At 41.2% G+C, this 72,089-nt stretch overlaps 2 protein-coding genes across 2 annotated transcripts; one reads left to right on the plus strand and one right to left on the minus strand.

Moving 5' to 3' along the window:
* Positions 1 to 8,012: 8,012 nt before the first annotated feature.
* Positions 8,013 to 29,533, minus strand: CTCFL (CCCTC-binding factor like). The gene is given in 10 exon segments (XM_086474959.1): positions 8,013 to 8,131; positions 20,975 to 21,095; positions 21,878 to 22,063; positions 22,700 to 22,854; positions 24,610 to 24,759; positions 26,053 to 26,173; positions 28,061 to 28,148; positions 28,150 to 28,180; positions 28,662 to 28,780; positions 29,529 to 29,533. Coding segments are annotated over 10 exon segments (1,095 nt in total).
* A 16,631-nt stretch (positions 29,534 to 46,164) lies between these two features.
* Positions 46,165 to 52,766, plus strand: PCK1 (phosphoenolpyruvate carboxykinase 1). Its single transcript, XM_009954876.2, has 9 exons — positions 46,165 to 46,388; positions 47,755 to 47,936; positions 48,477 to 48,680; positions 48,993 to 49,180; positions 50,128 to 50,290; positions 50,421 to 50,645; positions 50,738 to 50,869; positions 51,614 to 51,709; positions 52,312 to 52,766. The coding sequence occupies exons 1-9, from the start codon at positions 46,165 to 46,167 to the stop codon at positions 52,764 to 52,766; spliced, it is 1,869 nt and encodes a 622-aa protein (XP_009953178.1).
* Positions 52,767 to 72,089: the final 19,323 nt, after the last annotated feature.

The following is a 72,089-nucleotide window of genomic DNA, read 5'->3' on the forward strand; positions in this document are numbered from 1 at the left end:
CCATACTCAATAGCAACATAAATTTGGTTTGTAAATTGCCATGCAGCACTCCATCGCATTATAAACAACGATGTACATGTACAGCTTCACTGCCTTTGGTGCAAAGCCAGAATCAGACCTTTTCAACGTTTTCTTATTAAGGACAAATTACAAAACAAACCAAGCACGCTAGAGTGAGATGGCCTTGATGGGAACGGTGTCCAGGCGTTAGGGTTTCTTTAACATTGACATAGCCTTTCAAATATTGCAGCCTTTTCTCCAGAGACATACAAAAGGCTCAGAATCAGGGGTTTTTTTAGTAAAAACATAATTCATAGATAATGTCCACCTGAAGAGAGAATTGTGTCTTTTGATTTTGTCTGGGGTCACAAGGAGGGATGCCAGAAGAGATGAATATATGTGTGTATTACATTTTGGGAGCTAGTTTTCCATTTCACTTCACCTGTTCCTGGTTGTACCACCCCTGTAAGAAAGAAGATAACCCCTGGGCACAACCCAGCAGGATCCTGTCAGCCCACAGAGCAGCCTCTGCCTTTTGTGAGCCATTTGCAATGTCCGAGGGAGCAAGGGTGGCCGGGAAAACAGCTGCAGCAAATTGCACTTGAGTGCTGATCCCTCATGGCAGATGCATCCTTGGGACAGCAGCTATCAGGGCAGGCAGAGGGGAGCAGGAGGCTGTTGAGGCTGTGAGTCTACATCCTTATGATAGCTCAACTTCTTTTGAGCACATAGTGAATCTGGCCTCGATCTCCCAGAAGATTTTTTCCCATGTTCTGTGTACGTAGTTACTATTCTAAGCACAATCATGGTGAATGTTTGTGCAAATTATTAGCTCTGAAACTTCTTGGTACTTTATACATCTTTGTTACTATTTTTATTTTACTTGTATTTTTGGAAATGGTGAGCATGGAAACATACCCCACTCTCCTGGAAGCATATGCACAATATGGCTCTAATTCACAAACCCTGAAGTTAGTAAGAACAGCAAACGTTGATGCCTAAAATCATCAGTGAAGAACTGACCTCCACGATCCAATCCCAGGGCTTACAAAGTGCTCATCGCCGCATGTTTGCGCAGTGTATTTTTAAAACATGCACTGCTTAAAATATGCACAATTAATATTAACAAAGACCTGTAGTTCTCAGAGCGAGTGGCTGGAACAAGCACTGCCTTCTGACTGATGTGCAGTGACCTTTTGAAATATTTTTAGGCGCTGTCCTGTAAGCAGTATGTCTTGCACAAATTACTTCTGCCCAGATGTAAAGCAACATTAACCATGAGAAGGAGAGCGTGACATGGGATGAGTTTGTGTTTTCTAAAATTGAGAGAAAAAGAAAATTACCAGGGTTTATAAGAGGATTTATAAACTGCATCATTTTCTCTCTCATTTAATCCTAACATACAGGAGCATGTGCCATGGAAAAGGACACATAACACTTCAGTCCATTGTGAGTGATTCTCCCATTTCTGAGAAAAGGAAGACGACTACAGTAATTAGCTCCTTGTAAGAAACAGAATTAGTAGAATCCATTATGTATTTGATTAGAAGTATTTGTGTCTTCCAGGGAGGAGAAAGATTATTTTAGGTAACTACCAAAAGTTTTCCATCTTCACAGCATTAAGCTAAGTTAGAAGAAACCTGTGTGAAGAAATATCTGCCACTCTGTGTGCTTCAAGTGATTGCCTCTCCTAGCGACGGGAGAAGTCAAACTGCACTGTGTACTGTCGTATACAATTGACTCACGCCGTTACATATCAATATATGTCAATAATGAAAAAGTCTAGGAGATTGCATGAAGGATTAGGAAAAGCTCAATGAAACAAATAAAATAGCAAGTATAAAGTCAGACATTTTCACATCTCAAAGTTTTTGTTAGAATCAGAAAGGGAACCTAGAAACAAAGGAAATGCAGATTCAGATCTAGGAAATTTAGCAACTACTAAACACACGTGAAATGTACATTCAAAACGCTTTCTGTAATCTATTTCTGTGAAAAAGTGCACAGAAAATAACCATTTAACCGCCGACTGCTTCCAGCAGTGGCCAACAGCAAGTCTGTAGAGAGGAGTACTACAAGGAAGGTAAACACAACAGGAGTCTACCTGGAATACCCGTTCCGTGCTACAATCAGCGCTGCCTGCACTTCCCGAGCCAGGGGATGATTTAAATCCACTCTAACTTTAACAACAGGACAGCTGCAGCAATCAATATTATCCTTGAAAATTAAACTTAAGGTAGCAGAAAGATTTGGCACAGGCATTAAATATAAATATATCAACTACCATGTATACAACGGTTATAAGCTGTATTCAAAGATTGTGAATGTACAGTGTTTATTATGCGAAAAACAAAACAAAACAAACAACCCTGCACCTCTCTGCACATACAAGCACAACTGGTATGTTCCAAAATGAGGCTTTTAATCCATAGATCTTTCACACAAGTATAAGCTTGTGAAGAAAACCGAATCAGCTGTATTTATAGCTGCCAACGAAAACAAATGGTTGCGGTTACCCCACAGACAGAAGCTAATGTATTTCTGTTTAGTCATTCTGTAGCAAACGAAGAGCTACCAGGAAGCTTTTTATCAATAAATCATACCACAAACCAAACCCTTGTCAAAATTTAGAGAAGAGATACAAGATTAAGGGCCTTGTTCCTACCCACTTACAATTAGAAAAGCCAAGTGTCAAAGAATAATCATCAGCATCCAAAAGATGAACAAAGTTCCAAATAGTTTTTCTTGTTTATTTAGCCAACATTCCTGAAAGAAAACAAAACAAAACAAAGGAAATCAAACGCAATGTAGAAATACTTCTGGTGCAGGAAAAAAACCAGGGTGTGACTGCATAAAGGATCACCTGCTTCAGGTGACACGGTCAGACAATTTCATAGAATCGTAGAATGGTTTGGGTTGGAAGGGACCTTTAAAATTCATCTAGTTCAACCCCCTCGAATGAGCAGGGACATCTTCAACTAGATCAGGCTGCTCAGAGCCCCGTCCAACCTCACCTTGAACGTGTCCAGGGACGAGGCTTCTACCACCTCTCTGGGCAGCCTGTGCCAATGTTTCACCACCCTCATCGTAAAAAATTCCTTCTTTATATCCAATCTCAATCTACCCTCCTTTAGTTTAAAAGCATTACTCCTTGTCCTATCATAACAGGCCCTGCTAAAAAGATTACCCCCATTTCCTTCCCCGTTACATCGCCATTAGGTTCTTTATTAAGCTCATTTCTTTAAGTCACCCACAAAGACCCCACAGCATCAAAATGCCATATTCACAGGCTTTGCTAGCGAGGACAGGGTCCAGGCTCTGCTGCTGTCTAAAGGGCACGCTGAGCAGCTCAGCACGTCAGGGACGGAAATGAGTGGTGCCTTCAGAGTTAACAGCCCTTTAAGCTTCAAGAGGAGCAATTCTAACCCATAGGTAGAGGTTGTCAAAGCCTTGCCAGCTGCTAGCAGCTGTCTTTGCAGCTGCCTTGGATGTAGACCTGTTTTTGATAGAGTGCTGCAGTTCTTTGTCTGACCCGGTCCACTCCAAAGCTCACTAGTGTAGATTACGGTCAACTCTGAAACTCTGCTGGATCTAAAAGAGTGAGTCCTGTCCTGACAGGAGAGCCGCAATCTCAAGGCATCAGGTCTTACCAGATTTCAGCAACATCACATGCACTTCACGTAAAAATCTCAACATCTATATTCAGCTCCACAGGTGCTTGTTCCTTTCCTTATTGACTGTTTGAGCCATGTTGGCATGCTCACTCCAAAATCTGCTGCAACCACCTGTTTTAACAACAGCTGTTGTTAAGAAGGACAGACAACAAGCTAAATAGTCTAATGGACACGAAACTATGAAGAAATAAAAAACCCCACATTTTTTTCCATTAAATCAGATTGAAAGGCGTAATCTGTGGCATTTTTTCTGACTTGGATATTAAATTCTTCTGGTGTAATGGTGCCACCAGCAGATAATACTTAGAACTGGTTTTAGCTGAAAAACCTAGACAAGAATATGAATTTCTCTACATAGGTTATTTAAGCATCCAAACCCATATCCTTTCATTTTTTAAAACAATATTTTTGTAAGAATATGGAAGCTAAAAATTGGTTCTAAATGTGATCTATCAGTAGATAACATTTTGGATTCATAATTCTCTGGGCAAGTCCCTTAAATGTTCCTCTGTGATTTATAAAGACAGGGAGGCGTTTGGGACAGCATGGGGTTTTTCCATAGAAGCTGGTGAGTTTTCATGCCTGAACAACTGACAAACACTGGAACAGTTACAACAACATTAAACTCTGAGAACTAAATGACTGGAACTCTTCAGTTTATTTGTATGAATACTGACCTGATAAGCACTGAATATCTGAGTGGAGCAACTCCTTTTCTCCAGAGAGACCCAGGACTCTCGTCACTTCTGTTGCAGAGGGAGAACTGAGAGTACGTGTTTCTCCAGCCACTGCAATGTTGACATCCCAATGTCGCTGCCACCTTTCTATCTCTATCTTCTCTATTACATTTAAAATTGGTCACTTCTCATTCATATTTACTTAGTGGTTTTAGGAATTTGGAATATAACCCAACACATCCTCAGACAGGTTTGCAAGCATAAAAGGCTCTCAAGGAAAGGTGGAAAAGAAAAGTGGGTGCTAAGAGCTGTTGCTCCTCAATTTGTTAGAAAGCCAGAACAAAACCTGAATGCAGAACCTTGCCACAGCTCACCAGTGCTTTTCCATTCCCAGATCAAATTTCCATACCTCTTGGAATCTACCAGCTCAGGCACTGCCTGGTCCATCCTGGGTGAAGCCAGCTAAACTGCTGTCTGATCTGCTTCTGGCAACCAGGACAGTCAGAGATGGTGCAGTCTGCTTCTTCACTGTTAGAATATTGGTCTTAAAAAGTCACCTCCTTCACCTCCAACCTTCCAGTCTGGCCCAGCAAGACCTCTGAATGGGGAAATAAGGCAAAGCAAGATGTCTGAAGAAAGCTCCCCAAATACATTTGCAGGAAGCAGCTGCTTGCAAGGCTTCCCATATGTAATTTGTAGAGCTCTGTCAGGAACAGTTACATTAAAAGCTGTCATGAATCTAAAACTATGAACAATTAAAAATAACGTACTGTGGCATACAAAATTAAAAGGTATGCTAATAAAGCATGCTCACCATTAGAATTTGTCTATTCTCCTATAGATAGAAACTACCTCAACTGCTTTTGTTTTTGGTTTTGTTTTTTTTTTTTTTCTTGTTTTTTTTTTCCCCCAGGACTGAAGCTTGAATTTCTAAAAGGGTGAGAAAAAAAAAGACACAGAACATGAAAACACCTTTGGTCTTCTTTTACTGTTAAGGAGTAAAAATAGGTCACAAATAACACTTTCAAAAATGCTTCTCAAGTCACCTTTACAACAAGGATGCATTAAAAATCCATTCTTTATGCTCATTCTGCTGAAGTGCTGGAAAGGCTTATGATATTAATTTTAACAATGTAAAAGATAGTTATTTGCCCTTTCTTTTAAAGGACCGGGCTTAAATTCTACTTTACTGATATGTTTAAGCAAAGAATTTTAGAACCCATAACCAATTAATGATATATTCTTATCTGTTACATAAATTATGAAATTGTTACTTCACTTAACTAGCACATGGCCCTAAAATGCTTATGTCTATAACATCAACTTATCTGATTTTTCCCTCTTAGATATAAATCATTTAGAATCAAGTAACTAATGTTTCTTTAAGGTGCAAAATGTAACAAATTTGTTTAATTTGGCATAGTTTAATCTTTAAGACTTGTCTTGAAAAAAACCCCACATAATATCTTTCACATAATAAAGAGGCAGCTGACAATTTAGGATGGGCCAAACAACACCAACAATACAAAGCAAAAATGACACAAAACTTATCCTCCATGCAGAAAGAATCTCATGTGAAACTTTAAGGAGAACAAGGGAACATCGGAGTAACAGCTAACTCTTTTTTTCCCCTCAAAAATATCCCTATATTTTGCTTGCCATGACAAAGATTACATGAGAAAAAAATGCTGCTGCATCAGCCTACAGTTGGCATGGCTTTTTTCTCCCGTAAACTTCTCTAGATAGCAAGTCAGTCTTCCACCACATCAGCTCCAAAACCACACAAAAAAGGCAATATTGCTTCCCCAATTTCACAGGGTTTGTTTTGGGTTTGGTTTTGTTTTTTTTTTTTTATGATGAAAAGCACATTAAAGATTATGAGCTGCTCAGATACTGCAGTAAAAGGAGCTTTATAACGTCTTGGTATAAATTTGCTCTGTTTTTCTTCAATTGCAATTACACTGAGAGGTCCATACTATGCAGGTATGGATTTTCTTTCATGCAAGGAACTGGGAGTTAGGTCACGGTTGCAGCAATGTAACTGAGCTAAACCCAACTGCTCTGAGAAGAGTTACTCCCGACTGAAATATGAATAGGGCAATATGAGAATCAGATCAGTTATCAGCAAGATAATTTAAAACAAGCCTTCCATTGGCTGATTTACATTGTTTGAATACAAGAATCTATGTAGGAAACGCACATATTCTGCAATCCTTTACAGCCACAGCCTCTCACTGTGTTTATCTCCGTTTTAACGGGGCTAACCCGGAGCACCCCTGGCAGCCCTGCGGGACCCTCAGTGCACAACCCCGCAGCTGAAAGTCACTGTCACCCCTTGTGTATTCACACTATCGCACCTGCATATTTTATTTCGCACACAAAAGGTCAAAAGCCTGCCAGCAGGCTGCCTGCCTTCTCAGACAGACAATGCACAGAGAAAAATAACTGCAAGGAGCTGCTTGCTGTAATTTCCTGCAATTTAGGACTATTTATTTTTAAAACTTTTGCTGCCAACCTCCCCATCTGACTGTCACACTCTTGCTGAATTTTATCATCAGAACATAGTAATTTATTAGAGATCAAATCCAACCAGTTATTTGACTGTCTTGGTTTTAAATACTACTCAGCCTTTTTAGCGGCTCTGAATCCTTAGGGCTCTCTATAATTAATGTTTCTTTAGCAGAGGCAGTAAGGGGACTGGCTGCTCACAGCCCGTGTTAACCCTTTGCTGAGATCAATGTAAAAACACAGTGAGGGGCTGTGTTTGCGAAGGGGTCGTGACAAATGATCCACAGAATTGTTTCTACTTTTGGCATTTGAAAATTACTCTTTTATACAAGTGGGCTGAGTACAGCCAGTATCTACCCACATGATTAGAAACTGATCTGTGCCTGCAAATGTTAATTAACAGATGGGGGGGGTCGCATCCACACATATGGCATTTTGGGAGAGGCTGGAACTTCTGTAAAGATTTTGTGGCAGCTGAAGGACTTTGAGATGAGCGAACAGGAATGATCAAGTGAAAGACTGAGTATTCGCAGTGTCAGGTAGGTATATGTTGGCTGTAATAGTGGCACCGCAGGAAACGTGTCAGAACCAGGGGGAAGCTGGCATGGAATATTTGAGTCAGAAGATGGGGTGGTAGTGGAACATTTCACCTGAAAGAGCACCAGAAGAGAAGAATAAGGACGCCCAGCATCAGGCACGCTAATTTTCGCCTCCAAATTTGACCCAAAATAGCTGAAGCCTAATGACAGCCAGCAGGCCAAAATGAAGTGTCACATCTGAGGGGTGAAAGAGAGAGGTCAGCCCTTTGCAGCCTGCCAGCAGGTGCATGTCTCAAGCCCAGCCTACCTGAGTTCCCTGGGAACAGAAGGGTTTGCCCAGCCTCACACACATTCACCACCTCCAACCAGCTGCCAGAAGCTTCTAAAATTGAACTCTGATAAGCTTTCACTTGTAAAACCAAACAGCACATCAGAAAGCACTAGACTGCCCTTGAAGAGCAAAAATGAACCATAGAATCACAGAGCATCCCGGGTTGGAAGGGACCTCAACCCATCATCTGGCCCAGCCTTTCTTGGGAAGGGAAGCCTGGATAAGAATATCTAGCACACCCTGTCCGATCGCATCTTGATAACTTCCAGGCTGCTGCCATCCTCTAAAAATGCTCCTTTGGCCCCAGCACAGGTAAACGAGGGCCTACATCTACAGCAGCTTCAACGCTTTCTTGTTCTGCAACTTGCACTGCAACCTCACTCCTCCCCGTTTTCCTCATAACTGAACAAGAACAAATACAAAAGTATTTATGAGTAAATATTGAATTTTATTCCTACATTGGAAGATAATCTCCTTTAGGTCAATATTATCATAACCCAGAGAACGTCAAACAGCAGGTAAACGGCAAGAAGTAAAAAACTCACCACACAGTAAAAAAGCCCAATAATGAACACATTTTCCTTTAAATTTTAGCATCTTGTTATCATCCTCTTTTTCCAACTATGTGACCTATTACCATGAATAGAAAAAAATATAACCTAGCATAGGAAAACAACGATATTAATCAAGGTCTACTCTCAGCTATATATTTTTGCATTAGTATGTTTTTCGTAGTTAGGAGGGCTGAATTTGACCTCAGAACATTCCAGTAATCTGTTGTAAAACAAAACCACAGAAAAATTACTATATTTGATATTTTCTTATTAAAAATTGTTACTGCAATTGGAATTCTGAAGGGGCTGCCCTAAGAAAGCTTTGTCCTTTTCTGGGTGAACTATTTAAGGCAGTATCCTTGACTGAACTTCCAGCATTCTAGCTAATTTGACCATGTTTGTCTTCTACTCAAAGCACTCCCAGCAAAAATAGCTGCCACAGCTCCTGTGTAGTGACTGTCTCAGGAAGAGAGTCTCCAATTTTTGCAGTTCTCTTATACTGTATTTTAAGAAGATTTTTTTTTTTTTCCCAAATCTCTCATCAAATAGCTTTTAGTAGTGGCAGATATGTTTGCTCTAAGTCTGTTAGTTTCCCACAAGCAAGAGCTTTCAACAGTATATTTGAATTATAGACACTGAAAGAATTATAATTAAATATCAAGATCTATGGTGGGCACGAAGTACTGTTATACATTTTGCTGAACAAGTGGCAAAAGGCATAAACTAAACGACCATAATATCAGATTACTGTTCCGTTACTGAACTAATATAAAAAAATGTAAAATTCTATTCTGAACGATACAGTTGTTATTTCAAAGGAATTTCTACCAAAGCAAGCAGAGAATCATTGAATTTTATGGTTTGCATGCATATTCTACTGTACTGAACGGAGTCTGAAACCTATAAACAATTTGTACCAATCTAATTCTAAATGTGTTAATCTATGTTGGCACAATTTTTCTTATGTTATACTTACTTATTTCATAATAGTAAAGACAGGTTTAAATGGATACTTGCATAAGAGTTATATGATGTAAACCACTATGTCTCTGACACTGCAGCCTTTATCAGTGTGAAAAGTCTTGCAGCAATTTAACAGAACAAAAAGGAAACCAGATCGAATAAATTACAATATGAGAGCAAAGCATTATTGTTATTGAACTTGCACTGGCACATACTTAGAGACAGGTACTTGCCTTTCCTATCACACTTTCTTGGAGTTTGAGCAAAAACATCTATGAAGGGGGAAATAACAGCAGATTAAATAAAACCCTAAAGCGGTTTCCAGAAAATGGTATTCTCCCCCTGCCTTTGTGTAAGTGTCGACAGGAAAGGAACATGCCTCGACAGGCAAACCAGCCCCAGAGTGCATCAGAGAGGAACAAGCCTTTGTTTAAAGCAGCACAAGGTTACCCTGCACTTCTTTATTTGTCAGCTTCTGGTAACCATAGAAAACTGATACACGGAACACACAGCCTGAGCAGCGAATGTCAGGATGATATGCAATGTTGGGTGCTTGCTTACCTTCCTCACTAATGGTTGGCTAATCAGGATTCTTTATGTAGTTTTGTCAGAAAACAAACACTGTGACTTCTTTCAAAACCAAACATTTTGCTTCCAATCCCCTGGACCTCTGGTAAAAGAACAAAACAAACAAAAAAAAAGACAAGAAAAATTCCCCTATGGGCAAAGAAATAGTCTCTTAAAATAGGAAGCATTCTGTGCTATACACAACCTTCAAACATAAACTGTTGTCTAAGGTAAAACACACAACCTAATTTTTGTATTTCAGTTAGTTCCTGCCATTTTAACTCCTTAGTGAGCACAACCTCTGCTTAAGGGTTCTTACCCTTCATATAATTAAACCCTAAGTGCCAAAGGCTGGACTGAGGGATAATGGTGGTACTTATTTCCTTAGTTTCACTCAGCAATGCAACCACAAAGCTTTTGGAGTTTAGTCCTACCCAGTGAGAAGCATGAGACTGGCTTTGTTTAGTAACACTACAGAGAAGCACAAAATGATGTCATTATTTTTGTATCTTTTGTAAGGCATGAATATAAGCTTGGAACAGACAGTGAATCTAAAAAGTCTACGCTGCAAGGAACAGACCACAGTCAGTGATCAATAGTATGTACAATTTTTTTCTAAGCACATAGTCATAAAAAATTGAGTCATATTCAAAAGGAAAAGACATTCCTAACAGCTAAGCATTATGGTGAATGTAAATAAATATACTTATGTGCCCAGTTTGTGCTGATTCCCAGGCTAATGTGTGTCCCAGAGAGCGTGGGCTAGAATAGAACAAAATTCGTCACTTCCTCACTTCCTTGCTCTGTATCACGCAGCACAAGGACTTACGTAAGTTACTTCTTTATTAAGCAAGAGTATGCATGTATTCAGGCAAGATATAGTTTATCAAGTCAGAGCACTTAAAACCCCCAAAATTTTCAGTTTCTAAAAATAAGGTTTGATCATGAATCTCATTCTTTCAAAGTCTTAGAGGGACTTTACGAAACCAGAAATGGTTTCATAAACAACCACAGAACAACCTGAATTCTGAAAAATAAAAATCTCTGATCAATGATTTCAGTGGACGTTACATGAAGCAGATTTGTCTATATACGTTGAGCAGTGGCTGTTCTCAGATTCAGGCTTGCTTACACCCCAAGTGCACTCACAAAGAGGCTGGAGCACAGAAGAGTTTGTTCACCTGGAAACACTCTCACCCGGGTACCAGAGCACCATCCAGCTCTGCCACAGACTGAGTCACTGATGCTTCTGAAAGTCACATTTATATTTTAATGCATTTTGAGACACATAAATACCTTTAAAATGACTTGCGTGTTTTCTAGGAAATCCAAACAGTTTCACCTTCCTCTCATTTACAAGTTTCAGAAGCCAGGGCCACAATACCTAAATTGCTACCTAGCTGTTATGAGACTCATTTTTGAGTTTTAGCTGATAATAATTCAGCATTTACTTAACAGCAGCTACTGATAATGCTGAGAAATTTGATGTGCTTTCATTGCCTCTCATTCCACAATATGAATTCTCATCCTAATGCTTTAGCATTGCTGATTTCTTTGCCTTGTGAGGGAGTGGAATAAAGAGCTAATTTTGTGGCAGGGATGCTGCTTGTATCCTGTCTATTCAGTCTCCAACAGAAAAGCTTTTTGTATTAAATTGTAAAGATGTCACCGGACAAACTCAAGAAAAATGAACCAATCATTGTAAGAAAAAGTTGCACTTTCAAATTGAGTATTATGAATTATGTATATTCATTCATTCATGCTACTTACAGGTGTTTGTTGTGAAATTACAATAGATAGTGTATTCATCAAAGGATTTAACATTAAATGGTATTTTTATGTTTAAATCACAACTACTTCTCTGTTTCAGAATGGGACTATCTCCTATTCACTTACCAACAGAAGAAAACATGGTTGGATTAAGAAAAAGTCAAGAGAACTTTCTCCATTTATGTATCTCATGAAGGAACTTTCCTGATTTAAGACATAGGAAGAAGTTCAGTGCCAAGTATCTATTTACAAACAGAATCACTGCCTAATGCTTTGTGGTACGAGCTGCATCCTCAGGGTGCAATTACAGCAATTATCTGGATGGATCTTCTCATCAGTAACCTTTGACTCATCTCATACAAACTGTCAGTCTTCATCATCAAACGGGGAAAGCAACGTATTGTTTCTATTCAATCATCTGCCTCTGAAAAGAGAAAACTCCACTATCAGGACAGCCTGCCTGCCCATACGTCTGACCTCCTGTAGCTAGCCTGCATCTGCCAGGCGGAGTGGCAGGCCCCAGAATGAACAGCAGTTCACTGCTGTACTGTTCTTCTGTCCAGACGAAGCCAGCAGGCACCCTTGCACACTTCTGCATTTCTCTCAGGAATTTCAAGAGAATCAGAAAAAACTCTTTTGTATGCAAAGTATAGATGCATTGCCTAATCTTAAAAGGTGCTGAGTGACTTGGTCTTCAATGGGATTTGTTGGTAATGCATCAATTTTTGGAAGTTAGCCCCAAAAGGAAGAGACCACTGTCTCAGCTCCCATCTAAGTGGAATGAATTCACCGAACTAAACGGTTTTACTATAAACTTACGCCTATGCAAAGGTGGAGCATAGTCTTACATTAACACTATTATGGCATTTATTATCACACAACTGTCATTAAAGTAAAACTCCTACAAAAGTTTTGTTGAAGGGCATGGTCTGGAGGATACAGCCCGATTGAATTTAAGCTATTTCAATTCACAGTCAGTGACGCCAAGTGATGAAGGGATAAATAACTCAGTTCAAAAAGCAGAACATTTAAAATAGGAAGGGAAAATAACTACTATAAACAGTTTTGCACCTTTCACTTCACAGTGCTGGGTTACTAGAACTATAACTTAAAGTTAGGAAAGCTTAGTTCTCTCAGCATATAGTTCTTCCAGAAAAAAAGATGGCAGTTCCAAGGCTTAATTATAATCACCATTAGCTGCTATCTACGATTTCAGTAATTGGTAATAAACCCAAGGCTCGCTCTAATCAAAGCAAACTGCAATGTCACTCCTTTGCATTCCTCCCATTAGCTGCAAATGTTATGTGGACAGGGCAGGGATAAAACCAATAACAGACAGAATGTGGAAAAAAAACCCCAAAGCTAAAAATAAACAAAATCATTTACAGAGGTAACTCAAACAGTCAACTACCAAAGAATAAAGAAACAAAATTCTTCATTGTCAAGTGCCAATTCAAAGTGAAAACAGATTGAACCAAAACTGTCAGAAAATTCTTTACCATTTTGTAACGATCACACACCCATAACGCCAGACAGAGTCCAACTGTTTCAGTGACTAACTTCGAACAATAGCTGGGCTGTTTAAAAGCACAACGACAGGGAATGATGTTTGCCTGAAGACATACTGTATTAATGTAAATTGCTTTCAAATGCACGTTCAGTTTCTTAACCAAAACAAAAAATAGATATTAAATTGTGCGAGTGGAAGTTACTGTCAAAGCCATATATAACATTCTCAGCCATAATTCAGTCATCCATTAGTGACCTCATGGAGTGAGCTTACATTCAGTGGGAAAGACAGCAGAAGAGGCCTCTGTTTGTGTCAAAGGAAAACATTATTCATTTTACTCTTCCTACTTTAGAAATGTCTTAAGACTATGGAGTCTGTATCTCCTTTATGAACCTTCCAATTACCACCAGATGAAACCCTCTCTCTGTCTCCTCCTTAGGAGATGCTATACCACCACTCATGCCCATGGCTGTTAGTCATGCTGCCATAATGCCTTCATATCATCTTAAGCACTGACCTTTAAGAAGTTGTAAATGTTATTTCAGTTTTAATATTCTGAATCTAATGTCTCTGGAAGTGATTAACAGCACCGGCTTAATGTCATTCAGTTCCTGCCCGTTTGCTCACCACCTTCTGCTAATATATCTTTAACATTAACATGCTGCAACACCCCAGATCGCTATTTCTAGTTCAGTGAGATTAAACTAGTAATAAGCTGCAGCATACTGTATCATCAGTGGGCTTCATTCCTCCTGAAAGTAAAATGATTATGCCAGAGATTAATTTTGTTCTCTCTACCATCTTTCTCACCTGTACAACGGAGACACCATAGCTATGGTTGAGAGAGACACCTAGGCTTCCTCACAGCAACAAAAGCTAAATTCCTGTCTGTTAACTTTTTCCCAGTTATCTTTGCAGTATAGCTGCGAGATTGTTAAATAGCCAAATTCATTGTAACTAACAAAAAAGTAATCATGGCAAAGATCTTCAGCAGAAGATCTGTACTGACAGACAGCAGGCATATTTCCCTAATCCAGACTCAGTAATCAGCTAAAAGACTTGAGAGACAGGAGAAAGGTTAGTTTGGATATGAAGTAGAAGATGGCAAGAACTTAAAGATGACAGTTCAAGAAAATTTCTTGGAACATTCACAAAAATGGAAATCAGCTGCAAATCCACTATTTTATCTACTCTACTAGAATAATGCTTAGATGATGAGCAAAGATCACCTCATGGTAAAAATCTTACACCACGCAGAGGAAAGACCTAGTCTTTCTGGTGACACTGACTGTGCACCATTTCCATGCTGTTGTGTCTATGTTTTGGAGAAAACATAAAAGAAATCTACAGGAGCTGACAAGCTCACTCTCTTAGGAAGGGCCAGATCACTTCTCAAGGCCTGTGTGCACACTTCACCCCACCTTAAAGGACTTTTAAAGTTTGCCTCACAAACCTGCTGCTTGCCAAAAGCCCTAAAAATCTCTTTAGGCAAAGATTTCTTAGATAAACAGCTTAAATTATCATTAAACAATAATTTTACATGCTATGTTGAAATGATTTATCAGCAACAGAAAACACGCTCACACGCCCCCAGCGCACACTGCCTACACCTCCCCCGCGCTGCTGGCGCCCACCGGACCCTGCACGGCGCCGGCTCAAAGCCGGCGCGGAAGATGCGCCCAGCGCCGGCAGGAGCCGCGGTGCGGGGTCGCAGGGGCGCGGGGGACCGGCCGCGCAGCTGGGGCTCTGCTCGTTCGTACAGCGCTGGCAGGCACGGAATCGCCAACAGGACACCTCACCAAGTCAAAACTTAGACAAAAACCTTCCAAGCACCTTTGATACGCGTCACCTGCTCCTCTGCCCGTTAAGGAGACGTGAGCGCACACCGCCATCTACGGGAAGCCTCTCTAATTACCGCCGTCGCTCATCAACTCGCAGCACAACGCTTAATTACACGCTACGGGGCAAGCACACGCTCCAGCTTCCAGCCCCGCTCCCGCTGACGGTAGCTGCGCTTCTTCATTTCCCTGGCAGGTTCTAGGATTTGGGGGGAACTGCTCTGCAGATCTCAGAGGACGATTCGTTCGAGTCGATGCGTCAAAACCTACTTGTTAGGGCAGCATCGTCCGCCACACGTCAGCGTCGCTGGCCTTGCTGTGCTTCAAGGTCTCAGTCATATTATGGACCTAATTAGTAAAAATGTATCCAAAGTCCTGGTTTTGCTCTTTCTCTGCTTTTATCTATTGGGTATGATGTGTCGCATGTGCCTGTGCAGAAACTGTACTTTTCCTCACACTATTTAAAGCAGAGCCAATTTCTGCTCACAGAGGAAATTCAGAATGCTTCCTCCTACATTGAAATCTTCTTTTCCAAACAACTGAATTATCCAAGAACCCTGTTAAAGACTATTACAGAACACTTCAGTGTTATCTGTTTCCTGACAAGAATCATTCCTGTATATTTAACAACTCCTCCATAATTAGTAAATTAAAATATTTTAAAATTGGCATCTGTTCAGAACATGTACTGTTTTAAAAGATATTAATACATGCGTACTCATCTAAAACATATGAAAAATATCATTAAATGATCTTTGTAAAATAAACATCTGAATGTCACAGTGATGTAAATTCTTACTGATGAAGAACAATCACTATTTGTGGTTAAAAAACACAAGACCACTAGGAATGGCTCCTGAGGAGGTCAAAACATTCCTTCTTGTTTTTCAAAAGGACACATTTCTAGCTTCTAACTACTTAAATAGTCATTTTGCAAGTTCAGAGATAACAAGATATTTATTGTTACATTCATATTCCACTTTATGTGCTCTGATCTCGTTTTCTGTCAGCACAAAATGAGTCAGCTTTGTTATTAAAAATTTAAATGAATATATATTCAGAAAATTCATCAAGTAGTTTAAACAACTTTGAAAATTAATTTTAACAAAGAGATCTATTGCTTAGAATTTATGACACAAATGGAAACAGCACAAGAACAAAGTCAACAACATTATTCAAGCAATTATCATGGACACAAGTATCCTTAAGTCCTGTTGTTGACAAGGTAGCCAGAACAAATCATTAACTTACTAAAGCTGGATAAATATTACCATTATGAAAATGGACACAAAACAATAATTATGAATCTTAATTAAACAGTCAAATAACACCATTATAATGGAAGAAGGACAAAGCGAATGAGTAATTCTGATAAATTCAAACACACTGACTTCTCAGTGATTGCAAAAACATATGCTGCAAAACTGACTGAGGTTCTGTTACCAAAGTGATAATTCCTGTTCATATATTTGGCTGAGTTGATTGATTAACATATTGATGAGGCCCTTTAGCGTAATGTGGCCTATATCTTCTACAATTGGCTAATTCACTCCTGTAAGACAGCAAGTATCTCTTGCTAGTACTGACATCCTTATCTCCTAGTCACCTACATGGGGTACTTAAGACACTGCATGGCAGTGAAAGCTCCTAAACACACCACTGGTTTGGTCTTATTAACAGAACAGTTGCCAAATTAAAAAAAGTCATCCTAGTAGAACAGGCATGTGGACATCTTATCAAGTATAGGATAGAGCTGTTCATTTAATATGCTAACTGGAAAAAACCTAAGCTTTCATTTTTAACAGACCTTTCCAAGTAGCAAAAGTTAAAATTTCCAGTATTTAGGTCTCAAACTGCAGTTAACCTGTAAAGCCCACAGCAGAATTTATTACCCCTGACCACATCAGCATAACTAGCAAACACAGCTTTCTTAACATGCAAACCCAAACAATTTTATACGGGCCGGGTTCTGTATTATATTTGTAATGATCTTAAACACAAATGTTAATCTTGAAATTAGCGTACGGGTTTGGCATTCTAATTAAAATTATTTACTCGTTACATGACCTTACTATTTAAACTGGTTAGTAATGCTAGTGCTTATTTATAATGAAACATAACATGAGAATAGCAGCATTAAAGATGAATATTTTAAACGTACTGAAGATTTTATGAACAGGCTTCCAAGTATTAATTATAAATGACAAAAAAATGAGTGAACAGTGCCTAAATGGGAATTGTGATCACTGTAACTAATCATAAAAATCAATAGTACTTACTGTAATTACTCTAACTATATTAATTATTAATTAAGCAGTACAACCAGTAGTTCTTATAACCTAAAAAGTTGGAGAATTGTATTTGACAGTTAAAATTTCTTTGATTCTTAAATGTACTATAAACATGAACTTTCCTAAATAATACCAGTGTGCTTTACTGAAGGCCTAATTAAAATCAATGTCATGGGTGTGTTTTGGCTGTAGTACTAACTGTAGGATCACAATCTTACAAACGCAAGCAAGGAGGCTATTTAAAGGAGAAGGAGGGGGGACGGAAACAGCTACCACCTGCACTTGAAAAACAGTCAGCTTATGGTGACAGAAAGTTACACATTTGCAGAAAGGGGTGGTCCTGCACACCAGCACACACTGCTGCTGCTTCATTTCTGTCAGCTCTAACAATCATGCAGCTCTATGTCTGTCCAGCTAATTGGCCTTACCAAAACTAAGACAAGAGAGAAAGGTTAGTTTTTATTTAGATCTGGATGCTGATCAACTCACCCTACAGCCATATGGTTGCCAGAGCTGAAACAAGAGGGAAGAAAGAAAATTATGCTTGGGACATGGGGAAAACCACAGGACAGGCAGCATGATGCAGCTGTGAAGCCACACCCCAAAGCTTGCAGGAAACAAGCCAAAAAGTAAGGGATCTGCTTCTGCCACTATTTTCCATGCTACTGTAAAACTAAAGGAACACTTCTGAAGATAATGACATTACACCTACTGAAAAACACTGGGAAAAGAGAATGGAGATAATAACATTAAATAAGTACTGGAAGGGTGGGACATAAACCCATGCGTTTTTCTAGCACCAAATTGTATTTTAGCATCATGAATTCTATTAGAAACAGAGGTGTTTGCAGATAAGATATTTAGTAAATGTTCCTTGCATTAAAAAGTCATTGCCTTTCATGTACTCACCTCAGGAAAGTACAAATAGACTGAAGTTCATGCAGCTCAATTCTATAGAGCTACTGAGGAATAAACTCGCTTCAGATCGGTATGCAATTCTGTGAGTAAATCTGGAAGAAAAATTAAATGCAAGATGAAACAAACCTTTCTACTTTTTCATAAATTACTCTGAAATTAACTATTTTTTTCTTTATTCTGTTGTTACACGTATATAATAAAACAGGTTAAGGTTCCTTACAACTTTCACACTTAGCAATGCTATTTAGGTTACACAGTAGAAATTGTAACAAGAAGAAAAACGAGCACCGAAGGGCTTCCGACACCTTTCAAACAGTGTCTTTTCTAGCTTTCTAACTGAATGTAGTTACGCACTTGCAGCCAGTCAGTTACAACCAGTGACAACAAGGAAGATCAGAGTCTAGTTGTACATTATTTGTCCATCATGTTGAGAAGGATTTCACAAGTCCTTTCCGTTTTCTGTTCTCTTGGAGCTGCTGTTTCTATTCCTTCTAAAAGGGGAACAATCTCACTGGCAAAATGTTCATTTTTCACAGTGCAGACATATTGGAATGATTCCAGGTCAACTTTGCAAAAAAAATTAAATATTGTGGTGATTAACCAGAAAGACAAGTGAATATTTCAATGAATTTAACAAATAGGCAATTTTATTTAGTGGAGAAAATACTGCCAAAATGTAACAACCACCTTATATTTTACCTTACAGTTTATTTGGAGAATAGATATATTTTATGTAGAATATTATATTACAAGTCATGTTAGTGGGTAGTACCCATGGTATTCTTATCAGAGGAAAACTAAGCATTATTTAACTGGAAATTTAATTCTCATATACATGTGTTTTCTTTTTTAATTGCTAGTAACAGCAGCCACGCAAATAATCTTTTGGAAAGCCACAGGCCCCTGCAAGCTGTGCAAGAAGTGGAGAGTGATATATACTCACAAGTGACAACTTTGGGAAAAAAATACCTTCTGGAACTAGCACAGAAATTTCTATTATTTGTGCGAGTCATTTAGCGGATCGAGTATCTGCATGAACAAATCTAAAGACACACTATCTTAGCTCTAGAAAATCAAGCTTCCAGATGAAGGTATCTCCAAGATACCAAAAAGAAATTGTTTGCATGTAGCAAACCACTAATAAACAGCAAAATCTAATTATTGCAAAAACATAAAACAGTGCAGCTGTACCATTTCTCCCTAACCATACCGTTGCAGCCATACCAGTGAAAACAGAAGTGTTAATGCTAATGTAAACTCAGCTGCTGATATATATTCATTAGATTCAGAACAGTTCCAACATTTCTTCTTCTCACTAAGTCAAATTTTATCTCAGTGTCATTGGCCACAGATCAATGTAGATACAATATGATATACCAAAATGTAAGGTTTTAGGACACCTGGGCCTAGGATGTATCTGCACTCTTGTCTCTTACTCCATAAAAATCACCTGAAGAGTCCTATGGCTTTCAAATAACAACTGGGAAGCAGAGAGGCAAAAAATGGCAGGATATTCTCGTCAGGCAAAGCTATTTTTTTGGCCCTGCAAGCGACCACAGAAACATAGAACCAGCTCTCACCCTGCAACAGTGCAGAGATTCAGCATCAGATCAAACAAAGGGAAGGCAGGATGCATAAGGATACAGGGTTCCTGCCCATGGCCTGACCTAACTGGATTTGTACTGAATCCGAACACAATTTGTACATTGTGCTTTGTCTAACTCAACAGAAATGCATATAAATGAAATTATGAGCAGACACCTCTTCTGGGTCAAATTTAGACTGCAAGGAGAAGCTGCTAGAATATTACTACCGACATGGTGACAGGCTAAGATTTGACATGATAAAAAAATACTTTGTATTTTTTTAGAGTTGCATATAAGATAAAACATAAATAATTGCACCAGGAATGTACTAGTGTAACACAGATAGAAAAGGCACTTGACTTATTGCTGTGGAGTTCTCTCTGACAAGACATCAACTGACCAATTAGTCTGCCATTTTGGTCTGCCAAAACCTGAACTTTTTCACTTTCTGGGAGTCCTAACCTAATGAGAAAAGATGAAGAAGCAGGAGAAAGAGAAGGAAAGAGATAAACCGTGAACTATCTTTTGGTTTATATTGAAGTTTACAGCATAAATGCTCAGAGCTCAAGAGCTGTCCACAACGAGTAACACTAAGTAATTACGAGTGAGTTTCTGATTGCACAGACATGCTGAACCAAGAGCTCTATAAACCAGCCGGATCGCCTCTGCAGTATGACAGAAGAATGACTCTAGCTATTTGAATCAGCAGCATTTTTATTATTATTTGATCACTATCTGGTCTAAATACGAGAGAAAGAAGCTGAACAATTTCTTTATTAAGATGCACTAGATCTTTTGTGATTAACATGCAATTTGAGTTCTGAAATTGAAAAATTTTCAATCTGGTCTTTATTAAAGCAGTATATTATAAATCATGAGCTCTTAGGAAAACTCACTATGGCTGAACTCAGTAACGATGTGTTTCGTCCTCCTTTATAAAGGCAAAGGGAATTTGTAAAAGGGAAAAGAGAAATGCATTTGTAAGCATTGCTAAGCAGGGAGTTTAGGAAGACATTTGCAAGAGCAGGGAAGCAGAAGTCCCAGAATGGGTACCTGAGCAATGACCCAACTCAGATGACAGAATTTCTGACACACAATAAAAACTATTCTGAAGTATTCTTCCATTATTAGCACTTAAATTAGCTTCATTGTGAAACAGTAATTAAACAGCAGGGGAGGTTCAATGCCTTAGCCTTTTATTCTTGATTCTAATTTACATGATTAAATTCTAACTTATTCACTGATTACCTTCTTGCTGAACACGCTTTGGGTTCTCATGGGTTTTATTTTTGTCCTTGCTTCTTTTTCTGGGTGTAGCAGTTTTTGCACTCACCAATCTACAATTTTCAGCATGTTTATGCATATTATTCTGTTAGCATAATGAAGCATAAATATATGAATCAAATATTAATGTATGTAAGCAATTTAACACACACACAAAAAACAAATATGGTTCTGACAGACAAATTTTAGAACACTAAGTGAAAGGTTGGCTTAGTTAACAACCTCCATAAAACTCCTGAAGATTTTCCAGAATACATATTAAAATTCTGCTTTAAAGGGACACTGCCCTTTGGTGGGTATAAAATCAAATTTACCATTTTCAGGTTCCTCGATAAGCAATAAAGTTTTACATGTAAAATCTGTACGTGGAAAAGAGGTTACATTTACTTCAGAAGTACACAGAGTTAACCCAAAACCAGAGATACGTTCTCGTTGCATATGGTTTTGAAGAAGTGAGTAATAATTTCTCACTGTCCTTGCTGAACTGGCCCTAGCAGTCTTTCACTTCAATTACCTTTACAAGTTCTTTAATTTGTCTTAAAATTCATACCTCCAGACTGCCTTTTTATTGAAGATGACTACCGCATTAAACATTAGTAACTTCCATACTGGATTGTGCAAACCAGTAACAACCCTGAAAATACAATGTGGCAGATATTTTCTACCTATAGGGGAACACTATAAAGTTCTTTATTAATCCCCTAATGTAAGGTTTGGGAAAGAAAACAAACAAGTTGTGCTGGGTTAGCATTAAGGAGTTAACAAGCCAGTACACTGCTTTTTACTCTCAGTCCTTTGTGACAATATGATCCGCCATACTTAGCCAAGGACAACTCCACTGAGATTCCTTAAAAGGAAGTATCTTACCCAGAGCAAATAGTCCTTACCACATTTAGGGCATTCATAAACTGTAGGCTTAATATTAGAATCATGATGCCTCCTAAAGTGATGAGTGAGAAGCTGCTTCTGTCAAAAGCTTTTGCTGCAGCACAAGCAAGCGGAGGGTTTCTCACTAGTATGGGTTCGTTTATGTACAATTAAACGTTGTTCCTGAAACTAAGAAAATACCTGTAACGTAACTATCCAGCTCTGTGACACACGTTTAAAAACCACGCAGGCACACAAAAAAGTGCAAGATGTTGCACAGGCTCCTTAATTATCCTCCCCCGTAAGCAGATGCTGAAGAACACATTGGGATACTGCCCACGGACTTGCAGAAGGTCAGAGGTTTTCCTCCTAACCTCATTAAGGTGAGCAGAGAAAATAATCAGAATGGAGCAATGGCACATTCCAACACATCAAGGCCAAAGCAATGCTATCCTAAATGTACTTTTTAAAATAAAATTTTCAGTTCCAACTGAATTTGTGCTGCTGAATATCACATTTAAGGCGCAAAAATTATATTTTGTTCTCATTACAGTGTCACTGAAAGTGACTGCTCTTACTTTATACCACTGAGCAGTTCATATACTTGAAGACTTATCAAGAAGATAGCCTCAAACTTTGCAGCATTTCAATTTTACTGTCTATTTGTGAACCATTTCTCTTGTAAATAAACTGCACTATTTTAGTTAGATTGCAGTCACAAAAGTTTTTCCTTTCTTAAGATAAATATAACCCCAAAGCCAACCCTACCTTGACAATCCATGAACTGAATAATAATAATTTTTCAGTGAATTTAAACATCTGCTTACATGCATAGCTGCACTGATCACATTTGAATCTTTTTTCATTTCTATGACTCTTGTGCTGAATAAAAGCATAGCGCTCATGAAAAACACCTTCACAGTAGCTGCATTTGACTGCCACTGCCATATAGGAATGCAGATTTCGCAACTGGACACCTGAACAGTTATTAAAAGCAACCCATTTTAACAGTCGATTTTTGATTTCCACAATTTTGAACAAGAGTTAGACTGAGTAGCCCTGAGTAATGCACACATTGTAGAGGAGAACACAAAAAAGAACCTTCTGTCTCCTCTGCAGTAGGGGTAAAATTGCCAAATAGGCCATTTTTCAAATTAGCTTAAGACAACTGAAGTTTCAGCAAGATGTTGTAACCTTCCAGAGAAATTAAGCAGTTATAACCCTAAATCTTACTGATTTCAATGGAAAAAATTAACAAATCAAATCCTTTTAAAAATTCTGGTAACTGCCTGCTTTTGTCTATACACAAGAATTCATTTGAAAATGCTACTGAAAGTAGTATTGACTATATTAAAATGGTAAGTGCAAAAAGGCATGAACAAAGAAATGGTATATATGTAAATAACAATTCCACTTCTACCTTCAAATACTTAATAGACTTCATGGGGTCTGTATTCTTTGTATGTCTAAATAATTTTTTAATATATCTTTTTCATATATTTCTGGGAACATAATATTTTATATAGGTTTTTTGGTATTGGTCAGTTATATTGCCTCACATACAGTAAACATGCTATATTTCTAATACACTGACTTATTAACAAAACTCTCATCTGTACAAAAATATTTTCTTCTTAGAAAAGAAGATGAATTTATGTATGAAATGTATGGATACAGACAACTTTACTGGTACTTGAAGCAAGTAGCATTCCAAGCAAGAGTAGTTAAAAAATTTAGGATACCAAATTCCCAGAAAATCATGATGGCTTGTGTTTCAAGAACTGGTTTGTACAAGGAATTATTTAAATATATGTTTTCAGTTACAATTATAATTTTAATACATATTTTCAATATCAACCTGTATATCAGTACTATTTGACACTGATGGCAAAGTAAAAAATTCCATTATCTGGATAAAGGACGGAGATGAACTTACGGAATGCTTTATTCTTTGCATTATGGGAAAAGACCCCAACTAGCTAAGAGACATTTGAGTTTATTGTGTCACCTTCAATGTTTCGTGAGTGTTATGCAGCTCCAAAATAATCTTTTATATAGAATTTAGAATTCTAAGAGTTTCGTATGCTTTAAGCATAGTGACACCATTGTCCGCTGGACCAAAGAAGTCAAAATTAAAATTTAACTTGCCCTTTACTAACTAATGCAATTACCTGTATTTCATTAAATTACAAGGAAAATGTGCTCAGCAACTAAACGTGCAGTACAATTTTAGATTAAGAGGTAAAAGGTGATTTGGTATATGCAAAACCCCACATATACAAAAACATTCAAACTATTCTCATTTCTTATACAGCTAGGCACATATATACATTTTAACTAGAGCTAAGAAAGAAACAGAATGCGAGAACTGAAATGGCTTCTGTGGCTTTGAGAAAACACTTTTCAATACAACCCAGACATGTATTTTTGTGAGGTAGCTTCTTATTGAAAAACAGAAGGTCACAATGCCACAGGTAACGAGCAAAAAAAAAAGCTGAAGGTTTGCTACTTTGCATTTTAAACAAATTAAACCATCAACCACTAGATGTCACCACATCTCCTTGCAGGAGGAACTTGCCTGTAAAACAGCGAATACATTTCCCATAGAAATATTCTGGAACGATACAAACTCATAGATAACATATTTGTAGCACTGTAAGCAGTGAAAATTAAAGAGATTTCACCTCTAATTATTTCTACATTTCATCTTCGTTTTTTTTCTTAAAACTCACCCAAGTCACTTTTCCATGCAATAAAGGTACTACAATGTGGACACTGGTGTTTGGGCACATTTTCTCCATGCTTCTGTAACGTACGGATGTTCATGGTACCACTTGGAGTAAATTCGGCCTGGCAAACATAACGTTCATAGGGGTTTTCACCTATTAAAAATATTAAAATGACATATGCTTAGGAACTCTACTTACTTGATACAAATGCAAAATTCCCACAGATCCAAACACCCACTTTCTAACAGCAACAGTCTCCAGACCAGCCAAAATGTTACTATTGATTGCCAATGTGCAAAAGGCTAAACAAGTTTACATAAGTTTACATAGCTGATCACAATGCAAAACTTGGCTTCCAGAATCTGCAATTCAAACTGATCAAGCATAAAGTCATTAACACAATTCTAAACTATTAATCATGAATTATTTTAATTATCTTCCATTCTGTCTTGAATATTTAATGCCTAAAAATGCAAAATTATCCTCAAATGTGCAAGGAGAGAAAGTAAACAGCTGTAACAACATCATGACAAAACCAATCCAACACCAGCTATTGATAATGGTGAAAGAGAAAGCGGCAACTATTTTCTTGCTTTCTTCCCCAAAAAGTCACATCAGGTGTGAATATCATCAAAAATTACATCAACACTAGCAACGGACACAGTCTAATAAGAGAGAAACAGCTAGTGTGCAGGACCCAACACGCACACAGATTTTGAATCAACTCCAGACTGGTTCTGTGGACTCTACCAGTACTGGGTAGCGTTCTTGAACTCTTCTGGTTGGACTCTCTTTAAAAAAGAATTCAGCTTAATTGCACCAAATTGCCTCAAGATATGAACCAAAGCATGGTAAGCGGGGATATTTGGAAGATTTGATTCAAATCACACTCTCACACTCTGATTCAAACTAAAACACTAATCATAACATACATTACATATCTTAATTGAGCTAAGCTAGACCCTGAAGGTACTAACTGCCTTCTCAGAAGGCACACGTGTTACAGAGCCTTGACTGCAATGCATTGCTTTCAATGTTAAAGCAATTTAATTCTTTGCTGATCAAATTAGTTACTAGCAATTTGGGGCCACAACAATGTCCATGTTTTGAAGACATTTTAAACTCTCCCATCAGATACATCTCCATATAAAAATCAACTAATTGAGAAATAAAAGTGACAACTTGATCCACAGTAAAGACCACCACATGAATTAAATATTTTTCTAATATAAAAATGCTGAGGGAGAACAGCAAGACTGTAACTACTAGCACTGCACAGCTAGACTCCCAATAGCCAAATCCAGAAAATTTAAAGAGATGTTTTTCAGGCACGTTTTGACTCAAAAATCACAAAAAGTGCCAATTTAGAGTCTGAAATTAGTCGACTAACCCTATGAATGTTAAGAGCCTAAGGCCATAGACTTGATCATTACATCAGAGTCCTACCCAAATGAGTTCTCATGTGCCTTTTCAGTCTATAGGCACCTTTGCTAGCATAACTGCAAAGGTCACAGGCATAAGGACGCTCTCCTGTATGTGAGAGAATATGCCATTTAATTTTGTTCACCTAGTATAAAAATAAATTTTCTGCAGTAACATACACAATAGAAACATAATCAATTAAAATATAAGCAATTTTACAAAATACATCTACTGCAATTTTAAATATTGCATCAATCCCAGAATCAGCACTCCCCTGGCCCTCCATTTTTGCTGTACAATCAGCCTATTGTGGTTTTAGGTAGCATTCCTCTACCCTTTCTCCTGATGATCTTGCTTCCATCGTCAGTGTCAACAAACAAAAAGAGAAATTTTATAAGAAGAACATAAAAACTAGAATTTATAAATCAGCTGAAGGGGTTACCTACTACCTTCAGGCTACTTGGATATGTCAAACGTAAAATTCTTTGAAAATACTCAGGAAAATAAATGAAATACCAAACTCATTAACCAAAATCTTTATTCACCCTCAAGTCCCAATGAAGCACTTTCATTGCAAAAGTTTAATTCATTTTACTTTTTTATACTGTTCTTGCGACATGTTCTACATAAATGTTGTAGGTATGCAAGCTAAAATTAGGAGTTACCTAAAGTTCAATTCCTCCGTTTATAAACATACTTAATGAACTCTCTGCTAGATCCCTTCAAATCTACTCCACTCTTCACTTAAATTGAACGTGACTGCCAACCTTTGCTATACATATACGTGGTATTACTAGGGGGCTCCTTCAACTCTCCTCATTCAGGTAAAGCTTACAGCAGTATTAGTGAGAGTTCTGCAACAGCAATGAGTACTGAGTACTTCCTTATCAAAACAAGGGAAAGAATAGGATACTCTAATCTAAACTGGCAGGTGTTTTAAAGATGCAAGGTCTCTAAAATCAAATTAATAAGATAAAGTGCATGGAATAAAGTTCAGGCTTGCTTACAACTTTAGATCTGGACACAGCACATAAAAAATTTAGATGCTGAATGTCCACTAAACTGTGCATGACCGAAAGCCTACTTTTTCCAAGTGAACCCTTAGGCAGTCTCTAAATTTTTTGTTTCTAGATTAAGAATATTTTGGTCCTGTAAAAACCCTAAACATCATCAAGCATACAAACACAACACATGAGCTTCATTTTAGACATTAGCCAGTTTTGTCCTACAGTATATGGAATGATGTATAAAGGAGGACCAAGTATGCTTTTGCAGGATCACATCCACACAAACACATTGTCTAGCAGCAATTTTAGTATAATAAAAAAGAAAACACCCTTAAAATGTAACTAGTTTGTAAAAGCTAAATAATTGTACAAATATTAATTTGAAGCAACTCATAAATATTACTGCATGGACAAAGTAAGGATTCAAGGAACACAGATTACTTGTTCCCTTTTGAGGGGCGATGGGGATGAAGAGAGGTGCATACAAACGAAACGCTTGTCACCACGAAGTTTTGGTAACCAGCTATCTTGCAGTAAAACTGCAGTAACGCAGCAGACAAATTCAACCCACCCGTGTGGTCCAAGGGCATTAGCAGAGCCTGGTGGTCTTTGCTTCGATGCTATTATGCAAGGGCCACTGATTCCTGGGATCCAGCAGATCTCCCTACCTTTACGGTCTCTGCAGTGCTCTTTCACTGTATTGAAGTATTACAGCAACCACAGGTTTTGCCATTCCTCCCAGTTCAGAAAGCATATATACATCTGCATCACAAGCCAAGTATTAATACTGTAGCTTGACATCCACAACCAGCTCTGCAATGCACTGAGCTGATCTCATCTAGGACCCTGGCAGTAGCCAAGGATGATACAGACAGCACGATACACGCACAGGTAGGTCCCACTTTAGCAAAAACTTCTCAAGGTTAAAAATCTGTGCAAAAACGTTGTAACTTGACAGTACATTAAAATCTTAGTATGTGAAAGCCTACAAACCCTACCAAAAGATTCAGTAAGGCTGTACTTACCTCCACTCTAGAATATTTACACATTGAACACTGGAAAGATTTTTCTAATGTATGCTTGTAATGTCTGTGTCGTGAAAGCTCATCGCTGGTCACAGCCACTGCATTTATACAGTCTGGTCCCTGTAAGAATATACCGTTTCTTAGAATTTTATTTAACAACACAACAGTATGATTTGTCTGCCTTAAATCAACATGCACAATTTTTAATAGAACCTTTTCTGAGATTCTGAATTTGTATATACAATAAATGTGCACCGTAAGTTTATTATAAATACTATTTATCAATTTCCTTCATATGGTTACCTAGCAAAATGAAAACACAAAAAATTCTACTATGCACATAGGAATCAGACATAACTGAAGTCAATATTCAGTTTTGACAAAAATTATTAGAATGGTATTTAACAAAATAAATGAATACATACACAGAGAGTTACTAACCACAGACCATGTCTTTTTCAGTGTGGAACTCCAAATGAAATCAGAGAAACTTCTGAGCACAAAATTATCACAGAATGCAGCTCTAAGACAAAAGTCGTTTGCCTGTTTATTAGATTTTGCAGACAACATGTAAAATAAAGTATTTTTACACGTTAGATACCTGCATGTACATTCACATGGTTACGCAGCAGAGATGTACGAAAAGCCTTAAGGCAGAGGTGACACACATGACATTTCTCAACAGAATGGGTTTTCACATGATGATTAAGACTTGATGCTCTGAGTGAGATGGATGTGCACAAACCACAGCTGAAAAATGCTTTTTCTCTTGTGGGAACAAAGACACATTTAGATTGTATGAGCCACAAAATAATGACCCTACTTTTTCAAAAAACAGTACCAATTTCAACATAGTTCCTCCTCTTTGGGTAAAACTACTTCATACTTCTACATAAAAGGATTTCAAAGTACATGATAAAAAAATCAAGCTGTCAGACAGAAATTATTGTACCTATTTAAGACTTAAGTGATTTGCCCAAAATATAGTTCTATGTGTTTGTGACACAGTTTAGAACCTAATCTGAGGAAACCCAACTCCTAGCCTAGCTCTCACTTCCAAGACAGGGTGAAACTGCCCCTCTTGACAGCATCGTTAAGACATGCTTCATCAAGGCACTTAGAGCCTGCACAACACACTTCTTGACCACAACTGTGTAACTAGTACTAAATAAGCTTGTTCAAAACTGTGGAAATGGCAGGTTAAGCTGTTCTCAGCTTTCTGGTAGTCTTGAATCTGTAAAGTGTATGCAGAAAACATCAGGATCTAAAAGCCTCTTTACAATTGTTAGTTGAATTTGAGGAAAAAAGATCAATTCCTTGAAGAAGTCATAGAATAAAGTTATGCTTTGTGGATTATGTAACATTTCCAAGTTCATGGCACAGCAGTACTGAATTTCTTTTGAGCTTAACAAGTTAAATGTGCAACACTTTCAGTTTTGAAGATTTGAAACTGCAAAATGGCAAATACGTCATATTCGAAGAGCCTTTCCAGAACAGTTGTCTCAGCTCCCAAGTGCACTCTCTGTAATGATTTTCATGCTGAGATCAAAATGTATTTTATACAACGCTTTACACCACACAGAGATGTGCAGCTAACACTTCGCTTCAGTAACAGCAAACAAAACCACTTTATTGTTATTTATTCATTGTGGATTCATGCCCACACAAAAGAACATTGTTAGCTTTGCTAAAGCTGCTCAAATGTGCTTCCTATAAACACAGTAGCTAAAACAAGGGACATTAACAATTTGTACAATAGCCATACTTTAAATAACCTCAGCCAAGACACCTTAATATTCAGATACTGACACACACACGTTTACAGACCCTTCGACATTACTGATGTCATCCAACTTTTACAGTCCACACATACAGTTTCTAGGGAAACAGTTGCTTATCCATTCCCTTCTAAGTCAGTCCTTAACTTCTGTGACATACTTTTACATTCCTAAAATCTTAAATCAGCCACTTTGTTTTACTTTTACTTTACTTTTTACATTTACTTACGTTCTGGGAGATACCTTGCTGACAGGCACTGATATTTGCCCACCACCCTCAGCCAGCAACTTGGAACCACTCTAAACTCATCCATAAACCCCCAAACAGCACATTTTGAAGCTGAATGAGGGAACTAAGAAAAACTATGTAAATTACTAAGTTTATTCAAAGGCATTTATACAATATTAACTTTGAAATCTCCCTGGAGGTTTCAAATACCACATAGTATTCAAAAGACCATTAATTTCTAAATGCCATCCAAGATGTATCTCCTGAACACAGATGCAGATGGCATCAGTCTGAACAAGCATCCTTTATCACTTAAGGCTGAAGGGTGTTTTTCCTTCTTCCAAATTTCCACAGAACGTTAGATATAACCCAATCTACACTTAACAAGTAACACTCTGAATATTTAACACAAAATTTCAACCTCACTTCAAAATATAATTTAACATACATTATCTAAAAATGAACTACAAAGATTATGAACTTTTTACCTTCTGTCCCATGCAGAGCACAAATCTGATATTTTAGATTCTTGGGATTTCTTACAACTGTTTGTTCTGATGGAGTTGCGTATTCCTGCTCTTTACCCTCATTGCATGAGTCTGACAAATCATCACTGACTTTGCAGCTCTCGATCTTTGTTTCCCCCCAAAGTGAAAAAAAGTTCCTTTCCTCCCACCTCTTCAGAAGGGGCAAGTTGCTGGACCTTATTTTCAAATGCAATGACATCATTATCTCTGTCAATCTATTTAAAAAAGAAAACGTTTTACAACTTCCCTAATCAAAGGTAGTCGCTAGTGGCAAAACAACCAAGCTATCAACAAACTGCAAACTACTAATTAATTTTGATTTTCAGCCTCAAATGTGATGGACAAAACTGCAACAAAAAAAATTGCATTTAACGTACAGCAGCCCTTTATGTCCCTGGGAAGGGAACAATTACTAAAACTAAGCCCTAGCTTTTCAAAACTATATATAAAATTTCCGAGAATCACTTTAAGATTACAGCACTGAAAACATAGAAACTTGTATCCGAATTTTTAAAAAAGATTTAAAATTTGAGTACATTTACCTTCTAAAAGAAAACAACAAGAAAGTACATTCTCAATTTTTTACCAATCTAATACAGGGCTTTTGAAGCCGAATTGTAATGCTTTCTTTGTCATATGGCAATTAACAAGGTTGTGATACTTTTTGCATTAGATAAACTTAATTATGACCATCCCTCACAAATAATCTAGGGTGGCCCATGAGTTTTAAAAGAAAAAAAAATTGTTATAAAACTAATACCTAGCACAAGATAAATGCCATTGTTTGCATTCCCTTTTAATAAAAGGCATTTCAAATAAGACCATATTACACATCCAGCTTTAACAACCACTGCAGTATTGTGCTAATGCAGGAAAAGAAGAGAAATTGTCTAACATCACATAAGAGATCTAGGCTGTCAAACAAAATAGCACTGAATTGAATTAAAAACTTGTCTGAATTTCAACAGGTTAATCATCTCTAAATACTAAATTTTTAGTTTGAATTTTTAAACATGGGATGAGATTATAAAAAGCTGTACAAAGGATTCGATTCTTAAGTCCAACAAATGTGAATGCCTACAAAAATAATCATAGAATCATTGAAGTCGGAACCAAATCAGTGTGATAGTACAAGTGGACCGCTAACCTATTGCCATCTTCAACACATCCAGAACTTGTACCTCAGTCAGTAGCATGTCTGGTGGTTTCTCTGTTGGCTTGTTTTCTGAACTCTTTGCTTGCCCTTTTTCTTGCAAAACGTTAATCTGCGTCAGGCCTAAGTCATAAAAAACACAGACACCTTCCCGCACACTTACAGCCATGCCTGCCGGCACGTTGTGCTGCACACCCTGCCCCTGCTGCACCACCAGCTGCAACACAACTGCCACTGCCACCCCCTTCTGCAGGTAGGCAGTCATCTGTGAGACCTCCTCCAAGTCATCTTCCTCTGCCTTCGGACACGCTGTCTGTAGTGTCAGCAAGTGATTTTCACCCTCTTCATGAGACAGGGACCATTCTGGGGGGACACTTGCCACCCTCCGTATGTCAAGCCTCACGCTGTGGTCACTGGCACCGCTCCTCTCCTTTACTTGGGTTACCCTGTCTCTGTCCCACTCTTCTCTTCTGTCCCTGGTTTCTTCCACACCCCGATTCTGGCGACAGGTTCCAGCAGCCCTAAGGCCATGTACGCTGCTAACTGAACCTGCTCAAAAGGCAAGGTTAAAAAGGAGGGCAAAATCACAGACTTTCGGGACAACCCCCTGGCCCTGCCTCGCACTCCAGCGAGGCATTTGTTGGACTTAAGAATCAAACCCACCTCGCTGGCCTGTTCGCCCACAGACCTCCCGCACACTGGCTGCCACAGCACGCCTGCCACCCGCTGCGCCCCTGCTGCCTCACAGACCACCCCTGCCCACGGCCCCATTCCCAAAGCCTCCCAGCCGGCCCTCACCCCACCAAAACCCCAGCCCTCCTCCCTCACCCCTTCAAACCCTCCCTCCTCCTTGGTCAGGGGCTCCCCGCACCCCAATCCACCTCCCGACCGCCCCCCTCCTCCCGCAGCAGGGGCGGCAGTGGGCCCAGGCCCGGGGTGCAGGGGGTGAGCGTGGCCTGTACCCCGCGGCTTCCCCTCAGGGAAGGGCGGGCAGAGAAGGGGCTCTACGCCAAGGGGCCTTTTGCCTGTCGTGCACCTCGGCGGCAGCCAGAGCGGGAGGAGCCCGTTTGTGGGCAGCGTCTCCGGTGGGGGAGCGCTGGTTCCTCACCTGTTAGTTCCAAGAGGTGCAAGGGTCTGACGTGGGTGAACCTCCAAAGGCCTCCCCGTGCAAGGCCCGTGCCCGACGCTCAGCAAAGAGCCCTTCTCCTCACGGTGAAAGCAAATCCGCACTGCTAAGCAGCGAGGCCTCCTGTAAAAGCAGCCTGCCATTTTGTCACGCTTGAGTCGTAGGTGAAGATCTCTCGGTCTTAATTGTAGGCCCTTAACCTTCTGCTCCCACTTGGCTGGAGACCGCGGGGCTGAGCTCAATTCGTTTCCCTACTTGCAAAATATTTGAAGTACTTCCCATGTTTCTCGCTCGGAAACACTTCAGCCTGGGTGCCACGTCGCTGGAGTGCTGCTGAAGAGCTGGCTGACTGCTAGTGCTGCAGCATCTCTTACCCTAGGAGCTGAAGTATTTCACAAAATTGGCTGGAGTGCATTTGCAGAGGCAGTAGAGCGATATATGAGCATCATTACACCACTTTAGGCCACAATTGGTTATTCAATGAGAACAAGAACTTTTAGACTTAAGAGTTCTCCAAATGCATTGTAAAAATGTCTTTAAGGTAAACTTGTACGATTTGAGAGACTTAACATTTAATCTTGTGTACTCTTCTAGACTAGCAATTTCCAACCTTCAAACATTTTATAAGGCCCATTTACTATTAATACTCTATTGTATACTAGTGCAAAGGATAGATTTGGACATTTATCTCTACATATTAATTCAATGCTTTGCAAAGTACAGTACATTGCACAGTGACTATAGCCCAGCGGGGTCCAGATCCTGGTAAACCACATACTGAACTCTAAACAAAAACCCTAATCGACTCGTGGCTTTCCTTGCCTGTGCAACCCACCCATTAAAACCAGTGTTTGTGAAATAGCCTTAGTCCAAAATAGCAGCAAATGCCACTGGCCTATTTAGCTGTACTATTCCATCAGACGAGGTGGTGCTCTGCACAAAGCCAATATTATACGGTGTGTTTCTGAGTACCCAGGAACCATGCGTCCCCTTTTCCACTGAGTTTGGCAGGGACTTTATTACTATTTCTGTGTTTTGGGTCCCTGAGATAGCAGGTACTATACAGCACCATTGGAAAAGCCAGTGATTCTGATTACTGCAAAGAATGCAAAATACACAAAAAGTATATCAACGGGGCCACTGTAACAAGTTGTGAGTGAAAAATTAAAACCTTTACATCTTGAAAAATGAATCTCATAGTCATTGACCTTACTGGGCCTATCTTTAGAGATAGCAACTTCCTGTAACTCCCATAAGTACCCTTGACAACAACTACTCCTATCCACAAATCTGCAGAATCCTAAATCCAAGAGTAACAGGCTTTTTTTTTTTTTTTTTTTTTTTTTACACTTAATAACCTCTAGTTAGTCATAATTATTATGTTACTTGGAATCAACACAAATCCAAAGCAACTATTTAAGGCTGAATATGTATTCCAGCAATTTAGGGCTGGTATTTTAGTTAGATACCACATTAATCATCATCTACAGAGTCTGTGGGCTCTCAAAACCAAAGAACAGGATGCAGAATACACAATATATTCGTATAATTATGCTGCTGGTGACTGTAGCCAGAGATTATACTTCTTACCCATTTCTGAATCTTTTCAAGTTGCTAGTATACTGTGCAATTATGATAGTTGAAGGGCACTGAGGAAAAAAAGTTGTTATAATAATATATCCTCCTTTAGGTCATTTTAATGAGTTTTTCTGCACTTGAACAGTCGTCAGAATCCAAGAGCTGTTCTGCCTTGTACTTCTGCATTATTAATACTAGCACCATCCATGCAGCTGTAGTTAAAGGTCTGTCATTATTTCCATTATAAACTGATATTTTTGAGGATTTATAACTCAAATGCAGAATAGCCCTTCAGTTCATTTTCGTTGAATTTAAAGAAGCCACTTGGATCAGCAATCTACAAACTCAACCACTTTCTAATTACGTTTTGACACAATAGAGGTTAACGGCTCCCTAATGGCCATTATGGTCTATTGTATATACAGTTGCCAGTTACCAATACTGCCTACTACACCATCCATCTCTTACTGCAGTCAAGCTTCTACCCACTCCTCTAAAGTGTCTATTTCTTTCTAGTAGATCAACAGTCTGCATGAAAATTCTGTCATGAACAGAATAGAGGACTTTTTTATTTTTTAAGTCATAATTATATTTTGGGGGGTAAACATGAATTATTGTTTGTTAGGAATATTTTATAAGGAATATAAGGAATTTAATGTAGGCACATTCTCTTGTGCTAAGGTAATGTTACGTAAAGAAACAAAATTCAGCCACAAAATTTCAGCTGAATTGCTGGTACAAATCCACTGGTGCATGAAAGTGAATACACGGACAACTAAAATCCTAAATCAGCAGAGTAAATTCTGCCCTTGTCTGCACTAAGGAAACTCAGCAAACTGTGTTCTGGTCTGTGTTTTCCTCAGAGTATAAACAGCTCAGCTGACTTTTTTTGACGAGTAAAATATTGGATTACCTGTTCAGATTGTTAGTCTTAAGTCTGAATAATTTCTTTTATAATATTTAGGATGCTTAATGCTTGTTAGATGGAGCTGACCTTTTGTAAAGCTCCATTACCACGTAATATAAAGCATATTTGACCTTGAAGGTAGTTCAAAGTTTTCAGTTTCATTCCCTACCTGCGTTCGGATGACTGCAGAGGCTGTATAATCAGTCTTCACTGCGCATGCTTTGTACCTCCATCTTCCTGTCATTGGTCCTATACTACAATCCTCTGATGCCAACAGAAGGATTACCATCAATTTAAATGGGTTTGGAGTTAGGCCCAAATAGGTAACTACGTGAAGCAATAACAGTGTGATTTGTTTACATATTTTTGACCTGTCCACAAAACACAGAGTAAATCAGGACTGTTGCAGTACATTTGAAAGTGGGGTGGGGGAGAAGAAAAAAAGAGAGAGACCAAAGCAAAAAAGCTAAGCCCCAATTTAACCTCCAATGCTCATAGTTGTTTCATTTACGATACTCCGTCTTGTAGTTGAAAACTCCATTCTTCTCCAGAACATGACTCCTGTTAGTCTATGAGAAAACTCAGTCTTTGTTGTGACTTATTTTGACAGCTTTAATATAATTTTCCACCTGGCATCTGGAAAGTTTTCCATTTTCACTTTCCTCCGATGTCTCACTTTTGTTTCCAAGTATATGTCGTATTCACACTGCACCTGTCATAGTGGCATCTATGTGCCTTAACACTGGTCTGAAAACATATACGCCTTTACTTTTGCTCTTATGCCAGGGACAATTGCTACCTTCATCACCTGTTTTGCAGTGAGATATTGCCCCTCTTAATAATGACAGCAGTAGATAACCTGCTTCACACCATCACCTGTTTCAGAGAAAGCAAGTATACTTTTGTAATCTTCTAATTCATATGGCTCTTAAATATTGTTCTGGTTACGAACTGAATGATTGAAATCTTTTCACTTTACTTTCTGGTGCAGTCGTCAACTTGTTCTTTTAGCGTCCCACTTTCACACAGATGAAGCACTTCGTCAGAGACCATCAAAAACCTTAATTAAAAAATATGGAAGCATGTTAGCTAATGAGCAAGATTGAAAAAAAAAAAAAAATTATAATCTTTTGAATGCTGTTCTAAGCAACCAAAAGTTACAGATTCGGAATTAACTTAGTGCTTCAGTGCTGGCCTGGAAGATTCTCAGGAGAAACTATTCAGTCTGAATTTCAGAAAAGATACTGATCCCTTGGAAAGAAGAGTATTATTAAAATATTTTAGCTTTTTTTTTTTTTTTTTTTTTTTAATTTTTTGTTTGTTTATTTTTCCCTGAGACATCTGGTTCTGAGAAGGGAGCTGCAGTTTATTCTAGCAGACATGATTTAGTATTCAGATCTTACTTGGATTTCTTGTCTACCCAAAGAACATAATTCTCTGGTCCCTGTCTCTACAACCATATAAAAGCTAGTCAGACCTCAGATCCAGAATATAGTCCTGCTTGTTTCCTTACCTGTTCCCAAAGCAAAGGGAAGATGGGAGCATAGCAAAGCAAAGACAGACGGAAGTCATCCTGGAGGATATTGACTGACTAGTGTCTAGCCTGGCTCTAAGTTACCACTCCTCTTTCTCAGTGCAAAGAGGAGGGTGAGGAGAGCTGCAGAGCTCTCTCAGAGGCGCAGTGCTTGCTTGGATGGGGCTGTTCATGGACAATCAGCTAGATGTGGGCTGTGCCTAAGGCACAGGGAAAGCCTTGCTTTGCTCTTGACAGTGCTAATCGACTTCGAGAAGACAAATCGTCTCTTTAAATATGAGTAGTTCTTGTAGAAGAACCAAAACAACTTCTATGAAGTTAAAGGACTTAATGCTTTTAAGTATTGCCTATGCTTTTAAAATCCTGCTCCATACTGTTAATGAGTATTATTACATAACGTGACAAAAGAACAGGGCATAATGGTGTACCAATGTGGAATATATAAAAGGGAAAGTATTTAGCTTAAGCTTATTGGAGCTGAAATTACCAGGGATGACTGATTGCTCAGACACAAGTCAGGGAAGTGGTCTAAAAAATATTAACCATAATTGCAATTTATTAACCATTTCATCTAACATCATGATATATTTAGAAACAATTCTATCATCCCGTAATGCACGGTTTGCTGCGTGTGGCAGACAGGACATCTGTGTGGTGGGTCTGTTTGGAGGAAGGATGTTTACTTGAGAAGCATATTACCTCTTCCATTTCAAAAGACATTAGCATGGTTACACAGTTAACTACACTTCAGTGACTTCCACTGTTTTTACAGAATACTCTTTAATCCAAGAGATAACAAAGAAAGTTTTAAAGACAACTCCCCTTAGTTAGTCAGTAAAGGGTTTTGCTGCTGTTTGGGCAAGGGTCAAAGAGTTAAAAGTTTAAAAGGCAGAAAGTTTTCCTCTTGTTTTGACTAAACTGGAGGAAACGTGCTAGAGCTGTGCAGAATTTGATTGCCAAACACTAAGTGAAGATACACAGTGAGAAAAGGTAGTAAAGGTTTAACCCAGCTGATGTAAGAAACAAACTCCAAGGATGCCCATGTTTCCTTGCTTTTATCGCATTGTTAATCTTTAATCAGGAAAACATTTCTGAGAACAGCTTTTTTGTGCACAGCTAAACAGGCACTATTGCTTGGAAGTTAATAGGATCACCAGAGAATGAGACTATTAAATCTTTGTCCTAATAAATCAATGAATGAGGTGTACGACCCAACGGAGTTCAAATTCTGCTTCCACGTAGATACACAGCAGGAGCACATTAAACCTTGCAAAATCAGCAGTAGGGAGTTGGTTGGTGGGTTCAGAAGAGCAGAGGCTTCCTGTGCAATTTTTTTCCAGCTCAGATCACAAATCATCATGGGCACTAAAGTTTCTGAGGAGCCTGAATCAATTCAAGAGTCCAAAGAGATCAAGAAGGAGCCTCAAAATTTAAGGACGTATTTAAAGACAAGTATATTAGTGTGACTTCACTGACAGCAGATGATTTAGTCCTTGATATTTGTCAGTAGATACACCTTAAATCTTAGTCTTGCTCCCTGCTACAGTGACAGACCATCACTTGAAGACCAAAACCAGATAGCCTCATGCCTTTCCATCAGGAACAAGTAACAGAGATACTGTATAGCAGGCATAGTTGTACATCTCCTGTGCTCCTGTAAGGATAAACAAAGTCAGCCTTAAAGTCATCATAATCTTTTTAAACAGCAAGATGAGGAAGTGCCTAGAAAGCAAACGAGAATAGCTTAGTAACTTCTTTTTGTGAATAATGGTTATTACTCTGTTCAGAGCTGCCTCTACAAACTTACAGTCTTTTGATCTGTCATTCATACCATTCTTTTGTTCTGTCTTAAACAGTAAGATCTCCTGGGCAGAGTGTATTTATGCTTCACCTAAAATAACGAGGTGCTGCCTTAGTGCTATTGCAATGCAAATGCCTGAACTATACAAGGTTAACAAGTGAGTTACTTGTTTTATTTTACCTGCAGAATGCAAGCTGGTTGCTATTCATTTGTACGTATTAATTTAAGCTCATGTATAAGAGGTTCCTGTTTAAGTAAACAGTATTCATATACATATGAATCATCCTGCATCAGTAAATCTGGGGACAGGTATGGATAGTCAGTCAACAGAAGCATGTACAGCAGAGTCAGAACTCCATCTTCCTAAAAGCATAACAAAGAAGTATGATCTTGGGGGCCAGTCGAAACCTTGACCTCTTTACTGGGTGTTGTTTGCAGCAATAATCATACTTGTGGCACTTGTCTGGTAGGAACCGTTTACACTGGCAAAACAAAAATGCTTTTACATTGAATAATCCCATTGTGGTCCACCTATGTTGCCTTCTTCCTGTAAGAAATGTGCGAAGCAGAAGTGTACGGTATGTAGGATTTCACCTGACTTGTTAACGCTTACATAAGGGTTTTCAAGTAAACACAGGATCTATTAAGGAGGTAACTGTTTTTTCTGTAACATTGATTTTCCTACAGCTGTCAGGTTCAAGAGCCAAATGGTATGTAGTGCTTGACATAGGCACACTTGCCTTCTGACCTTTAGATGTAGCCTGGCTTTTATTTCTGCACAATCAGCTTCTCTATCCTGTTGTTGTCACTTCCAGAGCTACAAAATGCTTGAAATATTTATCAAAGCTATTTTCCTGGGAAAAAAATATAGAACAAATCTCACTTGAAACAGAAAACACTGTTCAGCACAAGTTGGTGCTTTTGTGTGGCTATCAAAGGATAAAACAGGTTACAGTAAGTGTTTTTCATTTCAAGTAAGAACATACTATTTGCATAAACTAGAGAGAAGACCCAGAAGGAACTATCTGTGGCACAGATATAAAGATAAGAAGAGATAATGATCTTGTCTAATTAGGTTTTAAAGTCCTCTGGCCAAAACCTACCAACCAAACTAGGAAGAATGCACAAGAACAGAGAGAAATTTGCTTTATCACCTCCCAACCCCCTTCCCACGCAGGGGATAAAGGCTTGGGTATGTGAAGTTACATATCCAAAATCAAATGGGAAATCCATAGTAGAGGAAGAAACAGCATGTAAACCTTCTGAATCTGCACCCATGCCGACTGGTTAAAGCTGTCCTGCTTTAAAGAAGTCAGCTCATGAAGGATGTATAGTACTGTGACCAGTGGGTCAGACTGCATCTAATGAGGGATAAAAACGACAAGAGAGACAAAAGGTAAATGGAAGCATCTAAATAGATTAGAAAAAACACATTGCCAGTCAGGTGGACAGAGCTGTATAACCCTGAAATGACAACTGACAAGAGAGTGCTGCTACCAAGCAAAGGATTGCAGAGAAATAATGACTAGCACGCAAAAGGAAGGAGCAGGAGGAGGCAGGGTTATCTCATCCTAGAAAAAAATAAACAGGTTTAAATTTTAAAAGGTGCTGTCACGTCATTTCTTAAGGCCTGAGGTGAAGTCTCTGTAAAAGGGCACAGTTAACAGGACCCTAATTATCAGCAGGAAGCCAGAAGACTGCTCTTGAACAAGAGATTGAAACATCTGCTGCTTGAACACGTGTGCAAGGATTTGTCATTTACCCCCTCCACAGGTAGGAAGCAGAGAACCCTTGACAGCTGCAAACACGCACCTCCGTGGTAAACAGCTTTCGCTCCAGCAAGGGTTACGATTTTTATTTGCAAAGCTGAATCTCGGTGCCATCTGGGCTTTGTATGACTGAGCAGAGCAGATGCTACATAGGTGAAGGGAAACACACAACCTTATGCTGACTGTTTTGTACTCTGTTTAGTACAGTTTGTCCCCTTCTCTCCTGGCTGTGGTTCTGCTGTTCATCCAGTCAAAAAAATGCAGTAACCGTGAAAAAATCACAGTCATGTTCTTACCAGCCTTGTGCTGGCTGAGGTAGTCAGTTCAAGTCTTGGTAGGCCCAAACTCTCCGTGTGCCTATTAGGCCTTCTAGAGTAGAAGAGAAGAGCTCCCAAGCTCATGCTTGACAGGGTTACATGTACCCAGCCAACTGGTCAGATACCAGTGGCTACAGAGGCCATTACTGATGTGTTCACACTGATCCCTGAATGGGTTTTACAAAGGAGAGGACAGTGTTTGTATGGGGAAGAGTCTCCAGATTACAGGCGCAGCTCAAGAAATAGCTCCAAAAGAGGAACTACTTATCAGGGTTAAGATTACATGAATCAATCCCATCTTCAGAGCTAACAGGCTGGTGAGAGAGAATGGTGAACAGTGAATAACATGCTGCTCAGAGCTACTAATTGAGCAAACACCATTAACGGGGAGCTGCTTGCTGCTCTGCATGTGGGGTGCTGTCTCCTAGCTGAGATTCGGGTGCAAAATCAGAGTCCAAACTAAGTGCCATGGTGCTGAGAAGGGTTGCCAGTGTGATAGGAGGGAATTAAACATCCAGTATCCTTCACAGGCAATCTGTTCCCAGTACCACCCTAGCAAAGACTCCAGTTTTTATTCCTTACAAGATAAAATGTCAAAGAGAACAAAGAAGAGTAAATAGTTTCACTGCCAGAGCAGAATAATAACAAGCAAAAAACCAGTCTGTTGTGGTATAATGTCAGCCTTGGCACAGACTGTGGCACAGCCAGGACTTTCCCTAAAATACAGCCTAGGATTGATCACTCAAGCTGGTACTAAACTAAGCACCAAATGTCGGTGACCTCCATCAGAGATCATAAGCATGTACTAACGCATGTTCCCCTCTGCTAAGATTTACTCCCATTTGTTTAGAGAAGTTTTAGCATGTCTGTTGTCAAGATGAAAATGCTGGACAGGCTAATGAAAATGCAGCCTAACCACAATAAATCTGTTTTTTTTTTTTTTCCAATTTCTCATTCCTCTGCCATCAGAACAAGCCACTTGAATATAGGCAAAAATGTTACACCACCTTGGTGATCCACAAATATTCTATCTTACAGCTGCCCAAGACAAATACTGTATCGTTTAGGGTTGGAGAGAGGAAGGTAAGAAGGGAAGCACTGTGCTCCCAGTTTGCTGCTACCTGTTTGCCTGGTCCTTAAGGCTCAGTCTCATGGTTCATGCGGCACACGAGGCGAGGAGCGTGCAGCACGTGTGGCCAGAGCCCCCAGACCTCCCGCAGCTGGGTCAGTGCCGAAGGACTGCCTGTAAGAAAAGGGGCTGTGAGGCGGAAATATCACATAGGGCTGTGCAAGGTCTGGAATAAACACTTGGCTCAGTCACAGACTCTTTTGCAACTGCACAATTTGCACGGTTCACGTTTTCTTCTGGAAATTGAGGGAGCAGTCTCTGCCCTGATCTTTGTGAGCTGTACGCTTGCAAGGGCTGCCCTTGGATCTGGGCTCGTGCAGCATCCAGTCCAGCGGCAGTTGCAATACGCTCAGTATCAGCTGAGCACAACTTCAAAAACAACAATCAAGAAGCAGTGGTCTGCTCAGAGAATCTTTTAAAAAAGCTAAAGTTCTATAACAAAAAAAAAAACAAACAAGTGACAAACACTTTGGAGGTGAGAATATGTAGGATAATTAGCAATGGGAGGGGAGTAGAATTTCTGAATGTTATTATATGCCATTAACAACTTTCAGATCTCATTGAGAGTGTTTTGTTGCACCTTTGTTTGTAGTGACAAGCTTAGCTTTCTTATGACACTTCTTCCTAGCATCTAAGAACCTTTACAGTTATTTCATTGAGTTCCAGTAAGTCAGTAAAAGTCATAATGCTCAAAACCTCTATTTTGAACAGCCTGCAGAGTGTCCATCAAAGCAAACATTCTGAAAACACTCCTTTCAAGGCACTTGTTGAACACTATCACCTCAAAACGTCAGATTCACGCTCATTTAAATAATTTGACAGCTTCCAAGGAGACACCTGATGAGCATCACATTCAAGTGTCAAGAAGCACAGAGAAAAAGTGCCAAAAAAAAAGTTCAATCCGAAAAAATTGTATCAGCTATTAGATGAGTATTATAATACAGTTACTACTAAAAAAGATCTCATTTACATGGAAAATAAACTTTATATTTAAGACAATTTTTTTTTTTTTTTTTAAAGACATTACATTGCCCCCTTACCACCTCTATGTTTCTTACAGGTGAGATCTTCCAGCAAACTGAATCCAGAAGGCAGTCACATACATAGCAAACAGCAGTGCACACTGGCATGGGGTGAACCCCTCAAGACCACTGTAAATGAGCCACTGGAGATGCCGCTTCTGAGGGGTTTTTTTGTGGGAGGCACTGGGAGTTGAGAATTCAGTATCTTCAGATCAAACCTTTAATGCCTTCTGTTGGGTATCTAAAAGCTGAGTCTCTAAATGAGAAGATGCTTGAAGAAAATCTAGGCCCTGATTTGCATATGCTCCAGTTATTTCATTGCACCAAATACTATGCATGTTTTATATAGGGACTTGAGGCTGTGTGTTTGTGATATGCTTTGAGATCCTCTGATGGGAGGTGTTACCTAAATACAAGTAATTTGATGCTTAAGTGTCTAGAATTCCCAGTGGACATCTGCACTCAAGCCCTGCTGCCATCACAAATGAAAAACATTTGGAATCCTTAATGTGATTTTTAATGGACATATGTTCATAACACAGTGCCACCAATTTGGCATATTTAGTATCTTCTCAAGAGAAGCCCACAGTTTGTATAGCAAGATTGTGGGAGGTTAGGATTGCAGTGTGAGAAAATTTGCACAACACCTGCCTGACTATAATTTAATTGGCAGAAACTAATGCTCCGGGTTTGGGGATTTTTTCCTCCACTCAAAACTGAAGAGACACTAGGACTAATCCTGCTGTCTTACACTGTCAATTTTAAGATTTTATTCTGACTTTACTTGTGCTGCAATATGATTGTTTTCTGGTCCACTCCTTTTTCTGACAACTGCAGCATCGCTGTTTTACTCTCAGTTGTTATTTCTATGTATAATGGCTCATCTGGCCAGCAGGAAAGACTTGGTATTTTTGTACTTCACTGAAAAAGGGTTCTGCTTACTATTAATGAAGATTATGCCCTATTTTATTTTTAATGAAGTACTTAATGTATGTTTTAAAAGGAAAACAGTTGGCCAAAGTATTTCTGATCAGCTTCACTGGCAACAGAGTATGTGGACTCCAAAGACAAACACCACCACTGTCATTATTAAATTGTCTTTGATTTTACATTTACTTACAGCAGAGCCCCATCTGGAGCAGTTTTTAACACCTCTTATCCTACCGTATTTTTGTTTTCCTTTTCAGGAATGTTTGGCCTTACAGGGCGTCAAGGACAGCCCCTCTTACTTCACTATTTTCTTCCCTTCACATTTACAAAACCTAATAAAAAGCTTTGCAGGAGAAAAACAGTCCTAGGGGAAGCGTTCCTGCAGTGAGAGATTCAGCTCCACATTATTTTAGACTTGCAGGGCAGGAAGGCAAGCTGCATTCTGCAGAGACCTAGCTGCTCTGCCAGACCTAGCTTTTCAGGGCTTGCAAACCACTGCTGGGTGTCTCGGCAAAAGCCTTGCTGGAAACATCTCATTGCCTGCACGAACCTGAATGGGTGGCAGATTATGAACATGCGCTGTATAGGATACTCACATTGATTTTATTGCTTTAAAGAACTCCCTGAAACTTAGCTGGGATTCCCAGATTTCCAATTCTGCAAACTACCCTTGGCAATATGGTGAATTGTGGAAGCCCCACCAATATAAAAAATGACAGGTTGGCGTGAAAGCATTGCCTCATCTAGGCCCCCGATGCTTTTCTGGGACTGGATGTAAGCAGAGTGAGATGAAATGGCAGCAGGGTTATTTCTACAGTTTTATTTGTCCGAAACACTTCAGTCATCACACATCCAGACTGCATGGACAAATGGACATGAAGATCAGCCTTTCTTTACGGGCATGATGGTCTAAAATGGAGTAGAAGAAGGTAAAGAGTTGAAAGACAGACAGGCAGGCAGGAACAGTTAGAGGGAAGACCTCAAAATGTCTGAGGTCACACTCTCACCCTCAGTATTATAAGAGTAGTAGTGGCTGTTGGTGTCCTGTGCTGCCACAACAGATACAGATATGTACATACGCATACAGTGCACTTCACGCATATAACAAAGCGTGCAGCCACATTCCTGAGCAGTTTTGTGCCTTTTCTTTGAGTACTAATTTAAAGATGGGTTAATATTTTATGACCCACATAGGACTCCCAGTAAAATAAAACATAACATTTGAAGGAGGGGGTTAATTACCGAGGCAGTTGCTGATCTGCGTCTTCTGAGCTTGTAGCAATAGAAAATAATTGTTCAGTTTGCAAAAGCCTAAAGCAAGCCATAAGCAAAAACCCCCTCCTGCACTGGAGAAAACCCATTTAGATTTACATGGCTTGTTTTTTTCAGAATTGCATGGACAAAAATAAGGCCTCCAGGCAGGCGTGTATGGCGGTTATTCAGGTGTGTTCTCACTGTTGAACTTTATCCCCGGATCAGGCAGTGTTCCCAAGGTGAGTAAACACACCTTGGACGAGCCTCCACTTCACAGCCAACTAGCGAGCATCTGCCTACCAAATGTGCCAACTGTGCTTTGCCTGGATGACCCGTGTTCCCGATTCCAGATACTCTTTGTACTCAAAAGCACAAAGATATTCTTTCCTACACACCAAGAAGTTACAACGCTTTTGGTTTCAAAGCCAAATTGGATCAAAGTTTGGTTCAACTGCTAAATTTTGTAACTGCTTCAAAACAGCAAACCCAGCGGCTAAGAATCACCACTTTCAGCATTCATTAATCAAACCTGTTAAATGATTACCTCGTCAGGGCTGCTTTGTTGACAACTCTGCATGATGACAATGTCAGTGGCACTGTCCCAAGACACTGCTGGTTGTGACGTAAAGGACAAGCCTCCCTCACCTCACCTGGTGGGATGGACACTACCACAAAGAGTATTTAAGGAAGAAGGATGCTTCCTTGGAAAACAGTGATCTCAAGAATACTCCAAAGCAAGTGAAACAGGACCAACTGAAAGGGACGGCAGAATTCTCTGACATCCAACTCAATCTTATAAAGACAGTAAGTAGAATGGCCTCTATTTTTTTCCAGCTTAAAATTACCAGTGATCCAAGTTCTCCATATTGATCTTAAAGCAGAATTACATGATCAAGTCTATTACAAAATCTGCTTGTGTGTTATATGTTGTTAGAAAAGCTTATTGATATTGGTTAGAATGTCATAGTATGATAACATACCCAATATATTTGATTTTAGATTGTGGTCAGTATTTCAAAGCCATCAACAAGATCCACTACAGGTTCAATAATGCCCCCACAGTTGAAAGCAGAGGTAAACGTCATGCCCAAGGTTGTCCAGGGGGATTTGCAGAGCCTGCCTCCAGAAGCAAGGGATTTCATTGAAAGTAATGCCAAGCTGTGCCAGCCTGAGAGCATTCATATCTGCGATGGCTCAGAAGAAGAAAACAAAAAAATTCTGGACATCATGGTAGAACAAGGCATGATCAAGAAGCTGAGCAAGTATGAGAACTGGTGAGTAGCCTGAAGGAAGTCAAATATCATCTCAGAATTGCAATACGCACATTCTGTCCTGTTTACTTTTAAAACTGCTTATAGCCCTTCAATATTTGCTTTCCATGAACATTTTGGCACTGTAGCTTACACAGGTGAAAGACTCAGGAAAAGCAAACTTTTTCCTCTAAAACTTGAAGTAAAGCATATTATTCAATGGGACTATCAACTGTATATTGTCTCTATTGATTAGTTACATCAGGGAACTGAAATAATGTCATGACACTTATGTAACTAATCATTAGTAATGGCTAAATATTATTTAGAAAATACAGCTTTTGAAGAATTCTACTATTTTAGTCAATTAGTTTATTCATCAAATACTTTTTTGTGGCATTCAAATAGCTCTGTGGGTGTTCAAATATTATTCAGTACAGGCATTATTCATACTGTGCTGATGAGCTTTGACTGTAATGTATTCAGCAAATACTTTTTTCAAATATTTCATCATCTCTCCCAACTAACCCAACATGAAGGAAGAATATTAACAACAAGTACATACTCAGGAATTGCGTGCCGACCAAGTGATCTTCATGGGAGAAATCTGCAAAGACTTTTGAGTAACTAAGTGCAGGAATTTGGCAATCTGTTTGTAGACTATTTGGGAGAGAAAAGGGCAAGATTCACCAGATAAATTATTCATTGTTAATTATATGCTTAGCTGTAGTGATGATGGTTATGACAGCCCAACTAGAACATTTTTATACTCATGGAAAATTTCTATGCACAGAGGTGAAAATGTAAAACAATCCTCTCTATTGTAAATAGATGGCAAAAATTCTTTAGAGAGGAAAAAGTATCTCTTTTAATAAACTCCTTCACTTTTTGTGATCATGCTAATACTCGGTGTTTCTTTTGTGATGCCTCTAACTTAAAGGCCTATGCCAATCTGCTAAGCTGGATTCTGATCCCACAGGCACTTATACCAACACTTAAAGTACTTGCTTAGCACCCACTTTGCTTGAGGCATCATTTTGTGGTCCCCATGCAAAACGGCTTCACACTGATGAGAATTAAATGAGATTAACTCTTCCCTGGAAGTTAGCAACACAGAATAAGACTAAGATAAGAGGTAAAGGAGTCTTAATATGTAACCACAATTTCCTAGGCCACGTAATTGGTTACTTTTACTGGAAAGTCTTGAATCAATTTGTATGAAAGCTTATATCTGACTGATTTTTGAGATTGTCTGTTATATCAGCTCTGTCACTGTAGTTTTGGCCTTACAAAACATTGTACCGTTTTGTTCTAAATCAGTCACAGAGAAGGGTAAAAGGTGCTATATTGATAATTAAAGTCTAATTTCCTGATTTTTTGTGAAATGCAGCTGGTTGGCTCTCACTGATCCAAGAGATGTGGCAAGAATTGAGAGCAGAACAGTCATCATCACTCAAGAACAGAGAGATACCACCCCGACCCCTAAAACTGGAACTAGCCAGCTGGGTCGCTGGATGTCTGAAGAAGATTTTGAGAAAGCCTTCAATACCAGGTTCCCAGGCTGTATGCAAGGTAGGCCAGAAAGGGACGGTTGACACTGAAGTTCTAGGATTACAAGGACACTACTACTACTAGTTACTGTAATCTTAAAACAAATATTCTGGATGGAGGTTTAGGTTTATAGCCCTGATATTAGTCACTTTGTTGGTTTCATCTGGATCTTTACCATGGAGCCAAATGCCTGTGCAAGGATAGTCCTCAGACTCTTTCCAGCATTATTCTCTTCATAAAGAGGGGCAAAGCGAAATAGGAAAATTTGTGTGATTTTTTTTCAGGAAGTCACACAGAAACTAAGCAGCAGATAGGAAGTGAGGTGAGAATTGAAGACCCCATCCCCAGCAGTAATTTTAAGTTCAACGATTAACACCAACAAAGAACTCTGCCTCCACCCACCTTTACTACTGGTGGTTCTTGCTACAGCTCTTTAAACATCATCAGAAACACCCACAAGACAAACAGCTTTTAAAGGAAACAACCTCCATGTTAATAAAGACTATTTCAAAAGCTCCTTGTTTTGCTCTTTGCCATATCTTGCTACTCCCTGTTTTTCAGGACGCACAATGTATGTCATCCCCTTCAGCATGGGGCCTATTGGGTCTCCTTTGTCCAAGATTGGGATTGAGCTGACAGATTCACCATATGTAGTGGCCAGCATGAGGATCATGACACGGATGGGAACAGCTGCTTTGAAAGCCCTGAGCAATGGGGAGTTCGTAAAATGCCTTCACTCGGTTGGATGTCCTCTACCGCTAAAAGGTAAAAGCCATTAAAACTTCTCACCCCTGGAAATTCCCAGGAGCATGTTTTAGAGCTGACTGTGTGTTCTCAGCACATGGGAGACACTCACCATAGAAGACCAGAGTGGTTTGTGCAACAGCACTAGGTCCAGAACTCAATTAAAACTAAATGAGAGTTTCATGGAAAGGAGGTTATTATCCCTAGTACTTAGCAGGGGGTTTCCTTTAATGCATCTGGTACGGGTTCCTGTCAGAGGCTCAGTGCTGGTGAAACAACCATGATCCAGCATGGAAATTGCTGCATTCATGAGTACAACATTCTGTTCTGCAGAACCGTTAATCAACAACTGGCCGTGCAACCCAGAGCTAACGCTGATTGCCCATCTCCCGGATCGCAGAGAGATCATTTCATTTGGCAGTGGTTACGGAGGAAACTCCTTACTGGGGAAAAAATGCTTTGCTCTCAGAATTGCCAGCAGAATCGCCAAAGAGGAGGGCTGGCTAGCTGAGCACATGCTGGTAAGAGCTATTAAATCATGTGTGTTTGAACAGCCATTAAACCCTAAATTAGTTCAACATAAATACATCACATCTTGCTATCAATGAAATTGGTCTCATATGTATAGTACTCTAACATTAGGTATGAATTTATCACATGGCAGGCTTATGAGAAATAGGAAACTGCTTGCAGGGTTAAGTACCAAACATTTTAAAATAGTACCTGTAAAATCAGAAACCAAGAAAGATTTGGAACGTCTGACAGTGGCTGTTTGTAGGTAGACCCATTTACTTCAGCAGAGCCTGAACATCATCACTGAGCATCCACATTGCCCCTACAAGTCTAATAGCAAGTTTTGAAAATTGTCTTTCATATTATAAAAAAAGTCTATGCACTCAAAAATCTGCAATTGCATTTTCTAAACAAGTTCCACTTTGTACCCTTGCTGCCTTTACTTTCTGCTGTCATTTAAACATTCTACTACCATAAAATACCGCTGAAAAAAAGAATTCCAAAGTGCATAAGAGAAGATTCTCAGAAAAAATACCTATGGACTCTGAGCAGTGCAGAAGTATGCATACACAGAGTGCTTTCACTTCACGCAAGTCGTGCAGTCAAAAGAATATTTCTTGGTTTTCTTCTGCCTCAGTTGAGAAACACATGTTTATACAGTCTGTGTAGCTTTAATCAGCAAAACAGAAATAAATGTTTGAATTATATACATACCTGACATTTTTTAAAAATATAAGAACTCCTTACAGATATTCTAAGGGCAAGAAAAGCAGATTTTTTGATTAATAAGTAGAGTTTGAGTTATTTGTCAACTGTATTATGTGGTGCTGCTTCTGTAGGAACAAATTTGCATAATTAAATATTTTATCATTACCACTTGCTGGGAGACAATCTTCAAAGTGAAAAGTGCAAGAAAAAAAGACTGTGTTTAACAGTTGCATTAATTTTTCAATAGATCCTGGGCATTACCAATCCAGAAGGTAAAAAGAAGTATTTTGCTGCAGCATTCCCTAGTGCATGTGGAAAAACTAACTTGGCCATGATGAACCCAAGCCTGCCAGGATGGAAAATCGAGTGTGTGGGTGATGATATTGCCTGGATGAAATTTGATGAACAAGGTATGGAACTGAAATTGGATTGTTTTACAGTCTGGTGTGGGTTGCTTTTAGGCGCAGCAAGACGTGCTACAAAATTCTGGATAGAATTACAACAGTTTGATTGACTTGCACTTTGTCATTTAACTTCCAGGCAACTTAAGGGCAATCAATCCAGAAAATGGATTTTTTGGTGTCGCCCCTGGAACCTCAGTCAAAACAAACCCAAATGCTATTAAAACCATATTCAAGAACACCATCTTCACCAATGTAGCAGAAACCAGTGATGGGGGTGTCTATTGGGAAGGCATTGACGAGCCATTACCACCAGGAGTAACACTGACTTCATGGAAGAACAAGGACTGGACCCCAGATAATGGTAACCTGGCCCATTCCACAGTCTCTCTCGACTTTCTCTGCTGAATTCAAGTTAATTCTGCCATTCTGACTTTTTCATTGTATTCCGTCCAGGGGAACCCTGTGCTCATCCCAACTCACGATTCTGTACTCCAGCAAGCCAGTGCCCCATCATAGACCCTGCATGGGAATCACCCGAAGGCGTGCCCGTTGAAGGGATAATATTTGGAGGCCGCAGACCTGCTGGTAAGAAATGCAGCAGCCACATATCAAGGCTGAAGTGCTGACCACAGAAGGCTTGAAACACAACTGGGCATAGACACAGGTTTTGCTTTCACAGCTGCAAAAGTAAGGAAGTAACCATGTTAGTCTAACTTCTTCATGTTAGCCTTTGACACACACGCTTACAGCCACTGATATTTCAGTGTCTGAATTGTTAGATGTTAACACAAAACAGGTAGTAATAATAAAGGGCTGGAGAGAGATCAGGACCCACTAACCTGGGTAATATATAGACACACAGCAAATTGCTATACTTGTCTCAATTTGCTTGCAGTTTAGCCAGTTCAGATAGGAAATGGTTAGAGAAATGAACCAGTTGTAGACAGTTTACAGAAAAGGAAGTAAAATAAATTGATTGAAGGTCACCCAAAGTTGGAAAAGAAATGGAAGTAACTCTAGATCTGAGTCCAATATCATGACCACAGGACCAGGCTTTATTTCCAGTAAAATCTGCTGGGGATTCTGAGGTCCCAGATATCTCCCACTGAGCAACTAAACATCGGTGTGTTCAGTAATCAGCAGCCAGTTTTGAAAACATTCATATAAACTTCTTTGCTATAAGAGAGCACGAAATGAACGGATTAAAAAAATGGGAAAAATTAGAATATATTATACAGTAACATGCATTCGGCAGTACCTCAGGTAGCAAAACCTGCTATAAAAATGTTTCTGGACCTCTAATTACTGAAGTGATTTTGCTCTTTACAGGTGTGCCTCTTGTATACGAGGCCTTTAACTGGCAGCATGGAGTATTTATAGGAGCAGCTATGAGATCTGAAGCAACAGCAGCTGCTGAGCACAAAGGTAAATCAAAATTTAATCTGCCTACCTGTATTAAAAGCAATCCTCTCTGGACTGCCTGCTCTGTCCTCCTCCCCTGCTCTTTTGCGTTTCAGTCTTGGCAGCTAATTTTGCAGCCTCTGCATTTTCACAATAGAAAATATTTGTACTGGAATTAAAAACCAAATTCTCTGTAAAAGTCAAATTAAGCAAAATAATCCCCTAGGTGGCAAGCATACAGAACATGGTGCAGGCATGGGGTTGACAAAAGCCTTGATATGGAGTTCTTGTTACAGTCTGGGATAAATAAACTTAAATTTTCTCTTCTGCTAGAGTTCAACATAAATACATGAATGATGAAAGCCAGCTCTTGAGGATCTGCGTTTAAGCTGCTTGACCTGAGATTTAAGAGATTTTATTTACATTGATTACAAAAATTAATTTAATGTGTGCTTTTTTGGTACATCAAGGATAATGCTTGTATTGTTTCTTAAAGCTCTTTGGTTCAGATACAGAAGGGTGGTTAAGGAACTATAGGTACTAAATCCTGGGAGGATCTGAATCTTTGTGCTTTAGAATAAATGTGCTATTTATTACCTTACATTCTCCATTTGTGTTTTGAACAGGCAAAATCATTATGCACGATCCATTTGCCATGAGACCTTTCTTTGGCTACAACTTTGGCAAATACTTGGCCCACTGGCTCAGCATGGCACACCGTCCTGCTGCAAAACTACCAAGGATCTTTCATGTTAACTGGTTCCGGAAAGACAGCCAAGGGAAATTCCTGTGGCCTGGCTACGGAGAGAACTCCCGCGTGCTAGAGTGGATGTTCAACAGAATTGAAGGGAAAGCCTCTGCCAAGCCAACTGCCATAGGTTACATCCCTGCTGATGCTGCTTTGAACTTGAAGGGTTTAGAAGATGTCAACTTGACTGAACTGTTTGATATCTCCAAAGAGTTCTGGGAAAAGGAGGTAGAAGAAATCAAACAATACTTTGAAGTGCAAGTTAATGCTGACCTTCCCTATGAAATAGAAAGGGAAACACTTGCCTTAGAGATGAGGATAAAACAGTTGTAACTGATCAAAACTACAATTATTTATCAATCTACACATACCGAGACAGGGCAAACACATCTTACAAATCATCACTGGAAGCATAACAGCACACTGATGGGTAGAGGGTTACAATGGAGGTAGGGCTTAGTTTTGTTAGAATATAGATAGTGGCATTCTAGAAGTAAGTCCAGACCTAATGATTTATAACTACATCAGTCGTTGTGACTAGGTGAGCAGCTGTGGGAATATATGTGTATATGGTCTTAAAAACCCTGATCTGTCACTTACATGCACATATAGCCATGATGCATGAAAATAATTTGCCTAGTTCTGCATATACAATCCAAACCAATCCAGCCTTCAAGGTGTAACCCATTGTTTCTGTCACACAAACCTCTAGAGTCTCAGACTCTGCAGGAAAGAAGAAAGAAAATTAGATGCTGTATATATGTATTACCTAAATATATTTCATGGCTTAAATATTTTTTAGCAAAATGAAGTTGTAACTTTTATCAGAGTGAAAGATGACTTTGTATTACTAATGCATATTTAAGATATTGTTATTATATATGACTCATGTTCCTGTGATTTCCAGATGTTTTGAATGGCTTGTTCTTTAAACTATTGAAATAAATGTTTATATAAAATATGACCTCATTTCCAGTATTCTCACTGTTTATAAACTACATGCATATAAATTGGGCCTCCTGTCAGTACCACAACACAGGGAGAAATTAACCTGTGCAAGTTAGATGTTGACTGCGTTGATCTGCTACTCCTAAGCCAACTAGTTTAAGCTGCATACTGTCTTTGCAACTTTCATTCAAGACAAAAGAAATGATCCAGAAATTACAATACCAGCTGCGAGCAGTCATCCAGCTAGTGATGTGTTCTCTGTAACTGGGCATTGTTAGTTACTTCAGGCATTTGTAAAATAAATTACCCTCTAGGAAAGCTCCATATTAGGACCTTGCTCGTTTGCTTAAATCATAGGTTTTGTCTCTGTTGCACAGTACCTTGGCTTTTGCAAGAATAACTACTGGAGCTGTTGAAGTAAAGATAGTTTGGGAAGATTTGGTGAGATGTCTAAAGCCTTAGAGCTCAATGTAAATAGGGGTAAGAGCTTGTGTTGTCTTCCTTGTAGATCTGAGATGCTAAAACCACCCAAAGTTGTCCCAATTAAAGGTGTCCTCTACATGCTTCCCACGTCCCTGGTAGGGATGCTTTTCCACTTTGAATGCTTGATCTCCCAAAATATATTGCAAATATTTGCTTAGCAAAAAGAAAATCACTTACATTGTGTAATAAGCCTTTTTATAGACACCGCTTCCTCGCAAAACAAACAGTACCAGGGCTGGTCAACAGATGCCCTTCGAAGTTTGCTAGGAGAGGTCACATAGCCTGAAAAGCCTCTAACCACCTCTTGGCTCCATGTTTAGGACTTAACACAAACATTATCAATTCTGAAGTGAATAATACAGCATAAGTCAATATACAGATCACAGAAAAAACAGACAATAGAAAGCTGTGATGAAAGCAGAGGAGAGCAGTGCAGCCTCTGTAGAGATGGTCATAAATTGATCTACTTGCTGGTCAAAAAACACATCTGCAAGGGTGCAGGTCTCCTATAGGGTCATCTTTATCCTGCATACTCTTGAAGGGGCTCTAAATTAAAAGAAAAATCAAGATGAAAGACAGTAAACAAGTCAGAGGAAGTGAGCCAAGAGAGACTACCATATGCACTCCTCAGAACAAGGGACTACTATCATGCATATAAAATAAAGTTGTTTAAAAAGTAATTCTATAAACAGTTGATGAAAGGCTTGGGCCATTTCCAAACTGGTAGGATAGTATTGGACCTGGTAGTTGAATAAATCTAAGGAAGAACAAGAAGATCTAAGAAAGTCTGTTATGCCAATATCAGAGAGTTACGGCCAGCTACAATCTCAGCCTTTCCTATGGGCCTCATGAGAGGATCCCAGTCCCGAGCAGTGCAAACATGTTCCAAGCACATTTTGAAATGCTGCCCAGAAGATGTACAGAAGCTCAGGGGTTTCCAGAGCTCTCTGAGCAACTCCACTGTGCTGTTCTGCCTTCTCAAACACAACCACGCTTGTTATTCTGAATATTATAAAAGAAACAACATGCCAGAGGAATCTGTGCCAAAGGCCCAAGTCCAGCAATACGGACACAGGAGAACTGAGTGGCACTTGTTCCATAAAATGCTGCTCCATGAGGAGATAGGTGCCATCACTGGGGGCCAACATAATGTGATCTTACAGCACACACCCTGCTAGCAAGATTGGTGTTATTGCTAACTGCCTTGAGAACATCGTACCCCAGCCCAAAACACAGGACTTCATGTTCTGACTAAACCCTTGCTTTCTCCTCCTCGCCCCAACAGGTTGGCAGATTCTACTTCCCTTGACCACCGCTGCCCTTGGGGTTCTCCTCTGGGTGTTCTTTCCATGTAACGTAACCACTTTCCATGAGCTGCGTTATCATGAACTTCTGGCAAACATATTTAAATCATTTGCATTTCTCCCACTCCACTCATTTTAGCCACATGCACCTTTTCAAACACTGCTCAGAGACTGATGGACGCACAAATCATTCCAGAAGCTACAGAAAATGGGGAGGGGGGGAAATGCTGTACTGTTAAGGCTGAGAACAAGAAAATAACTTTTTGTGTGAGTCATTCACCAGCTCCTTTGTATGTAAATATATCTGCAACCGATCAGCATCTATGGGGAGTACAATTTACATTTTGAATGATCAAAATGTTTAGTATTGGCAGAGAAAATATTTAAAAAGAGAGAAGGCGGTGGTTTAAAATTTAGAAACTTAGTCAACCGTGCCAGATTATGATCTCAACTTCTTTCCCTCCAACAAATACTATGCTCCATAAAAACAAAATGAATTAGAACAAAATGCTTTTAAATTGAAATTTGGAACTTCCCCTGATTTTCAAAAGAAAGAGGGGAAGGCAACAAATGCAATAAATTTCAACAAATTAGTAGAGAAACATAAAACTTGGCCTATTAAATGTGATTCAGAGAAGGGAAGCACAGGAAAGACTAACACATGAAGTGTACAGAGCCATAACATTTGCAACAGCTGTGTTATGAAATGCACTTGGTGTTCTGGGAAGTGAGAAACAAAATACTTTGTTAAAACACTTGTGGATGTACTGGTGGCTGAAAAGAAGAGAGACAAAATCAAAATAACAGTTCAACCACTAATGCTATTGACAAAACGATCTTTGGTACCTTGTTTATGCCATAATTCACTGAAGAAGACAGCACAGCGATGGACGCACCGCATCCAGGGGAGGCTGTGCTCAACTCCCTTAAAGTTAGAGCAGTCCCTATAAACGACCTTTATCTACTCAGCCAAAAAGTCTGGCTTCAGTTCCAAGTGCTCCTATTAGCACAGCTACATCCATAATACTCAGACCCAGACCTTGGCCCAACCTTTGCACGGGTTGAGAAGACTCCAAGCCTGATGCCATCCTCTGGACTAATTCCTAATGTTTCCAGGTCAAGTTTTGACTGTGTTTTGTCTTGTTCCCTCAAATCCCTTTCTCAGGTGTCAGTCTCAGTAGTAATTAGCTTGAGTATATAAGATAGCCACACACCTGTATTCTGTCGACATAATGAAGGTTAAACCAAATAAATAAATGCAACTGAAAAGCAACATCCAGCTTGCTGCAGAACTCTTATTGGAGGGAAGTGAAATCCAGCTTCAAATCTCTCAAATTCTGTGACGATAGGGCTATTTTCAGGGAAAGAAGTAAAATTCAGAGAAATGGCATTTGTGCTCTGGGAAATACTGTTTTCTAAAAACCTTGGCTACCATAGTAACATGATTTATTCCATACTTGCTGCAGTATAGTCAATTAGCTCCATAACTGAAAGACAATTATTGTAACTAGAGATGTACCTGGCTGGAAGACTACTGAAATGCTGCTTGTGAATGGCAAAGCAGAGTGCTCTAAATTCCAAATTAGTGATCATTATTGTTGATCATGGAAGACATTTCTGGCAGTGGTTTAACCTCAGCAAGACAAAAGGGCACATTTGTCAAATGAATGCTGGCAAACCCCAGTTACCCGGATTCCAAAACGCATCCTGCCACATCTGTGAATCTGTATGCAAAACAGCTAGGTGGAAAAGAAGAGAAGAAAGAAAAAACTAATTGCTATTGTATGCCTTCACTGCATTCTGCAGCCATCATGGATGTAACGTTTGGCTGCAAAATTTTAAGAGAAGGATGTGATCAAACTGTGGAAAACCACATATATTAATATGCAAAGTTCAGACTGTATGTGATCCTTGCAAACACGTTACGGTATCTTTGTTGTAAGAGGCCATGCAGAAGACCTCTGAGCTGTCTCTACCCAGCATGAAGGGCTCTGTGCTGCCTTCATTACCATCAGGGATGGTAATCACCTTAGCATTCATTTTGCTCCTCCTTACACTGGCTCCATCGGACTTGCCGTGGCTTTTCTCCAGCATAAGTGTGACCAGATGTAGGTTCTGAGATTATTTGATTCCACCTTTTGTTCAAGCCGATAAGCTACTAGCAGAACTTTTTCTAACACACATCCCAGAAATGTTATTTGTGTATTCTTTGAGAATGTCAGATACTGGCCATTGGAAAACAGAAAACATCTGTTTTAATTCTCCCAAAGGAACATATCAGATTTTTTGTACAGTTTTTATGCAGCCTCGGGTTTTTTATTCAGCTAAAAAAAACCCTTTGTAAAACTGCTGGGTTGTGGTTTTTTTGTTGTCATCCTTTTTTTCATTTTTAAACCAAGTTACTAGTTTTTGTTCTTTTTCTTGTGAAGCATCACAACGCCATTTCCCAGGTTGGGTTGGCCAAGGAACAGTGCTTCCCAGAAGATTGCTCCTGATAAACAGCTGTTCTTCAGAAGAAACTAAGCTCATCCTCTATGGAGAATAGCTTCTCAGCTCACGGTTAATAGATCTTACCCCTGCTTTGTATAGTTTTGGGGCTTTCAACCAATTAAACTAATAGTCTGAATGCTTCCCCCTTCTCCCATCTCATCAGTGAAATCCTAGGAACGCCCTGTCACCATGGCAGAAGCTGGCACAGCAACAGCATGTGCATACAAATGCCATCTCAGCTATGAATATGAAGAGCACAACAAAACCTCGTTTATACCGACCGGAAACCATCACTATATTTATCTGTGTCTTCCTGAACAGATGAGAAACTTCCCATGGTGTTCTGGAGCTCTAGATCCTGAGAGAAGCTATGAATAGCAGCTTTAGATTTAACCAAGGTTGGAAAGAGAGCAAAATCTAAATGCTACAAGATTATGCCAGTCCAGCTGGCTCAGAAGCCAATAGAGCCTTGCAAGTGGCATGGAGATAAATTCCAGCCCACGGGGCAAACAGCATCACTACTGGTATCAAGTAATGCTGCAAAAGCAGCATGACTTTGCATGACTTGTGCACCACGAAGCCTCGAGCAGCATGACTCTCCCAGGAATTATTCCTCCTGGCAGAAGCCAGAAGAGTGGTGAGACCCAAGTGAACCTTCTGGAGGTGACAGCACATTGAACTGACTCTTGAGTAAATTTGACTCCCGTGTTCCTTTTCCCATAGCTTGTTCAAGTATGACCAGGCTAAGGTAAGTGTGCCTGATCTTTTGTTCCACGTTGGTCACTGGATTGCCTTAATGCTGAATAGTGAGTTCACCAAGAGCCACATGGCAGTGACAGTGGAGCTGGATGACAGAGCTCCCACTGACTTCAGCAGTGACAAGAAGAATCTGCAGGTTCTCTGCTGCGATTTGGTTTTGTACATTTGGTCTGGTTTTTCCTTTCAGTTTGGGATACTACCAACAGTTACTTGAAGCTCCAGAGGTAGCCAATGGGGGGAGGGGGGGGGAGCAAGCTATAAATTTAACTAGGACAGCAGTTGGGAAAAGGAGGGGGAGGATGTTTGAGAACTGTGGATGGACACACAACTGTGGTCTTAGAGCATAAAAACAGTGTCCTTCTCACACTAGTAAGTAAAAGCAGGCCTTAAATTCCATGGAGTTTTCTTGGTCTTTATTCTATAAAGACAGAAATCTGGCTCTGTTTCATGAGAGTTATCTACACTCAGGCACCCCTCCACCCTTGAAGGAGATTAGTAGTGATAATGCATCTGTTACCTGCCCCAGCAATAACAGATCTATGTGGAGAAGATTACAAGAAATTGTTTGGACTTCTGCCCAGTCCTAGAAGTCCCACCAACCATTTCCAAAAGTCCCATCAGTTTTTATGGCTTGTCTCTCAAGAAGGCTGCTGAAACCTACATGGAGGAGAGACCGTAAAAAGATTTTTGCAGACATTTATTTCTGGCCAAATTATGATTGCTTGGAGGAAAAAGAAGCCACCATACAAATCTTGTTAGACACTTCAGCAGGAACTTACAAACCCATGCAGAACTGAGATAAGCTAAAAAAAGCAATAGCATCCAGGAAGGAAAGACAGACCAGCCAGCCAAATGCAACTCTAATTCCAACCCGTGACAGACCCCTGGGGCAGCTCCAAAGCCACTTAGCACAAGCATGGAGCTGGGCCAGAAGGAGATGCTGGCACCAGTAGAGCAGCTCTAGCAAGCCCAGACTGTAATTTGGTGATTTGCTGAGGGGGACAGACTCGGACAGACTTGTTACCCCCAGTACGGCGAACACACAGCTCCCCACCTCCAAAACCCTCCAAGTCAGATACCTCCAGGGACACTGTGATCCCTGAGCTCCCTGTACAGCAGAGCGTGCGCCGTGTGCGTGCATAGGAAAATGGAGTAACAGCACATCTGTTAACGACACAAAAACATGCTGGCAATGCTCGGTGTGGCTTGGCAGGGGAACCTATATCAACTGTCTGCAGTCCAAGGTCTAAAGGGCAATCTGTCTTCAGAGACGTCTGCAACTTCAAGGAACTGTGTCCTGGAGTGAAACCAGTGCCTCTGCAGCACACAGCCTGCGCTGGGCCCCTCACACGAGCCAAGCGAGCGCTGTACCTGCTTCATGCCACACAGGACGTGAATTTCCCAGGAGAGCTAGGGGGAAAAACAAAAGCACACAGAACATCTTGAGAGGCTAAAGGATAATCCCTGTGCCTCTTGAACCCCTCCAAAGGACATTACGAGAGGTTACCTGGGAATATTTACTATATCAGGGACTGGAAAACGTGGGGGGTTTTGCAGGGATACAGCGCATAGAGCTGTCAGGAAGGTGACTGCACTGATGCAGGACTGTGGGACTGCTGTCAGCTGTCTGGCCTGGAGGTCCCCAAGCAGCACTGTTCAGTGCTGTAGGAGGAAGGTAAAGGAGAGGGACCAACTACTTGGGGACCAGACGGTTTCTAGCAATGACAGATAGAAAACTCCCTGCAAGCCATGTCACACTGCTGTGGTATCTCCAAACAAGCAGCTCTCTCCCATATAGCTATACCCTTAGAAAGTAGAAGCTGGAAGCTTCTTCTGTTCCAGTTGCTGGAGAGCAGTTCCCAGCCTCCTGGTCCAGGTGAATGAGTTTGCTGGATGCTGTCCCTGCTGCAGACACAGTGTGAAGGCCAGGGAGGGCATCTGTTCCCAAGACATTTATGATGGTGCCAGGTTTTTTGAACCATGAATTTGAACAGAAACCATGTTGCAATTTAAATTTCACTGCTAGGCAGGAGGAAAGTCGTGAATCTTTAGCAATCTTCCCAACATCATAGTTTTCAAGCAGAAAACGAATATATGTTGGAAGAAACACTACAGCTGTGGCTGCCTCAATGAAACTATTAACAAATGCAGTGTAAGACGTCCAAGCACAGTCAGCCCTGTCCGGGGGCTGCTGGGTCTTTCTCCCATCCTTCTCTCCCCTTTGCTCTGCTTATTGTCTGCTTCATTGTTAATCCCACCTAATTTAAAAATAGGAAATTGATTTCTTATGTATCCATTACAAGCCAAATCATTTCTTTATTACAGCAAGGATCATATTTCATAAGCAAGTCATGGAAAATTAAAACCATGCCTGTTGCTTTGATGAAATAATGGAGAGAAATGCTGGAGGGGAAGGCACAGACAGCTGGAGGCTGTCATGCAACCAGTGGTGCAAGTTAACTCTTTGCAGGCACCCAAGCCTCCCATAGCTGCCAGTTTTCCTTCCCAAAAATTCTGGTTATAGTGTTAAACACTCCCTTATCGCTGAACCTCAAAAGCATCTAATAAAAGGAATGCAACCCCTCTGAACAAAGTAGGTCAATGATTCCAGTGGCTGGAGATCATGTTGTTAACAGCCTGTCTGAGCTGGATAGTGCTCAGTGTTAACACTACTGAAATGAGGTGCCTGACAGTTGCTGTTGCATGGTGTCCACAACAGAGGAACCCACAGTACCAGCCATACATTAGCCTAGAAGTCCTTGTGGCATAAATATTTCCAGACCTCGGGCATATTAGACCATTGGGCTTTGCTGCCAGGTAGGGTGGATGTAGACTTAAGAGGAAACATTTGCCTGGAGAGATATCCAGTGTGCATTGCACACAGGTTATATCAGTACAGCAGGCACCCCAGCCAAATCAACAGCTAGTTAGCAGTGTACTGTGACTTGGGGTAGATTATAAATTAAAACAAAATCCATTGTGTGCTTTACTGAGGATTTATGGACTGCTCTATGAACCTCCCTGTGGAGCAGACAGGACGTAGGTCCTCTGAAAAGTAATCCAGATAAGTACTACAGCTTGCAGGACGTTGCAACATCCAACCCAAAGTTCGTGGACTGCTTCATTAACGTGCTGATCTCTAGGAATTACAGCCAAACAAAACCTCTTCAATTTCCCTACCAGAAGCAAAAAGATCAGCGAGTTGTCACTGTGCAGAATGTTTTTTATAATATGTTATCTATAGATGTGCACATATAAATATACCATGTCCAAGAACACAGAATAAGCAAAGCTATCACAATAGACCACAAGCAGACAGGCTCCACGAGAGCGAAGGGTAGCAGAAGAGATCATTTCAGAGCAGTAGTTCACTTCTTTGGGATAAGAGTCTCCCATTTTGAAAAAAAAAACAAAAAAAACAAAAAAAACAGAGCCCATGTTACAGTATCTTGCAAGTCTGTATTACTTTCAAAGTCTGCCATGGCTCAGGGACTTGCTGTTCTTCTTTCTGGAAGTTCGGACCAGAGAGATTATCATACTAAAGTAATTCTTACACCAGTTAAGAGGACTGCAAACACAGCCACCTTACCTAATCCCTTGCCTGCTCTGGGAAGAGGCCAGCCAGCAAGCAGCAGGCATTTGCCAGTTTGCTGCAAAGGGCTTCCTAGAAGTGAGCCAAAGAAAGTCCTCTTAAAACTCTTTATGGTCCTTTTGCACTGATGATTCTCAGAATGGGAAAACAAGTTTTGTAACTCAGTGGGAGTGAAGGAAACAGGCTCCTTCCAGGAACATCCTGCATCATCTCTCCAGCCCCCACCTCCAAAGGGTTTGTCTAAAGCTGTGTCACTGGGATGTACTGTGCTCCTTTCTGCTGGTTTCTGTATTGGCTGCTACTATGTTGAACCAACTTATTTATGCAATAAATAGCCCAACAAACAGTCTGAGTAAACCACTGCAAGTTACCACTTCGCAGCTCCAAGATCAACTAAAAGGCCAAAGCTCAGCCTCTGTAAAGTCCTCCTACATAAGAGGCATTTCAATTCCCTGTTACGGGTGATGTTTTATGCTGCTTTCTGGTCTGCATGTTGCTCCCTCATCCAACTTTGCCAGAAATTCTGTCTTCTGTATTTTGTATCAGCAAATTACTATAGAATTATTTTCAAGAAGTTTCTGCTTTGGAAAATATCCTCCAGAAGTTCTAACAAGTATTTGTTTTGATGATACATTTGATAAGACACCAAAAAAAATCAGAAATACAGAAACATTCATTTGCACTTGCACAACAGAGCCAACTCACCACGCTAATATTTTAATGGAACCACTGGATGTTTTCATTAGCTGCATTTGCCACTGTGACAGCAACAATAACTCACAGACAGAAGTCAAGACAAGACATAGTAATTAGGTCAAACCTTCGGGATAGAGCTGTCATCACTAAACATAAATGTAAGTTACTCTTCCACTGGCCAAGCGCTGTAAGATCTGCTATTGCACTGGGTTGTCTAAGCAGGATAAAGATCTGGAAGGAATGAGGGCCATTCTGCCTTTCGCTGTTCACAATTACCCTGTGTTTAATTGATCTTGATTAATTATTTAAGGTAAATGGAGCTTTCCTGACCTAATGGCAACATGTAAACTGATTAACTTTACAAAGCCAGCAAAATGACCCCTACAATGAGATCAGCTCCTGTGATGCATTATTTAGGCCAAGTCACTATCCTATGTCACTACCAATGATGTGCCGCCAAACACAAGACCATGATTGCACGGGTGTGGTGTGGGTCCCCTTAGGGTGAGGGTTAGACTCCTCCTGCCTCTTGGCACTAGTGAGAAGGGAGGAGGAGAAACTGTTCAGTGCTATGGTAGGACATGGTACCTCCTGGGGCTGCATTCACTTGGGCTTGGGGGAAGGGAGGAAAAGAAGATAACAACTTGTGCGGTGGAATGTGGGGAGCCCAAGGGAGACAGCAGAGCAGTGACGAGGAATGAGGCACCTTTGAATGCAAGTTTGAGCAACCCAGTGTGACCAGGCTGCAGTTTGGCCAGCAGAGCCAGACACTGCTGCTAGCACAGACCAACCCTAAGAAGCAAATGCGAACTGGCCCTTTGTCTGGCTCAGTTTTGGCAGTCCTGTCACAGTCTCTCACCTGTAACATCACTAGGGGTTACAGGGCAAAAGAATTTATTTTGTGCAGGTAATGCCTATCTTGCTAGAAATCAAACCTGGATAAAAGCTTTGCAAGAGGTTCTGCTTAGACTCAGGTCTGAGCTTTGCAATGGAAGCAGCAGTGCCTTATCCGGGCTGATAAGCAATGTGGTAAAATTGATTCCTGGAATAACTTAGGCACATCGGAAGAAAGTGATTTGTTTAGATGTCTACAGTATTCCCCATCTCTTCTGGCCAATCGCTAAGGCAGGTACACAGATAAATGAGAAGAAAACACTCTTCACTGCTCTGGCTTCAAGGGAGAAGCCGATAAGGCTGATAAGGCAGTAAGTGAAATTCTCCTCCAGGCTCCCATGCAAATACATACTGGGACACAGGCTGCTCAGCTACAGCAGAAATAGCACGTTGGTTGTTTGAAATAACAGCACCCACAGGCACAAACAGATCAATAACTTCCCGTCTCCCTCAAAGCTCCTTGTCCAGAGAACTTATGGTCAAAACAGGCAAAACAGAGCAGCTGGGAGGAAAGAGAGGCACCCAGAGTCCTCCTCGGAAGGAGACCCACCCAACAGGAGGTGGATCTTTAGACGCAATCCAAGGCCACCACCGCTGTGGAAGCAGCTTCCCTGCAGGCTTGTTCTGTGTAAGAGTGAGGATCCTGTTAGCTTGCAAAATACAGAGGCAAGAGAGGTGTGGTCACCAGCAGCCAGCTCAGAGGCCAGCACCAGCAGTGAGGTTCACATCACTGCAGACTGAAGGAGACAACACCCATCAAAACTGTCCCGTGCTGCTGACAAACCAGGAGGAAAAGTACAGAAGACAGGAGCATCCCCAACCCAGAGGATGGACTAACCCCCATCAGCTGTGCACAGAAACACAAAATCCATCAGTCAGGAAGAACTTTCCTTAACAATCTTGCCATGCCACCAGAAGCTTTGAAACCATCTCCCTCCTTTCTAAACAGATATTCATAAAGTCTCATGAGCCATATTACAAAAAAATGATAGAGGCTTTCTGCCAAATTGCTGAGACTTCAGGGTTTCCCACCCCCCAGTTTATTTTACATCCCAAAAATTCCTTCCCTGAATTTTTTTCTACTCAGTTTTCTACCTCTGGGACCTGAGCAAGCCATCGAACCTGGATTAAACATGCCATAAAAGAATTCAAGCCTTGACATGGCCAAAATATTGGTTTCCAATGAAACAAAACAAAAGACTGGGATGAAGTAACTATTTTAGCAGCTTGTGCAGCCATGTAAATAGATGTTGCCAAGGGAGACTGAAGAGAGATAAAACTCCACCACCCCTCCGGAGCTCACGGGGGAAGCGTTCAGATCCAAACCCTATTTCGCAGCAGCGTTCACCACTCTGACTTCAGCTGAAACAGTGGATAAGTCACATTTTTAAAAATAAATGTTATGAAAAAAAGGACGAAAAAATTCAGGCTTCCCAGCTGGGCACCAGGAAGGTATTTCCTTTCTGGGCAGGTTTGATTTCTGAGCTGTAGGACATCTACAGTCTCCTACCTGTGAGGAAGGGACTGAGCAGACCTCAGGACTGACCCAGGCCAGCAGCAAGAACAGGAACACACAGTATTTGTTTTTATTGAAAAATATGTATTTCTTTGGACAACAATCTTCACTGGCAACCCCCAGATCTACCACGCTGCTTCACTCCAACTACTCCAAAGGTGGAAGCCAGCCAGAGGAAGCTGGCAAAGCTGGAAGAGTAGAGCCCCACATCCTGCAATGCCAGGGACATGCTGTGGGGCCGTGGGCTGCACCTGGGGAGGTTCAGATTGAACATCAGGAAAGTTTCTCCTGGAGGGTTGGTGCAATGCAACGAGACTGCCCGAGAGGCTGAGGAGTCTCTGTCCTTGGAGGTTTCCAGGCCAAGACACAGCTGACCCAAACTAGCCCTGGAAACAGCCCAGAGACCAAACTAGAGCCCTCCCAAGATCCCTCTCACCAAACACTTGCATGAACACGAAAGGAATCGGTGCAAAAGGAGGTGAATACAAGATTGACCATAAAAATACAACCAGCAGATACAAAAAAGGGGCAGCTCTAAAAATAAGTGGATTTATCCCTGTGTGTTAATTAACACTGAACCTGATAAAGCCTAACTACACATTTGTTTTAATTATGAGAAGGGGCCACTTGGCAGCTCCCCCATCAGCTCCTCTATCCCAGGGACACCCATGCCGGGCAAAAACACTGAGGAATGCAGCTCCAGCTCACCCGCTGGCGTAATGTGTTTGTTCTCCGGCGTGTTGGATTCCTGCTTGCAGCCGGCTGTATTGGCTGTACTTTGCTCCAAGAACATTTCACCTGCATGTATGAACCCATCACTACAGCCACCAGGGTAAACATTGTATTTTCAGAGGGCGACACAAGCACCACTTTAAGTAAACCGATGGACATACCGACTTTATTTGTATTCAGCCTTTTTGGCAAATTACCAGGGTGGACTGTGCCGGTTTTGTAGAAATCACACAGTTCATGCTGTCCAGGGGGGGCTTCACTGGGTGAGGAGGGGGCTAGTGGAGCAGTTATGGGGAGGCTGGAGGCCCAAAGCATCGCAATGGCCCAGGCCACTGGGCTCACGGGCTTCCACTCCGACAGATGCAAAACCAGTTGATTTTTGTGGTGGTCTGAGTTTGGAAGGGGCAGAGAAGAAGGGAAAAGGCAGGGATGCTGGGCTCAGCCTGTGGTTAGCCAGGGCAGGCAGCCTAGGCTGTAAGCAGTTTGGTTCTTGGGAAGAAAGAAATCGAACCAGAGCCGGCAAGCACGTATGCGTCTATACACCTAAGACATACTGGGAAATAATTCCTGGCCCACCACAACCTTCCCACGTTTGTTGCCTATGGGCAGAGGGGTGGTACAGACCTTAGGGAGGGCAGCCCCAAAGGAGACCTGACCCAAATACCTACACACCACTGCCACGGGTGTGTTTGGTGGTGCAGGATTTCAGGAAAGCTGCAAGGAGATGTGTGCCTCCAGCAGAGACCAAAAGGTGTGCTTAACACACCGGCTGCCTCGCTGGCTGATTCACTTCTCCCAGTTACCCCACACAGCATTGCCCATATGACATCTCCTCTGCCCAAACCAGCTCCCCAGTGCTAAGGAAATCAGCCCTTGAGAGCCAGGCTGCTCCCTCCTGCACAGGACCTCCATTAACGCCAGCCATGAGGTGGGTCTGACACAAACCCCATCCTGCATGAAGCAGCATAAAGTCCTTTCACACAAGGCTGGGTGCCCACCCAGCTGGGACAGGCTGTTGCACGACCAGAGGGCAGGCTGTCTTGGGTCACTTAATCTCAGAGCTGCATGAAAGAAAACAGGATTTAGGGTTTCTGAAATCGGATATTTTGTTTATTTTAAAAGTACATCTTGTTACAGAGTGTTTCAAGTACCTACTGAAGGGAAGTTCAATATTAACGGTGCAAGGAGTCCCCCCAAGGAATACAAAAGTGTGCACCAGTTTAGGAGGGAGTATGCTGCAGGGACTTACGTCGCCCCCTCTCAGCTGAACTGCAGTCCCAGGCCACCAACATGCTTTTAACACTGACTGCGTTAGCCTAAACCTCTTTCACAGGAGGTTAACTACCGCAGCACACATGCTGAGAACCAATGGGCCAGTTTCTGTGGCTCAGCTAACATTACCACTAAGCTACAGTGCCTTGCCCATGCATTGGGAGCCCTTCACTACAATCAATGTTTAACCCCAGCTACCTAAAGTGACCCAGCAGAGAGCTGCCTCACATCTGGATACCTGCCAAAGAGCTTAAAGCAAGCTTGAACAAACTTCACCTCCAATGGCAAGGTGAAGCTGGCAGTGTCTGCATTCATTCTAGCCAGGAATCTCCCCCCACCCAGGCACCCTCCCAAGATAAAGCTTCTGTCCCTATTAGAACCAATAGCTCCAGTTTATCACATACTGTCTGATTGTTAACATAATATGGTGCTTATCTTTCAATATACAAACAGAGAGAGCAGGGCAAAATAACCCCTGTCTCTCTGCTTGCCTCCTATCTTAAAAGGACAAAGTAGCCAGAAGTTTCTGTGCGCTAAAAGTAAAATAAAATCAGGATACTCTGGACTGCCACAAATCATAACTACTCAAACAGGTCTGCAGGTCAAAACTCTACTGGAGGAGTGCTGGCTGTGAGCATATTAGATTACTAATCCTCATTAAAAAATAGCTGTCATAACCACCCTCATTTGTCTCAATAGTGTAGTAAAGTAATTGCTGTGATACTGAAAGATAAGGGGACTCCGATGCCCGTTCAGTGCTGTACCGCCAGGATTTGGTTCTGGAGGTTACAGTGTGAACATGCTCCTGGTTCTTTCACAGTAGCCAGTCCAGGTCTCACTTCTAAATGGTAGTTGTACAAACGCCCACCCCAACCAGCAGCACTGGGGAAGTGTTTAGACAGCTCACACATAAATTCCATGTGTGCACATATTTAACAAAAAGCCCTTTTTGTTCCCGCAGACATCTTTTCCAGTGGAGGTGTGACCTGGCTTCCACAGGAAGCTCTTCCAGCAGAAATAGCCAGGGGGAATTATCTTGGCTGCCCCTTTTGCAAACTGGGGCAGAGAGAAGCCATTCCCACCCTGCACCACAGGGGACAGGGTGGCTTGGGGATGACCCAAACCCTCCTGCCAGGTCAGATCCCCCGGGCAAGCGCCAGGAGAAGATCCACAGCCCAGCAAAGGATGGGACTTTGTGTGGGCGCACAGGAGCAGAGCACCCAGAGGGCAGGAGGCAGTCACAGAGATCTGATTACTTCAGAGGAAAGAATCAGATGAGCAAGACTTCAGCCTCACTGCTCACCACCCCCCCTACAGCCTCCCCACCCTGGGCAAAGCCAGCCCCCAACACCCACCGCTTACCTTCACACAGCCACGCTCTTCCACTGCACCCAGCAAAGGGCCTTTCAGCTGCTCCCCAGGCAGCACCCCCGAGCAGGGCTCCTGCCCCTCTGCTTCTTGTAGGGCCTCCCCAGCCTCCAGGTGCCCCTCGTCTGTGGTGATGGGGCTGCCGCCAGCCCCCTCCTGCCCCAGCTCTGCTCCCGCTCATCCCAGCTGCTGGAGAAGCAACAGGTTATCCCGGCGGCAATGGGGATGGAGAGGGGAAGCAGGGCGGCAGCCCTTCCCTTGGAGGTTCAGCGTGTCAGAAAAGGGGGACAGCCAGGGAGTGTGAACACCCAGAGGACAGGCTGCCATGTACTCCCAAATCCTGTTTGGATAATTTCAAGCATCCTTATTCTTTCCCAGCCTGGCCGTTGGTGTCCCCATACTTGTTCCCTACCCTCCTCTTATCCCTTGCTATGGAAAGTCAAGCTGAGATATTTCACGCAGCCAAGAGCAGAGCACCTTTCCCTAGGACAGCCCGCAAAGAGGCTCCTTCGCTCGCCATCTCGTGGTGACAGCAGGCAGCCTGCCACGTCCCACATCCCACATCCCCACGACCCATGTCCCCACGTCCCACATCCCCTCACCAGGGGCCCAGAGCGTGCTGGGGATGGGTCAGGGGCTGGGGCACCTCTGTGCCAGGGGGTGTTGGGGACCTGCAGCACCTGTCTGCACTGGTTGTTGGTCAGGTCCCCCTTTACTCATCCCGAAGCAAGTGTGACCCAACCCTGGTGGTGTCAGTGGGTTTACACCTGTGTAACCGGGGCACGGATTTGGCCCCACGCTGCGGGTCCTCTCTGTGGAGTTTCCCACACTCAGGGCTCAGTCATACCCCAGATATCCCCCCTGAATTTGATAGGAGATGCACCAGGAGATCAACACGATGCTGGCAATGACGTGTCGGCCTTGCAGAGATTTCATGCTCCCAGTATTGTAACGGATTTTAAAAGTTTGGCTCTTCACGCCTCCAGTACATCAGATCTGGGGTGCCCACCCTCAGGGAGCCCAAAACTGCTGTAGATGTCGCTGATCGCACCCTCTCACGGGCCCGCAATGGAAAGGGATGTGCCACGGGAACCCCTCCGCGACGGCAGGACCACCAGGGCAGTGGGTGGGCAACTTTGCACTGGCACAGCTCTGTAACCACCCGGCTTTGCGGCTGCAAAGCTCCAAAGGCTAAGCTCCTGCCTAAAACCCTTTTAGTATGTTTTCACTGGGCAGCCAATGCAGGACCCAGCATTGTCCCTTCAGCCTGTGCAGCCCCGGGGCTGGCAGCTGAGCCCCGGTGAGCTCTGCCATGGTGCCACCCTGCGCCGGGCTGCGGGGCCAGGCCCTGCACCACCGCTGTGCACACACTCAAACTGCAGGCTCGGACAAATGGTTTTCATTAAACCTACAAACGGAAATTTGCCCCAGAAAGAGCAGATGCTTGGAAGCTCTTCCAGGCCTGGATACCACAGAGACAGCTTCTGCAGTGTGCCCCTTTGGGCAGGGTCCTCCTAGACCTGCTATGCAGCCCCAGACCCTCCTCCGGCATCCCTCACCCTTCCTGCTCCTCCAGCGCTCCCAGTCCCCCACCAGACTTACCCTTTTGCTGGTTTCCCCCTCTAATTTGGGATGAACAGCACAAAAGGAGTAATTTTGCTCCCCACCCCCTTCTCATCCTCCCTCCTCCCCTGTCTGGCAGGTCTGTGTTATTATTAAGACACTTGAGATTATGGTTGTCTGAAAGTCGAAGAATGACAGCAAAGAACCAGATGCTGTACACTGATAAATTACAAGGGCATTATGCAGAGGCAGCTGTACCATATAAAAGCCTAGTTTTTATACCACGCCATGATTTTCCATGTGGCATCGTATGGTTCCAGCATCTGGGCGTCACCGTCAATGTCTCCCGTATATTTTGCTGAGCACTGTCATTATGATAATGAAGAAATTGCAGCAGACGTTAATTGCAGTTCCCGCTGGCTATTGCGAGAACTCGAAGGCATCGTAGCGGGCTGGCAGGGCCTCTCTCATCTCATGGGGGGTTTCTTCACTGTGTTGGCAGCAGACAAGAGGGGTCTGGATGGCTTCGGGTGCTGCGAGCAGCATCCAAGCCCTGCTCTCCCAGTGGCTGGCCCTGATCAGGACTGACCACTGCTGGTCACCATGCTGAGATTCAGTTGGCGGTCTCTGTTCAGTTCCTTCTGCAGAGATTTGTAAATTTGCTTCCCCTGCCTGTTTTTTTCCATTAGTCTTAGAACACTGTGGTCATGGACTGCAGGAGGAAGGGAGGTCCCCACATCCCCTGCTCCATGTCTGCTTCCCAGGCAGCACACAGCAGGGAGGCACCGTGGAGGAGTGGAGCTGAGGCTCACAGCTCTTGATTCATGTCTGGATACGGCTCCAGAGCAGCTAATCAATTCAGAGCCTGGAGGGAAGGCAGAAAGGACTCTAAAAAGTTTATTCTCCATCTCTCTATCATGCATTTAGCGTTGTCAAGACTAGAGCTGCTGCAGCATGGCCTGCCCCAGGGCTGGCAGCGCTGCAGGAAGGGACACCCCGGTGGTGCAGACCTCTGGCTGTAGTGACGGGCTCACAGTGGCAGCAGCTTGGTTGCTCATGGTGGGGAGGTGGGTCTCTTGCTCAAAAGTGGGGCTGTAAGGTATCTGGGGGTGTATTGGCAGAACAAAACATTTTCATCTTGCTTATTATTTCTGAGTTTGGAAACATTCAAATTATGATCCTCTTTGGGCCTATGTATCAAGGCTCATCTATATGTTTGTCTTTTCCCACCCTGCTCCCCACAGTCCAGGGAACTCCAGTTGCATGAAAAGCTGCTCATTTCCAGACATTGCTAGAAGATGTATGGAAACAACATCCCCCAAAGTGCTTATGACATTACAGGGGCTTCAACAGGGACTGGATACATTCATTGCTTAGATGAGCCATTGCCTTTGTACCTGTGTAAATCCCTTTGCAGGACTGGCCTCACCTGCCAGCGCTCGCTAAGGGCCAGGAGACCCACCTTGTCTTGGGCTGTGATCTTAGGGCATCACGGTGGTTGCTCAAACCAGGTAGGATCTCAGTGCTGTGACCACACCACAGGCGACACCAGTGGCACGTTGGAGGGCAGCTACCGGGAGGCTCAGGGAGCACAGGGGCAGGAAGATTTGAGCCTCTGGTTTGTCATCCTGCCTCTCGGCCCCCTGCACACAGTGGCTGGCAGAGCTGTTCTACAGGTGGTCCAGCACGGGGACGCAGGACACTGTGACAACCCTTCACGCCCTGGGCTGATTCACAGTGATATCTGCCTCTGGGTGACAGTTTCAATGCCACACTTGGCAGGGGAAGGGGGTGTGGGGGTGATGGGGACAGTGGCATGCAGAGCCTCAGGAATCCACCACAGGCATATCCTCACTGTGCAGCGGGGTGAGGACCAGTAGAATTACTGCCCTGTGAGTCACTCTGTGATAACCACTGTCAGATATGAAACCTTCCTCCTTTCTTCCTCTGCTGCCCAGTGGAACAGGGGCTTGTGTCGGTGCCGTGACACACAGCAGGGAGCAGGGGCTCAGGGTTTATTACATCGGTATCACGGGCTC

This window comes from Leptosomus discolor, chromosome 17 (assembly GCF_034619465.1).
Source record: "Leptosomus discolor isolate bLepDis1 chromosome 17, bLepDis1.hap2, whole genome shotgun sequence".
NCBI lineage: Eukaryota > Metazoa > Chordata > Aves > Leptosomiformes > Leptosomidae > Leptosomus > Leptosomus discolor.

Bases quoted from the DNA above. Each gene is read 5' to 3' on its own strand.
- PCK1 (XM_009954876.2), top strand. From the start codon at position 46,165: ATGCCCCCACAGTTGAAAGCAGAGGTAAACGTCATGCCCAAGGTTGTC. The intron at 46,389-47,754 runs GTGAGTAGCCTG...TGTGAAATGCAG, and splicing joins CTGAGCAAGTATGAGAACTG to CTGGTTGGCTCTCACTGATC. The intron at 50,291-50,420 runs GTATGGAACTGA...TTTAACTTCCAG, and splicing joins GATGAAATTTGATGAACAAG to GCAACTTAAGGGCAATCAAT.